Below are 59,920 nucleotides of genomic sequence, written 5' to 3'. Positions count from 1 at the left end.
TGGCCACTTTCCCCGGGTTAAACCCGGGGGATAGGTATATTATTTAGTGATTGCGCAACAAATCTTTACCAAGGAAAAGTTTTTTAGGATCGGGTTTTTTAAGAAAACCCCCGTGACAAACCTTTTCAAAATTAAAGATAGAACCATTTTTGGCAAGGGCCCAGAGTATATCAAATACTAACCCAAGGTAGCATGTCTTCATACGTGCTATTTTGTCTTGGACTCTTCCGCTGCAAATCTAGAATTTTGTGCTAGAAAGCTATGAATTTAGTCTTGATACTCTGAACACGTTTTGACTATGTACCCATATGCCTTTAATACTATTGATTTAAGTGATTCCATCCTTTTTATTGTTGTTCCTTGATTACTGAGAATTGTTTAGTCGCGAAATAGCTACGCTCACTAGCAGTAAGGGAGTTGTGGTCGTGACAATTATTATATTCAATACCAATACAAACAAATATTATATTAAGAAAAATACATAATACTACTCCCTCCGTCCCCGATTAAGAGTCACACTTTTTCATTTCGGTTCGTCCTCAATTAAGAGTCACACTTCATTTTTACCATAAATAGTAAGTAGGTCTCACATTCCACTAACTCAATTCACTCATATTTTATTATAAAGTCAATATAAAAAAATGGGTCCCACATTCCATTAATTTTTTCAACCAACTTTTCTTTACATTTCTTAAAACCCGTGCCCGATCAAAGTGTGACTCCTAATGGGGGACGGAGGGAGTATTAATTTGAGTGATGGCTGTGAGCTGCAGCAGTGATAAATAAAAGGGGAGTTGAGTTTTTAGAGGAATTGGCTGCGTTTAGTTCCACAGCAGCCCCTGCTGTGATTTTAACACAGCAGGGGATCCATTCCCGTTACTACCGAGTTTTGTAGTTAATTTCTGTACTATCAGGCAATTAATGATTACTTTAGAGATTGATGAGTTGTAGAGAAAATAGATAACAAAAAAAAAATAAACAAAATTGGAGAAGTTGGATCCTAGAGGCGAAGACCTGCCCTGGTTGCATCATGCATTGGTTCATCAGACCACCCGAGCGGCCGGGGGTCAAAATTTGAACGTTGAGTTTCCAAAAGGTTTCACCGCCCCGGGTGTCTTTATGCAACACACTCTTCTGGGCGGGCCTTAAATCCAAAGTGTCGCCAGTCTAGAAGGTTCCACCCGGCCTGGTCATTTTGGCCCTTATTGCAACTCGATCAGGTAAATTGCACACTCCTTGCGTGATTTTTTACATGGAGAGAGGGAAATAAGAAAAAAAATACCTAACATTATCCCCATTCAGCACCCGCTGCCACACACACTACCTAAACGCTCAAGAACATTCTTGGACGTGAAGATTGTAGATTGAAGATTGAAGCCGAAGATTGAAGGATTGAAGCTTCTACTCCGATAATTCATCTGTTGGGATTATCTAGTTTGCTTTTCTCTTAGTTTAATTGTTTGAACATTGAATTAGCTATGAATATGAGGAACCTAACCACTTTGTAGGATTCTTGATCAAGATGCACTAAATTCATAAGTTCTTTGAATAATTGCTTGTTCCTTTTTCATTCAATAGATTAGGTAACTCTGGATTGTTTTAGACCGTAAAAAAGTGAGTCATTGGTGAGTCATAAATCCATTGTATTTTCGTATAATTTCGATGTAGTAAAGAGTTTATTAGTGGTGAATTAGTTATATGTTGTCCATACTTCACAATCACAAAAGAGTATAATTAACGCTAGTTTTTACTACAAATTAAAGACAATAAGGAACAGTAAGCAAACAAATACCTTTATTTAATAATATGTGGATACTTGATAGTTGATAATTCAACAATAGTAAAATAGGTATTTTAATATAGTAACTGTAGAAATGACTAGAACAACTTTATTGAAACACAGTAAACTGCGGTGGAGTAATCACGGTGGCGACGCCTCAACAACGGCCGCCGAAGACTTTCCACCATTGAGCTTGGCTTCGGCCCCGTACTCGAACATCATCAACGAGTTCCTCAGCTGCTCAAGTTGCTCGTAGCTGACGTTATCCATCTGCAGCAGCGGAACCTGCATGGCTTCGAGCTCCCTCCTACGCTGCTTCTCCCGTTCCAACTGCGCCTCCACGTTGGCCAGCTCGCTGTGGGCCATGGCCAGATATAATTATTTATTTTATGCATGAAAATGTTAGTTATGAGCTGATAATCTGCATATAATTATTTAAACTCATTTTCATATATAAATAAAGAAATATTATTTTCTTGAACTCTTTCCCGCGCTTTTTCACTATTTTATTTTATTTATATCGTAATAACCTGTTGATGAGAGCTTCGACGATGGGATGCATGGTGTGGTCGTTGTTGCCGTTACCTGATGGATTCATTGTGATAATTTATTGAATAATGTATTTGTGTTTGGTACAAAATGACAAGCTTGATTTGCTATTTATAATCGAGGGTGATGTATAATTTAGAAATTGGTTTTACTTCATTATTAATTTTGAGTAAATGTTCTTGCTGATTTTGTCACGTAGAGAATCCATGAGAACAAGAGAGAAATCTTTGGACAAGTCAAATGCAAGTAATCATTAATCAAAGTTCTTCAAAAATCACTATTGAGGATTCTTTGTTATAATTATATATAGGAGTCAAAATAAAGACACATTATCAGTATTTTCTTTATAAAAAAAAAGTGGAAATTCTTGACGCTGGTTCGGACACGTCTAAAATGAAATTTGAAACAATATTTTATTATAATTATAAATAAAAAGTACTACAATTTTTGTCGTAAATATTAGTTATGGAATAGTACTTTTTAACGTGAAGTACTAGCTCGTTCTTAATTGTGAATACATGGCTAAAGTCACGAATAATAAATTTCATTGAGAATTATTGTTTACGTATGAAAATATTTCTAGGGTCAAGAATAAATTTAGTTGCGAATTAGCCTTTGGCAAAAGAAAATTTTAAGCTAATATATTTGTGGTCGTGTGTTATATTATTTTAAGAGCGAATCCCGCAGTAATATCTTGATCGCGAATTAATTAATACGGGAGCTATAAGAATGTTAGCGTGTGCATCATTGATGTAGCAATGCCGCGTGTGCATTCGCAGGATGCGGCCGGGGAGAACATTTATTAATGTAAGCTGAACCCAAAAACTTTCAAGCTCAAAATTTTGAAAAGCTATATTTTCCGTAATTCGATTTAATTGCATAGGCTTGATTCACATGAACTAAGTATAAAGCCAATGATTTTATAAATATATAAATCCTAATGAATTAATTGGTGGATCTTAAGCCCTAGGTTGTCAAACCTTGGACTGACAGATTTGATCTACATCATTTCATTCTTTGGCATCTTTATTTTTTAATTTTTCTTTATTCTCTCTTGCTTTATTCTCCTCATCTTAATAACAAAACTCCATTTCTTAAATCCGCTGAAAAAAAAAAATACCTCACTTAGTGAAATGTTTGAGTGTGTTTATGAGATTGATTTGATTTAATTGCATAATCCTTTGCACAACTATTAAGTAAACTACTAAAAATGTTAATGATTAACAAATATAAAAATTATAAAAAAATATTTGGTGGGGTCTTAAGCCACGGACGGTCAATCCCTGGGACTAATAGATTTGATGTACATCTATGATGTCGAATGTCGCAAGGGCATAAGCGAACTTCGTAAGGCCATCCGCAACGCTATCTCTTATCCGTCTTTTAACCATCTCATCTCTTCACTATTCATGGGTCTCACTGTACTTTTCAGCTCATCTCTTAACTAAGAGACAGCACCTGCAACCCTCCATCTCTTAACCATCTCTTATCCATCTCTTAACTATTCATTCAATTTCATTTTTTATTTTTAATTCCAACAAATTCCATTAATAAAAAACACACTTCATTATAAATAAAATAAAATTACAATTTAAAATACATAAAAAAAAATAAAAAAGACATAATTAAAAAACTAGAAATTACAAATTGCACACTTAAACTCAAATAAAAAAAAATGGAGGCAAAGAAGCAGAAGAAGGAGTTCTCTAGTGAAAATCATCTAATGGTTGCCAAATTTTTCCCAAATGTGCTCCATTAGATCCTCCTGGAGTTGGGCGTGGGCGGTAGAATCACGTGTCCTTGCCCGAATAGACAACCGCTCTTGCAAAGACGGATGCACTCCCGTTCGAGGCGGACTACTTGCGGTTGAGCTTCCCGGGGTTTCAGGGTCGAACCAATTTCCCGCCTCAGGTCCTTCGTCGGCGACAATCATGTTGTGCAAGATTATGCACGTATACATGATGTCGACCATATTCTCTATAAACCACTGTCGAGCCGGGGCTTTGATAATGTTCCATCGAGCTTGGAGAACCCCGAACACTCTCTCCACATCCTTGCGAGCAGACTCTTGCTTCTGCGCAAAAAGAGACTGCTTTTCGTCCGTAGGCCTGTTGAACGTCTTCACGAAGGTTGGTCACTTCGGATAGATGTCGTCGGCAAGATAGTACCCCATTTTATACTGGCGATTGTTAGCGACGAAGTTGATGGCCGGCGCTTTACCATTCAGAACTTCAGCGAAGAGGTCGGAGTTGTTGAGCACGTTGATGTCGTTGTTCGAGCCGGGGACCCCGAAATACGCATGTCAAATCCATAGCCGGTAGTCGGCGACGGCCTCGAGTATAACGGTGGGGTGGGTACCTTTGTGGCCGCTCGTGTATGACCCCTTCAACGCCACAGGGCAATTCTTCCATTGCCAATGCATGCAATCGACACTCCCGAGCATCCCGGGGAATCCGTGCACTTGTTCGTGAAGACGGAGCAGAAACTGACAATCTGCGGTGGTTGGCTTCTTCAGAAATTCGGCGGTGAAGGCTGCCCGGACGCCTTTGCAGAAGTTCAACAAACAAAGTCGCCCAGTGGATTCTCCGACGTGCAGAGTATTCGTCGAACGCATCCGCCGTTTGTCCGAGTAGCAAGCTGACGGATCGCCGCAGTACATTTCTGGAGCGTCGTGTGGCTAGGACGGCCAACAGCGTCGAACCCTTCTCTGAAGAACTCTTCCCGTGCCGCCAATGTGTTCGCAATATGCAAAAATAGCGGGCGTGACATACGGAAACGGCGACGGAAGTAGATATCTCCCCACACCGGGTTCGGACTGAAGTAATCACGTTCCAACCTTGCGGCGGCTTCCTCCCGGTTACGGTGGATGTATGTCCGGCGTTGCCTAGGAGGCGCGGCGGCTTCCTCCTCCCTACGTCGATCTGCTTCTAGCGATTCTTCCATTATTCGACGCATTTGCTCAAATGGATCCATAATTGATTAAATTTGGGAGAAGAAAAAAATAAAGGAACGATTTTATAGAAGTGATTGGAGAGGAAAGAAAGAGAGATGAGAGAATAAATGTGTGTTTGTGTGTAAAATGGAGAATGGAGAAGAGTATATATAGAATATAAAAAAATAAAAAATAAAAAATAAAAATAAAAAATATTACCGTTCAACGGTAATATTACAGTTTTTTATTTTAATTTTTTTTTTTTTTTTTGAAAAATCTGATTTTTTTTAAAAAAAAATTGAATTATGACGTCATAAATCCGACGCCCACTCGCGGGTCGGCGAGTGGGCGTCACGCCACCAGCCCGCGCGCGCCACGTGGCGCCGGGCGCGTGTCTCGCGACCTCAAGACTTGCCTCGCCGGGACGCGTTGGGCGTCGAGACATCTCGTCTCGTCGAGACGAGACGGGAGCCGCAACGCTGTCTCGATGGCGTCTCGTCTCGTCGAGACGAGATCGAGTCCGCAACGAGGCAACGTTGCGGATGCTCTAAGTTTCGAGCTCAAAATTTTGGAAAAGTTATATTTTTTGTGATTTGATTTAATTGCATAAGCATTTGCAAAATAATTTACATTATCTACTAAAACAATAATAATTATATAAATATATTCTTAGAGAATTAATTTGTAATATTATAAGCCTCGGGTCAGTCAACCCTTGGATCGGTAGATTTGATGTACATGTAGATCATTGATGTAGCAGTGCCGCGTGTGCATATGCAGATATGGGCCGAGGGAGGACGTTCATTAATGTAAGCTGAAATTTTGTAAGTTTCGATCTCAAAATATTAATGGCTATATTTATGTGATCGATTTAATTAAATGATAACATGTACAACGATTCACACAAACTACTAAAAAGTAATTAATTTTATAAGATAAAAGTTCAAGATTGAATCTTTATATTGGCCAGAAAAAACCACTAAATATTTTTCATTAAACCAAATAGTACGAAAAAATATTTAACTACAAATAAAGGTTAGGTGGATTCGACATTGAATATTTGACGGTTTTGTTTCGGTTTTGTTTTCTGCAGTGAAAGAATAAAGGTATAAGAATTAACAAACTAGGATTGGAGTGAATCTTTAGAGATATTGTTTTCATTTAAAACTTTTAATTCATTATATATTTTCGTATAAATTGCATGTAAGCTTATATTAGTGGTGAATTAGTTATATTTTGTCTATACTTCGCAATCATAAAAGACTATAAATAAGGTTAATTTACATAAATTAAACACAATAAGGCACACTGCGCAAACATATAACTTTATTTAAAAATTTGTGGATATTTGATAATTCAAACTAGTATAATACTAGGTATTTTAATATAGTAACTGTAGAGATGGGAAGAACTTTATTGAAAAACTGTAAACTGTGGTGGAGTGAAGTTGCCAGATCAGGATAATGCAATCACTGTGGCGACGCCCTAAAACTGGCGGCCGCCGATGAAAACGCGCCACCATTGACCTTGGCTTCAGCCCCGGGCTTTAACATCATCACCGAGTTCCTCATTTGTCCGAGTTGCTCGTAGCTGACGTCGTCCATCTGCAGGGGCGGAACTATGCCTTCAAGCTCCCTCCTACGCTGCTTCTCCCGTTCCAACTGCGCCTCCACGTTGGCCATCTCCTGTTGGCGCTGTAACATGGCGGCCAGCTCGCTGTGGGCCATGACCAATGTAATTATTTATTTTATGCAAGAAAATGTTAGTTGTGAGCTGATAATCTGCATATTATTATTCAAACTTATTTTCATATATGAATAAAGAAATATTATTTTTTGAACTCTTTCGCGCGCTTTTTAACTAATTGATATAATATTTTACTTGTACGAGAAGAACCTGTTGATGGCAGCTTCGACACTGGGATGCATGGTGTGGTCGTTCTTGCCGTTACCTGATGGATTCATTGTGATAATTGATTGAATAATGTATTTGTGTTTGGTACAAAATGACAAGCTTGATTTGCTATTTATAATCGAGAGTGATGTATAATTTGAAAATTGGTTTTACCTCATGATTAATTTGAGTAATTGCTCTTGCTGATTTTGTCACGTAAAGAATCCGTGAGACCAAGAGAGGAATCCTAGGACAGGTCAAATGTAACTAATTTTCCGTCGTTTGGTTAGTAATCATTAATCAAAGTTCTACAAAAATCACCATTGAGAATTCTCTGTTATAATTTTATATAGATGTCACATAAAAGACACATAATCAGTATTTTCTTTGCATAAAAAATGGAAATTCTTAACGCGGCACGTTCGGACTCATCTAAAATGAAATTTGAAATATATTATTTTATTATAAATGATAAATAAAAAGTACTAGTAAAATTTTTGTCGTAAACATTTGTTACTTTTGACCTATAAGTACTAGCTCGTTCTTAATTGTGAATACATGACTAAAGTCGCGAACGTTAATAAATTTCATTGAGAATTATTGTTTAAATATGATAATATTTCTAGGGTTAAGAATAAATTTAGTTGTGAATTAGCAATTAAAAAAGGAAAATTTTAGAATACACGTATTCGTTGTCGTGAGTTGCCTTATTAACAAAGCTATTCTTGTCGAAATATCTTGATTGCGAATTAATTAATAGGTCAGATACATGAATGTTAACGTGTAAATCACTGATGTAGCAATGCCGCGTGTGCATATGCAGGTTGCGGCCGGGAAGACATTTATTAATGTACGACAAACCCTAAATGTTTAAAGCTCAAACTTTTGGAAAGCTATATTTTCTGTAATTCATTTTAATTGTGTATGCCTTCATATTATGATGCACATAAACTACGTATAAAATAATAATTTTATATAAAAAGAGAACTCTAAAGAATTAATTCGCGGGTCTTAAGCCGTAGGTCGGTCAACCCTTGGACTGATAAATTTTATCTACATCGTTGATCGAAAATGCCACATATGCATAGGCAAGTAGGGGCCGAGAGGACATTTATTAATGTAAGCGAACATTTAAGTTTCGAGCTAAAAAATTTGTAAAACTATATTTTATGTGATTCGGTATAATTGCATATGCCTCTTTGTACAATGATTCACACTAACTACTAAAAAGAAGTTAGTAATTTTATGAATATAGAAATTGTAAAAGAATAGGGTCTCAAGCCCCAGGTCGGATACCTCATGGACTGATACATTTGATGTACATATTAAGTTGTGACTAATTTTGAGGCTAAAAATGAGACTGCTTTAATACAGGTGTTGTGACTAAAATTAAAAATACTGACGTGACGGGAGAAAATGGGTTGTAGGCTTGTAGCTGATTTTCGGATCATTACTGCGAATGCCGCTACTTTGACCCCACACCCCCATGGCTAGGCTGAGTCTCATACTGCTCGAAAACCCCACCTCTACCCGCCATTCTATAAACTGCGCTTACTGACGTGTTAAGGACCTCCTCCAACCCTAATTCATATTTAATTCCCCACAAAAATCAGGTGTAACTAAATCGTTTCCTTTCCATTTTTTCATTAACCCAATTAGTATGAAAAAAAATCTTAATTACAAATAATAGTTTGGTGATTAGACATGGATTATTTGACGGTTTTGTTTCGGTTTTCTGAAAAAATAAAGGGAATAGAATTAGAAATTTAGAATGAATCTTCAGAGATATTGTTTTCATTTAAAATTTTGAATTAGTTATCTGCGTTACGATAAACCGAAAAAAGTGAGTCATAAATTCATCTTAGTTTCGTGTAATTTGCATGTAGTTAAAGAGCTTATATTTAGTTGTATTTTTGTCTATACTTTGCAACCACAAAGAGCTAGAGATAGGCTAATTTAAATAAATAAAAAACAATAAAAAACACAAAGCAAACAAATAGCTTCACTTGAAAATTTGGGGATACATTATAACTTAAAAACAGTAAAATAAAAAAGTAACGGTAGAGATGAGAAGAAGTTGATTGAAAAACTGTAAACTGTGGTGGAGTGAAGCTGGTAGCGACGATGCAACTAACTAATACCCAGGGTGGCCGTGATAATAGTTGCCGGGAAATCCTCCATAATTTGGGCCTCCCTGAGCACCGTCAAAGCTACCGTCAGAGCTTCCGGGAAATCCTCCATAATTAAGCCCGCCTTGAGCGCTGTTAATGTTAGCGTCAGAGCTGCCGGGAAATCCCCCATAATTAGCGTTGAAGCTTCCAGTGGCGGCGTTGTAGGGACCTCCATAGTTGTACCCCATCGGCGGATACTGCACATTCTGTCCATACACCGCCGCATTACCACGCCGCCGCCACTGAACTTGGCTTGGACCCCTTGCTTGTACATCAGCACCGAGTTCCTCAGCTGCTCGAGCTGCTCGTAGCTGAGATTTTCCATCTGCCAGCACCGGAGGCATGGCGTCGAGCTCCCTCCTCCGCTGCTTCGCCTGCTCCACCTGCGCCTCCGCAGTGACCACCTCCTGTTGCGCTGGTTTCGGCCGCCTCCTGGTGGGCCATGACCCTCCTGTCGGCTATAGTGCCTTGCTTGGCGGCGCCCCACCGCCACCCCCATTAGCCTGGAGGAACCTGTTATTCATATGATGAATTAAAAAATATTGTTTTCCTCGCCCTTTTTTTACTATTTCAGAAGGTTATTATATGATGAATTAAGAAATATTATTTTCCTCGCACTTTTCACTTACAGAAGGTTATTATATGATGAATTAAGAAATATTATCTTTTTTCACTGTTTCAAATAGTTATTATTATATGATGAATTAAGAAATATTATTTTCCTCGCTGCTTTTTCACCGTATCAAGGTTATTATATGATGAATTAAGAAATATTATTTTTCCCGCCTTTTTTTCACTGTTTCAAATGGTTATTATTATATGATGAATTAAGAAATATTATTTTTCTCGCGCTTTTTCACTGTTTCAAAAGAACCTGGTGGTGACAGCTTCGACGCTAGGGTTGCGAATGAGTGGGGCTTTGCCCGGGAGTAGACCACGACAGCGTACTCGGCCCCGCATAATACGCCAGCTGCTCGCTTCTTGAAGATGCCGCGCGGGCGCCTCGAGAAGGTGACTTGGAGATTGGTGTCGTTCTCGATCTTCGTCATCTCGATCTTCTGCCTCCCTTGCCCTTCCTCCGTTGCTCATTTTCGGGATGCATCATGCGGTCGGGATGCATCGGGTAGTTGCTGTTGCCGTCACCTGAAGCATTCATTGTGATAACTGATTGGATAATATTTGTGTTTGGTACAAAAAGGTTAGGTTTAGTTGCTATTTATAATCGAGAGTGATGTATCATTTACAAATTGGATTTACTTCATTATTAATTTGAGTAATTTTTCTTGCTGATTTTGTCACGTAGAGAATCCATAAGAGGAAGAGAGAAATCTTATGGGATATAAAACAGGTGAAATGTAATTAATTTTGCGTCGTTAGCTTAAATAGTAATCATAAATCAAAGTTCTTCAAAAATCACAATAGAGGATTCGTTGTTATAATTATATATAGATGTCACAATAAACACACATTATAATTATTAGTATTTTCTTTACATAAAAAATGGAAATTCTTCACATCTAAAATGAAATTTGAAAAATTATTTTATTATAATTAATTATATATAAAAAGTACTCCCTCCGTCCCAGAGAAGATGTCACACTTGGGAAATGACGGATTTTAGGAGATGTTATTTTGTGTGGTAAGTATGAGAGAAATATAATTTTATAATTGATGTGGAAGGAACTTTATCCAAAATAGGAAATGCGATATCTTTTGTGTGACAAACTAAAAAGGAAAGTATGACATCTTTGTGGGACGGAGGGAGTAGTAGGTTACTTTTTAACTTTAAGTACTTGCTCGTGCTTAGTTGGGAATATATGACTAAAATCACGAACAATAATAAATTTCACGAGAATTAGTATTGTTTAAATATGATAATATTTCTAGGGTGGAAGAATAAATTTAGTTGTGAATTAGCCTTTAAAAAGGGAAAATTACATATTCGTTGTCGTGAGTTTCCTTATTTAAAGAGCGAATCTTGTTGAAATATCTTGATCGCGAGTAATTAATAGGTGAGACGTAAGAAGGTTAACATGTACATCATTGATGTAGGAATGCCGCGTGTGTATAGGCAGGTTGCGGCCGAGGAGGACATTTATTAATGTAAGCCGAACCCTAATAGTTTCGAGCTCAAAATTGTAATTCTACATTTTCGAAATACGATTTAATTGCAAAAGCCTTTGTAGTATGATCCACGTAAACTCGTATAAAGCTTATGATTTTATAAATAAAAATGTTCTGAAGAATTAATTGGTGGGTCTTAAGCCACTGTTAGTCAACCCTTGATCGATAGATTTGATCTACATCGTTCATCGAAAATGCCAACTATGCACAAGCAGATAGAGGTCCAATGAGGAAATTTATTAATGTAACCTAACTTTAAGAGTTTCGAGCTCGAAATTTTGAAAGCTATATTTTATGTGATTCGATTTAATTGCATATGCCTTTGTACAACGATTCACACTAACTACTAAAAGAAGTTAATAATTTTATAAATATAGAAATTTTAGAAGAATTAATTGGTGGGGTCTCAAGTCCGGTTGGTCAACCCATGGACCGATAGAATTTATGTACATCTTTAATGTAGAATGACGTGTGCATAGGCAAATTGCGCAAGGGAGGACATTTATTAATGTAAGCTGAGCCCTAAAAGTTTCGAGCTCAAAATTTTGAATACTATATTTTCCGTAATTCAATTTAATTGCATATGTCTTTGTACTATGATCCATTCAAATAACGTTTAAAGCTAATAATTTTCTGAATATAAAATTCTAAAGAATAAATTGGTGGGTTTTAAGCATGGGGTCTATCAACCTTTGGACTGATAGATTTGATCTACACCGTTATCAAGAATGCCATGTGTTAGGTAGGTAGGGGTTGAGAGAGGACATTTATTAATGTGATTCAATTTAATTGCATATGCCTTTTGATAAGGCATGTTTATGCATTGGTTACTAGTCGAGTTTGATAGTACTTTAAGATAATATGTGCAAATGAGTTGCTTACAAAAAAGGGATAGAAATACGTCAATGGGTTGTTGATAGGAAACAGGTGTCAAACTCGTCAGAATTATGCACTTTGGAATTTTAATGCAAGAAAGCAATCCAGGCTTCTAGAAGAGATCCCTTTGGAGGGCACAAATATTAAGATACGAAGAAAATATCACTAGGGATTGAAGCCAAGCCGCCTTATAGATAGAAGGACTTACCACAAAGAAAGTATCTATCATTCCACTTGGTTCTCACTCCATACTTGAAGCCTTCAACCTCCATCGCCAGAGGAGAGGGAAAACATTGAGCATGTCGTCTATTAGCTAGTTTAACACTTCTTGTCGCTCTTAGGAGCGATAAACAATTTACATTTCCGTTTTTCCTTTACTTTTGGGATTTGAATTATTTTAGTTGCTTGATGATTTGGATATTTCTAGCTTAATCTCTTAGATAATCATACTTTTGTTGAATACCGTTTAGGCTTTGAATCTCTTGAATTTTATGAACCTTTTCAAGATTATCGTAGTTTACGTTTGATTAAAATGTTTTCTTCTACTTTGGTTTATATTTGAAGTGCAGATTTAGAATAGTTTTAATTGTGTGCATGTTTTAATTATGAGTTATTTGTTGGAGATGTTCACTTTTGCGTTCGGTTATGTTTGTCGCTCATGCAAGTTGCCAGTTTGCGTAGATCTTTGTTTTTATGTCTAAATCATCGTGTTCTTAGTTAGAAATTGAAGTTCTGCTTTCCAATCTTACTTTTATCAATAGAGTATTAAATTCATGTTTGTTTGTTTTTGAAGAAGAAGATGTCTTAAGATCATTTTGGGATCAATGTTTTGTTTTATGCTCTTTCGTACGACATGCAGATTTACAACTTTTTCGTACGACATGCAGATTTACAAATTTAAAAATAACAGAAACAATAAAGGGAAAAAATATAAAAGGAGGTTATTTTCCTTTTAGTTTATAATTTGATGGTATTTAAGTTAATAATTTGGTAAAAATATTGTCGACCGTTAACTTTTTTATAAAATCGTTAAATATGGACCAAAACATTAAGACCACCTAAATTGATATATTTCTTTTCTTAGCAAAAACACATCACATTCATTCTTTCATACTTCATTCTATCTCATATTTTTTTCTTAATCTTTCTATTTCTTCTCTTGCTTAATTACTCTTTTTTACTTTTCTGCTATATATTCTCTCCGTTTAATTTACCATATATCAATTTTTAAATTCCATATTAAAAATTACATCTAATTTAATTGGATAGAGGAAGTATTATAACTTTAGAAATTTTAAAAAAATGATTAAATGAAATTAAAAAGAAAAAGAAAATACAAAATACAAAATAAAATAAAACTGGTTTTAATGTATAACAATAACCAAAACCAAAACCGATAGCCATCAAAACATTAGGCTAGCCAAGAGTAAAAAAGTTATATAAACAACACTTAGCACATTGCTTAGCTAAGTGATGCACGGCAGTTAATTGCCTTTACAATAGTATATTTTTTGTATAGATTTTGTTTTTCAGGTGGGTTTGTGTCTAGTCGTCGTATTGAACGTTGATTAATTGACCGGTCATTGTTTCCTATTAATGCAAATAGCGGGAATTTTGATATATCCCATAACTTTAAACGTCAGTCAAACAAAATTGTAAAGTTCATAATCAACCTTCATTCGAATCTTCATATTCAGAATTTTTATTAGTTTGGAAATACATTTAACATTCACTCAACCACATAATTATATTGAAATGATACATGTACGCCATCAGTCATTCTTGATGATGACTGCCTTGCGCTTTCTGAAGGTGATTTGGTGAGTGCCGGTCTTCCACGGTCGTCAGCGTTACTATCTCTCCTTCCGCGCCCTGCCTCTGTTGCCCGGGATGCATTGCCTGGTCGGGCCCTTGTTTGGTGCATTCATTGTGAAAATCGATTGAATAATATTTGTTTTATTGTAAAAAATGACATGGTTGATTTGTTATTTATAACCGAGAGTGATGTATGATTTAGAAATTGGTTTTACTTCATTATGAAATTGAGTAATTGTTCTTGCTGATTTTGTCACGTAGAGAATCCATATAGGAAGATAGATATATTTTGGACAGGTGAAATGTAATTAATCTTCGTTCGTTTCGTTTAAACAGTAATCATTAATCAAAGTTCTTCAACTATTGGGAAAATCACAATAAAGGATTCTTTATTAGTAGTATAATTGTATAGATGACACACTAAAGAAACATTATCAATATTTTCATAACATAAAAAATGGGAATTCTTGACGCGGACACATCGAAAATGAAATTTGAAAAAAACATTTAAACATAAATAATAAGTAGTACTACAATTTTGTTGTAAAGATTAGTTACTTTTTTAACGTGAAGTACTAGTCCGTTCTTATAATTAAAAAATTTCATGACTAAAGTCACGAACAATAATAGGATTCATTGAAATTTTTTTGTTTAAATATGATGATATTTCTAGGGTTAAGAAAAAATTTAGTTGTGAATTACCCTTTTTAAAAAGAAAATAATTTGGACTAAAAGATTCTTCAAAAATAAGTTTATACGAAAATTGCCCTTTGGATAAGATAACCCACGACTAAACATATTCATATGGTCGTGTGTAGCCTTATTTAAAGAATGATTCTCACGTGTATATCATAATATCGTATACATCGGGGTGTTCGGTTGCCAAGATTAAATCCCATGATTAAAGATGTATCATGTTTGGTTCATAAAATTAAACCCTACAACTTAATCCTAGATGGGTAGTCTTATGATAATTAGTCATAGCCTCTTTCCTCCAACTAAAATAATCCCACAACTTAATCCTAGATGGATAGTCTCATGATACTTAGTCATGGAAACCGAACGCCACCATCATTGATTAGCAATGCCGCGTGTGCATAGGCAGGGTGACGGAGAGGACATTTATTAATGTAAGTCGTACCCTAAAAGTTTCGAGCTCAAAATTTTGTAAAGCTATATTTTTCGTAATTCGATTTAATTGCATAAGTCTTTGCACTAAAAGAATTAATCGTTACGCAAAAATTACACAATAATTAAACATTATCAAACATATTTTTGTATGTAGGTATTATACATTCCTCCAATCCCCATACGCCCAACTTCACAATATTGAATACGATCCGTTTTGCATCATATTTAATTCTGCGACCCCAAAGGAATTATAATCTTTTGATGTTCGTGAAAATCCCCCAACGACGAGTGTCTTCTACTTCTTCCAATTGGCCACGAATTAGATCTAAACATAGACCTACAATTAAAGAAGCAAGATAACCTGATCATTAAGAAACGGACTGCAAAAAAAAAAATCTGCTGCCAGAGTGCCATCTAATTCTAATAGGCCACGATCTAGATCCGAATAATTCGTATAATTAAACAATATATCTAGAACATCAATGCGATTCTCAATTCGGGATAAATAAGCAGGTACCTCTTATCATTATCAAACACGAATATGATCCGAATAATTCATAAACCGCATTAGCCAACGAGTTAACGAGCTTCATAGCCTCCCATTTTACGTTCTTCTTGATATCCTCCAACCCTAATTTCCCAAACAACGCTCGCCACCGAGTAAATCTTATATTTCCATTTTGGAATATCCATCATTACATATCTCAATTCACTTATCTTATTTTAGCTATATAAATTTTATTATATATTTTAATACTCTTAGCGTATCAAAATAGTCATTTAGTAGGGGAACGAGAGAGTGATATATTCTTGACCAAATAATCTTTACTTCAAGAATCAAGTTAAATGTATTTATTGATATAAAACTAGTGAATTTATATATTTACAAAATATAGACAGGAATACAATGGTGACTTTCATAAGAAAGTCAAGAACAAGGTAAAATTTCAGAGTCATTTTAGTTGGTTAGTCATAAATTCATCATATTTTCGTGTAGTTTGCATGTAAGCAAAGAGCTTATATTAGTGGTGAATTAGTTCTATTTTGTCCATACTTCACAACTAAAAAAGACTCTAATTTACATAAAATAAAGAAAATAACTTACATTAAGCAAAACAATAGCTTTATTTAAATCACTGTGGATACTTTATAACTCTAACAACAGTACAATAGGTGTTTCAATGTATTAACTGTAGAGATTTTTATAACTTTATAAAATACGAAAAATTAGACAAATTTTATTGAAAAATATTTTAAACTATGTGGTGTGGATGAACTTGGTGGCGACGGAGACGGAGGCGGTTGAGATCGGCGACGCCTAATACCCAGGGTGGCGAAATTGTCGGGAAATCTGTCATAACTATCCTCGTCGGGAGCCCGTATAGCCTCGTCAGGAGCGCCGTCAACGTCTGCCGCCGGGTTAGAACTGCCGGCGCCGCCGTCATGAGGAACAATGGAGAAGGGATCTACATAATTGTAGCCCCCATTCCATTATCCCCAATCGGCGAAGCGGCGGGGCCGGGTATCCATATCCCTGCCCCGCGGCACTGCCGCCGTAACCTAAACACCAGCGGCCGCCGACGTAGAATCGACACCCTTCTGCTTGGCTTCTTCGACCTGCCCGTTGATCTGCAACGCCATATTCCACATCTGCCCGATCTGCTCGAAGTTGAAGTCGCCCATCATCGGGACCAGGCCGTCGATCTCCCTCCTCCGCTGCTTCGTCCGCTCCACCTCCGCCTCCATGTTAGCCAGCTGCTGGTTCCGCTGCTGCATGGCAGCTTCGTTGTGAGCCCTGATCAGCCTCTCAGCTGAATTCACTCCAGTGGCGGCGGAGCAGTAGTCGCCGCTAGCCTGGAGGAACCTGACACAAATATACTTATTTATTTATTGCATGAAAAAGTCAACTATGAATTGACCGATCATACGATGAATTAAGAAATATTATTTTAAAAAAAATTTTTTCGCGCGCTTTTTCACAATTTCGTATTTTATATAACGAGAAAAATGATACAAATATATTTATTGATTTATTACATGAAAAGTCAACTATGAACTGCCGGATCATATGATGAATTAGAAAATATTATTTTATAAAAACTTTTTTCGCGCGCTTTTTTACAATTTCGTATTTTATTTATATAAGAAGAAAAATGATACAAATATATTTATTGATTTATTGCATGAAAAGTCAACTATGAACTACTAGATCATATGATGAATTAAGAAATATTATTTTAAAAAATCTCTTTTGCGCGTTTTTCACTGTTTCATATTTTATTTATATAAAAAGTAAAACCTATTGGTGACAGCTCGCGCTGGGATGGCCGAAGGAGTGGGGCTTTCCCGGGGAGAAGACCAGGAGGGCGCAGTCGGCGCGCACAGCGTGCACGCTCGCTCGCCTTCTTGAAGAGGCCTCGCGCGCTTCGAGAAGGTGACTTGGCAATTGGTGCCGTTCTGGATCTTCTCCATGTCCACCTTTCTCCTCCCCTTGCCCTTCCTCCTATGCGCGTTTTCGAGACGCGTCGGGTTGTTGTTCCCGGGTTGGTCGTTGCCGTCACCAGATGCAAGCATTGTGATAATTGATTGGATAATATTTGTGTTTGTGTTTGGTACAAAATGACTAGGTTGAGTTGCTATTTATAATCGAGGGTGATGTATAATTTACAAATTGGTTTTACTTCATTATCAATTTGAGTAACAGTTCTTGCTGATTTTCTCACGTAAGAATCCATCAGAGGAAGAAGAAACCTTTTTGGAGATATAAGACAGGTGAAACGCAATAATTAATTTTAGCTCGTTTCGTTAAATAGCAATCATTCATCAAAGTTCTTCAACTATTGGAAAATCACAATTGGGGATTCTTTTAATAATTACATATAGATGTCACGATAAATTAAAGACACATTAACAGAATTTTCTTTACATAAGAAATGGGAATTCTTGTCGCGGACACATTTAAAATGAAATTTAAAATATTACTTTTATTATAATCATAAATAAAAGGTACTAGTAAATTTTTATGGTAAAGATTAAGATTCTTTAACTTGAAGTTCTAGCTCGTTCTTAATTGAAAATGCGATTCTCGTCGAAATATCTTGATCGCGAGTGACATATAAGAATGTTAACATGTACATCACTGATGTAGCAATGCGGCGTGTGCATAGAGGCGCTTGCGGTCGGGAGGACATTTATTAATGTAAGTCGAACCTTAAAGTTTGAACTAAAAATATTGAAAAGCTATATTTTACGTAATTCAATTTAATTGCAAAAGCCTTTGCACTATGATCCATAAACTACGTGTAAAATTAATTATAAATTTAAAAATTCTAAAGTAGAATGCCACGTGTGCATAGGCAGGTAGGGGTCGAGAGAGGACACTTATTAATATAAACGAACTTTATAAGCTTCGAGCTTAAAATTTAAAGTGTATGTGATTGATTTAATTGCATATGCCTTCTTTGTACACGATTCACACTAATGCTGAAAAAGTTAATTGTTTTATAGATTTAGAAATTCTAAAGAATTAATTGGTGGGTCTTAAGCCTCATCGGTCAACCCTTGGACCGGATAGATTTGTTCTACACCATTGATGTAAAATGCCATGTGTGCATAGGTAGGTAGTGGTGAAGAGAGGACATTTTTAATGCAAACGAACTATATAAGTTTCGAGCTCAAAATTTTGAAAAGCAATATTTTATGCGATCCAATTTAAATGCATAATTTTATTAATATAGAAATTCTAAAAGTATTAATTGATGTGTTCTCAAGTCCGAGTCGTTAACTCTTTGATGGAACGTTCGGTTAAATATGGTCCAAAACATACTTTATAAGACCAACTGATTTGACTTATTCCTCTTTTTTTAAAAAACAATACATTCACTCTTTCATGTATCTTTTTTTCTTCTCATTTCTATTTTATTTTCTCTTACTTCAATTATAATTATTCATTTTACCAATCTACTTTTTTCTCTACTGAATTTACCAACCATCATTTTTTTTAAATCCTGATTGAAAAAATACATCTATTTTAGTAAGAGAGGAAGTATGATACTTTTAGAAAATTTTAAAAAATGCAATAAACAAAAAGAAAAAGCAAAAATAAATTACAGTAAAATTGGTTATAATAAATAACAATAACCAAAACCGATTACCAAACCATTAAGCTAACCAAGATTATTGTTATAAAATCAGCGCAAGTAAAAAAGTTTGCCCCCTCCATCTGTTATTAATAGTCTCACTTTGATTTGTCATGGATTCAATAAATATAATAAAAACTGTATGAACAAAGTTAGTAAAACTAAAAATTCGGTCTTACTTTTATATAATAAAACGAATAAGATAAATTTAAGTAAAATATATGATTCATTACTAAAAATAGTAAAAAAACAAATTAGACAATTGTTCACATATGAGAGACGAAAATGGCAAATTGAAACAATTAAGGTCTAACATAGGGAGTATATAGACAACACTTAGCATTTATCTTAGCTAAGTGATGCACGTCGGTTAAATGCCTTTACAATATAACTAGAATATCTAAGCGATTCTTGATCAGAATAAATTCATAAACCATGAACCACAAAATGATCAAAAAACACACAAAAAGTAATAAACCATCAACCACACCATATCTCTCTTATGCACTGAGATACTGGCAAACCCCAAAACCAAAAATAAAAATAAAAATAAAAATTAAAAAAATCCATGGCAATATCCAAATTGCCATTAGCGGCGGCCTGCGGCGGCAGCCGCTTATATTAATACTTGACCCCACACCCCCTTGGCTCGGCCGTCTCATACTGCTCAAAAACCCCACCTCTCCGGCCGCGTAAACTGCAGCTTGGCCGCCTCCCGATTCACATTCTTCTTCAACTCCTCCATGGCCTCCTTCACCTGCTCCAGCTCCTCGAGCCCTAATTTCCCAATCGGCGATTCCCACCAGTAATGGCTCTGGTTGGCCTTCCTCATCGCGTCCAAGCTCTCTCCTCTCTTCCTCTCGCTCTCCACCTCGCTCAACATGTGCCCCAGCTGGAGGTTGAGCTCCCTCACGGCCGCGTTCCTCTGCGCCTCAAGGAGGTGGAACGGGTCGTGGGGGGCGGGGAGAGGGGGGCGGGTGGTGAGGTAGCGGTCGATGATGGACTCCACGTTGGGGTGGCCGAAGGAGAAGACCTTCCCGGCCGGGGAGAAGACGATGATGCCGATCTCTACACCACAGAGGGTGCAGAGCTCGCTCGCCTTCTTGAAGAGGCCTGAACGCCTCTTCGAGAAGGTGACTTGGAGGTGGTTTTTCACTAGGATTTTTTCAATCTTGATCTTTTGTCTACCCATGCTTGGCTTCTTTGCCATGGTTTGTGTTTGTGATGAGAGGGAATTGGGAGGTTTGTGTTGGTTTTTTTTATGAGAGAGAATGGAAGGTTTGTGATGGATTTATAGGTGATTGTTTGGGTGTGATTTGGGAGTTTCGAAAATCTTTGCTATTTATTGTGTGGATTTTGTTTTTTCAGGTGAGTTTGTGTCTTAGTTGGCGTTATTGAATGATGATTAATTAATCAATCATTGCTTTTGAGCACAAGTCAACCTCATATGTAAATTTGTAATGTTTCTTACAATTATTTTGTTTTTTATTGATGTAAGTGTTCATAATTATGTCCTATAACTCTAAAAGTCATTCAAAAAAACGGTTAAGTTCATAATCAATCTTTATTCGAATCATTATACTTAGAATTTTTGGTTTGGAGACACATTTAACATTCACTCAACCGCATCTTCGGTATAATACATGTATGCGCGATATTAATAATATATTACACATGTGTGATCTAAATATTTTGTCATAGTATAGTTGCGAAAAATGTTAATTTTTATCGATTTTTTCGAACAATTTTAGAAGTTTTAAGGTGAATCAAATTTAACGGATTTTTTGATAATTTTCCTTTTTTATTAGTAATGAAGTATAATCTTTTAGTTGTGCCATATATGGTCAACCTAGTTATTGTTTATTGTGCAATGTTGATTGTTAAGAGTTAAAGATGATTAAATCGATCCATTTTGTAACATATTTTTCTACTTACAACTCACATGCATCTCACGTGAAGTCAAAATTTGAATTAATTCAAGAACAAGTATATCGAAATAATGAATTGATATAAAGCGAAATGATTATTCATAGATGCGCCACTTATAAAGGTTATCAATACAAATATACGATTGTATTTATCTTGTGACATATAAATAATCTATCCATACTCAGAATTATAATACAACTAATTAAAAAGAAAAAAAAAATAGAGAAAAAATATAAATAAAATTTTCTAATTATCGTAACTTATTTTATCTACAAAAAGAAAATTAAGAAAAACTAATACTTCGATAGTCATTTACAAGTCAACCTTTCACAAAAAAATTGGTATTTATTGTGCATTGATGTTATGATTAAGGGAGGGAATCACTACATAGAAACGTTTGCTTTTAACGTTGATCGATGTTGATTGTGAAGAGTTAAAGATGGATTAAATCGATCAATTTTATAACATATTCTTCTACTTACAAGTTACAACTCACATGCACCTCGCCTGAAGTCATATTTTGAATTAATTAAAGAACGAGTTTAACAACGAATTAATGAAATGATATAAAGCGAAATGATTTTTCATAGATGTGCCACTAATAAAGGTTATCAATACAACACGGAGTAGTATTTATCTTGTGACATATAAATAATCTAGCCGTGCTCAAAATTATATGACACAACTAATAAAAAGGAGAGAAAAATATAAATAAAATTTTCTAAAAATCGTAAATTATTTTATCTACAAAAAGAAATCCGGACAACATTAATACTCCGATAGCCATTTACAAGTCAACCTTTCACAAAAATTGGGTATATATCAATTTAAAGAGTAAGTTGTAACCGCTTTATAAATTACAAATTATATTAAATATTAAAGTTTGATTTTGACTAATCAAAAGTTGAAGAAATTTCAGTTGAACATGGAATTGAATTTAGTTTATTTTATAGCATGAATTTTTTAAAAAAATCAGTAATAACATCGTTTATGAGGAAAAATTTGATTTTCTGAATGAGAGAAGAACCCATGATTAGCTTTTGAGGAAATTTCCAAACTTACAATTTCGACGAAATCTTTCAATTTCTTATTTTACCATGTTCAACTCAATAACATATACTTCCTCTGTCTCCGATTAAGAGTCACACTTTTCCATTTCGGTCCGTCCCCAATTAAGAGTCACACTTCATTTTTACCATAAATGGTAGTAGGTCTCACATTCCACTAACTCACTTCACTCACATTTTATTATAAAACCTATATAAAAAAGTGGGTCCCAATTTTTTCAACCAATTTTCTTTACATTTCTTAAAACCCGTGTCCGGTCAAACTGTAACTGCTAATGGGGGACGGAGGGAGTAATATTAAGTTTATGGCTATCTTCAGTTATTTTATAAAGCATTTGTTAAGCGGTGGTGATTGACTTTAATGAAAATAAGCAAAAAAAACAAGACTTTACACACACATATATAGACATCTATTTTTAGAATTCTCTGCTATTTTCTTTAATATTCTATTTACAAATATTTTATTATAAAACAATTAGATATTTTAATATACAATATCTAGATAATAGTATTACATGATATCCAGATACTTCCTTCGTCCACCATTTTAAAGAAATATATTGACTCGACACAGATTTTAAAAAATTATTTAACTTTGTAAAGAAAAGTAAAAAGAGAATGTGAGTAAAATGTGAAACTCATTTAAAGTATTAGTTTTATATTGGACTGTGAGTGTAAAAAATTGGTGAAATGTAGAGTATGCATACTAAAAATGGAATAAAGTAAATGATTTTATAAATCGTGGACAGATGGAGTTCATTTTTGTTAAAACCCCTTCTTAAACTTAATTTGTCAATTCAGGTTAATTTAAGCAAACTTTTGATCTTTATAACAACTAGTATCACACTTGTGCACAGATGAAATGTTTTAAAATATTAATTTTAGATTGTAAATTAATTAATAAATTTAGAAACAATATCATTATATCGAAAATAATACATCCAAATCTAAAAATTTTCGTTATCTAATAATATAATTTAATCATTCTATACAAAAACTGAAAATAAATTAAGTCAATTATTTATTTTATTTATTTTTAAGTCATAAGTAGAACTATGCGTTTCTTATTTACTAAAGGATAAACATATATGAAAATAATACCAAAATATTTTTTATATTGAATTGATTTGCTATGAATGTAATTTTAAATGTAAAAGTATTAACACTATAAAATATTTAGGTTGTATAACTATTGATTTAATAATATCCAAAAATATATACACGAAGCATCTCCAATATTCTAAAATTCTACGAAATAATATACAAAAACTATATTAATGCAACGGGAATCTGTCCTACGGTATTTTCCATTTGCTCAAGATATGAATCTATAACACTTTCCCATAGTGGACAACAAACTATATTAAGCCTGCAACTAAAGCAACTCAAAAAATTATACTCCCTCCGTCCCATTTTAAGAGTTCTGGTTAAGTTTGACACGAGTTTTAAGAAATGTAAAGGAAAGTTGATGAATAAAGATAGTGGAATGTGGGTCCTACTTTTTTATATTAATTTTATAATAAAATGTGAGTGGAAAAAGGTTAGTGGAATATGGGGGCCTAATACCATTTATGGAATATTCCAACCTGGACTCTTAAAGTGGGACACCCAAAAATGATAAACCGGGACTCCTAAAGTGTGACGGATGGAGTATTAAATAAAATATATAAACAAAATGATGTTTCAATACTCATTGCGAATCAACAATCTTAATATCGATGAACCGAGAATTAGATTGTGTGATAAGCTTGTCGAGGTCGACAACAACACCAATTATATCTACAAAAATTAGACACCGAGACAATGTAAATAAGTACATAATATTAATAACAATAGTAATAATGTTAGTATGCCTTGAATCTATATAGAATTGTGTTTTCTAATTGGAATAGGATTATGCTTCCGAATTAGGATATGATTATATGTGTGCCTATTTATATGGGAGTAGGGCACATAATTCTGTGATCTGACAGATCCAATCTGTAGCCATAATCTGAAAACTGCAGTCATAATACAATTTGTTCTCCGTTTCCTGCCCGTGGACGTAGTCAACACAACGTTGGTGAACCACGTAAATTCTGTGCATATTTACGTTCTTTTGTTTCTCGATTCACAATTGCCCTATTTGTCATAACAAACTGGTATCAGAGCCAGGTTAGGTGGCTATGGGTCGGGCCGCAACCTATGTTTGTGTTAACTGCGTCTGTCCCGATGTGATCTGGTTTGAGGGGGAGGTTTGTTATATACAAACTCCATCCCACATCGGGAGTCTGAGGGAAGTTGGAAGGTGTATATAATTCCTGTCCAACCTCAATTAGTTTGAGGCCTTTCGGGAGTGACCCAAAAACAAATCCGTGCGGGCTTGACCCAAAGCGGACAATATCAAACGTTTGTTGTAGTCGACGATCCTAACAAATTATCAAAGCCTGGATTTCGGACTAGGGTTTTGAATTCCGCTGCTAGGGTTTTCTGGCAAATCGAAGATGTCTGCTCTGAACGTGAAGGTTGACAAATTTGGGAGAAGTTTCTTCGTCTGGCATTGTAATGATGCGTTTGCAAGGTGAATTCGGTTTTATGGCAAATCTGAGGCAAGGAAGGAGAAGTTTGTTCATCTGGCATTGTAATGATGCGTCTGCAAGGGAAAATTCAAGTCAAGGTGGAGATTTGTTAGTATGCCTTGAATCTATATAGAATTGTGTTTCCTAATTGGAATAGGATTATGCTTCCGAATTAGGATAGGACTTTATGTGTGCCTATTTATATGGGAGTAGGGCACATAATTCTGTGATCTGACAGATCCAATCTGTAGCCATAATCTGAAAACTGCAGTCATAATACAATTTGTTCTCCGTTTTTGCCCGTGGATGTAGCCAACACAACGTTGGTGAACCACGTAAATTCTGTGTCTATTTACGTTCTTTTGTTTCTCGATTCACAATTGCCCTATTTGTCATAACAAATAATAATAACAACAACAACAATAATAATAATAATAATAATAATAATAATATAAAAAATTTACCAAAAAGTGCATATCCAGCAACATTTTCAATCTGCATTTGATAACATATAAATGGTTTTAGACGAACAAACAAAAAGAACGTAATGAGATAAAAAAAAAAAAAAACAACACCATGCATACGATTATGGAAAATACATTCCAAGTAAATGACATTTGCTTTATCACCATATTTAGTCAATTCAAAAATACGCACACACTGACTCTGGTAACTAATTTGGTAGTACTAGGCTTTAGATCACGAAGGAATGTGAATTCCATGGTTTAGAAAATTCTTCTTTCTCCAGAGGATTCATGATAAAATGAGAGAAGATAAGAAGGAAATGAACCCTAAGCTAGAAAATGATAAATATTTATAGGGAAAAAAAAACATAAAAAGTTATCCTAAACCCTAACCCACCGTACATCACAAAAATTTTAAAAAAAAGGCCTAATTTATCTAGCTAATAATGACAATTAAAATAAATAAAATTGTGGTTTAGTTAGAGACCCTAAAACTTCCATTTCAATTGAATAATCATTAATGATTATTTAGAGAAATTAGTGCTGATGGTTTAAAAAACGCCTAAAGAAGTTTATTACTCTTTCAAAATAATCAATGACATAATTAAATTGCTTTCATTGCTTTTAATTGGTTAGTCATTTCAATTGAATAGTGATCATTTTATTGCTAACTAAAAATAACGCATAGAGTAGTTTTCTGTTGTTTTCATATAATCAAGGGTAATATAACATTTAATTAGTATAACACCAAATATAATGGTTTTAAGAATTTGTAAATGTTCATTATTAAAACAATTGTAACAGAATTTATAAGTAAATATTCACATTCAAGCCCAAAATTTATAAGTATTTAAGTTTAAACCCAAAATTTATAAATATTTAAAAATAAGACCAAAACTCGCCTTTTATACATGTACAGATAGATTTTCGTATATGAGTAACTTTTTAAAAATATTGACAACTTGATATTGTAATTTCACGTACTCTACTTAAACCTCCTGCTTTGAAATACATTATCTGATATAATGGACGCAAATATTATTGTGTTTACTACGATTACGAAACACTATACAGTCTATACTCCATCTCATAGTGCAATTTCATAGTGCAAATCATATCTAATTAATAAACTCTTGAGCCAAACCACATGGCACACTCATGCCACGTACAAACATACTAGTACTATAAAAATATTATTTTTCTTTCAAATTAATATATTAAAATTTAATAGTACGTTCTTGCGTACTCCCTCCTACCGCGAATAAAAGTTCCGTTTTTCCATTTTAGTTAATCCGCAAATAGTAATGGGTTCCACCTTCCACTAAATCATTTCCTCACATCTCATTTAAAACTAAGAGTAAAGGTCAAAACTGGTACTGAACATATGCACATTTTACGATTTTGGTTCTAAACATTATCTTTTAAATTTTTGAATCTCAAACATTTCAATTCAGATCACAATCGGTCCAAAGTTAACTATTCCGTCAAATTATAACGGTCAACGTTTTTAATTCCGATTTTGACCAAATTAAGCTGCTGGATAACACAGCAAAATTTAGTGACAGGGTGAAATCCTTCAATTCATTTGAATTCATTTGAATTCAAACACTGGCGGTTACACATACACCATCTCCTCCTTCAAATCGAAATTACTCTAAATCTCCTTCAAATCATATCCAATTAAACCCAGAAAATAAATCCTCATCAATAAATATCAATATTCTCAGCTTTCATTTCTCTCAAATCTCAAAATAGCTCGCTGTAAAAACAAAAAAATCGGCCTCATCAATGGCGGCTCATTCCAACAGTTCCCTCTCTCCACTCCCTTCCAAAACCATTTCAACAATCCGCAGAAGCTTCACTGCTACCAACAAACCCTCGCCTCTCATTAATCAGAGACGCCTCGATCCGTTCACACCTGCTAATAGCCTTTCAGGTATTTCATTTATCTCACACTTTCTTGATTCTTGATTCAAATTTTGAATTTTGATTGCTTTTGGCAGAATTTGGGGGAAGAAGATGTGTGGGTAGAGATTGCGAAGAGAAAGAGAATGATGAAAAAGATTGCTTTTTGAAGGGTTCGAAACTGCAATCTCCGGCGAAGGGTTGCAAGAATTTCATGGCGCCCACCTCGAAGTTCACTCCTTCGCCGAGGAAGAAGGTGTTGGTGGATAGGAACGAGCCTGTTCGGACCTCCATCTCGTTCTCCGATGGAAAGGCCATGTTTTTCTCTAATGAGAACGTGTCAGCTTCTGTTGTTGAGACTCATCCGGTTTCGAAGCCTTGCAAGAAGGTGACTTTTTCCTCCGATTCTCAGGTTTTAGCTACTGATTCTGATGGTGTGGGAGTGGAGTTGAAGGTTGTTCAGTCTCCCATTGATGTTGATCCGTGTCTCCCGCCTTATCATCCGAAAACGAACTACTTGTCTCTGAGGCCTCAGTTTATGGTTCTTGTTTTTTTGCTTTCAGCCTGTGTGTCGGTTTCTGTGACACGTGCTCCTTTATTTGATGGTCCTTGTTGTTCATCAAGGACCTGGCCTTTTCTGATTTGAGTAGCAGCAGCTTGTACGAGCAATCAAGAGCTGTTGTTGCCTCTGCAAGGTCGAGTCTAGGCCGTGTAGCAGCTAGTTCTGCAGCTCTCGTGTTCAAGCTAGCTAACGAGCTGGTTGAAGGCGAGAAACAAGCTCCCGTGCAGTTCATGAACCTGTCTGATCTGCAAAGTGGAGAGCGTTGAAGAGGACGAGTTTGAAGAGGATATGGACAGTGAAATGGAAGATGAAGCCTATGCAGATGAGGAGATTGATCTTGAAGCTGAAACTGATGCATTTGAAGAGATGGATCAATCAGCTGACTGGGATGATTACACTGAGAAGGAAACTGATGAAACTATTGCAGAAACTGCTTCTGAAACTGTGATTCAAACAAAGATGGATCGATCAGCTCCTGTTTCTCTCAATCAAGAAACTGATGTGGAAACTGCAATAGAAACTTCTCACATGGAATCTGAATCTATGCAAAATATCCAGATTCAGACAGACATGGATCAATCATCTGCTGATCCTCAGAATCAAGAAGCTGAAATGGAAATGGAGAAATCACAAGTTGACATCAACGTTGGAGCTTCTGATAATGCTGAGAAGGAATCAAGTGTTATCGCATTGGCAATTACTTGTTTGTTGGCAGGTGTGGCTGGAGTTGCAGCCTTAGTGTACAAGAGGTTTCACGGCTCCTCACCTAACGTTGTGCAAGTGGAGCAAGTCGTGCCAGTTGAGAGCAAACAACGGGATGAAGGGGTTAACAAAAGCAGCAACACTGAGGCTATGGAGCAAGCAGAGAGTTGGCAAACGGAAATGAGCAGAAGCTGTCATGAGAGGAGTGGTGGTGGAGGCGAATTAGTGAGCTCGGAGAGGAAGGCTAGAAGGTATTCGAAGAGGGAATTGTTGGCTTCATCCTCGGGGTCGCCTTCTTATGGAAGCTTCACCACTTATGAGAGGATTCCCACCAAGGCTAATGTGAGTATCACAAAACATTATTCTTTTATCTTCATTCATTGTTGTTATGAAAAATGTAAAACTAAGAAGTGGTTTGATGTATGCAGGGCTATGGAGAGGAGAAGATAATGACTCTGGTTAGGCGATCCAGCCGAATTAGAAAGAAGGTCACCTAAGTGTTGTGCATTAGAAGTAGAAATAGAAGTAGAAGTATTTCCCTTGTCACGATGCCAGAGACGATAAACAAGAAGTCTCGGGAGGCGGAATCCCGTCGACAACTCATGCTTTAAACAAAGTACTAAAATAAAACAGAAAGAAACGTAAATTCATATATTCATTCCATTGAAGAAAATAACAATAGTCTTATTTATAATAAGGATACTAACTTACAAAAAGATATGAAAAAGATATGCAATCCCTAAATTATCTAATTAAATAATGCAAGATATGATAGAGATATGGAATAATAATGTATCAATTACCACAAAGCAACGAAGAAAGTTGCGAACAGAAGTTTTGGCAAGGTAACCCCTCCTGGATCAAATGTGTGCCTATGCGCAAGATTTGCACAAAGCTGACAAAGCGTATGGACATCCGAGGTGGAAAGAAACTCTTACATAAGTGTTGTCCATGTACTTCATTCTGATCTTGTTAAACAAATCACACAAAGCAGTTGTTATGGAAACACTTGATATGTCGCCATTAGCCTTGGAGTCATCAACGCCTACTTTTTCATGTATAACAGCAGAAATTGGTAGAGTAGATAGCAACCCGTTAGTTTCTTTAGCATCATATTTCCCAGAAAGAGGTCTTTCTGGATCCTCATTTGAACCGTCATCGGCATCATATAATATCTTCTTAGAAACACTGCAACAAGAAGTATCTTTATAGATCGTATGCTGGCCAACTGAACTGCTGGTGTTGGTATGGTGGTTCCCAGCACGACGGCGGTAGTGACTGCCCCTGCTGGAGTTGTTGTGGCGGGTTCGGTGGATACCAAGAAGAGTTAGCGTTTGATCCAGGGGGCTGCTGCTGGGTGTATGGAGGCGGCAGCTGGTCGGTGTTTGGAGGCGGCAGCTGGTAGCCGGAGAACTGGAATTGCGGCTGTATAGCTGCGTGCAGTGGTGTTCCAACGTTGCTGCTATTGAATTCAGTTGCAAGTCTTCAGATGCTTGCGATATCTCCGGCCATGAGCGAAGATTGACCATGAATTCGAGTATGAAAGCACCAATTTGATAAGGGTATTTCCCTTATCACGATGCCAGAGACGATAAACAAGAAGTCTCGGGAGGTGGAATCCCGTCGACAACTCAAACTTTAAACAAAGTACTAAAATAAAACAGAAAGAAACGTAAATTCATATATTCATTCTGATTGAAGAGAATAACAATAGTCTTATTTATAATAAGGATACTAACTTAATGAGCAAGACAAAATATATGAAAAAGAGATGCAATCCCTAAATTATCTAACTAAATAATACAATTAAATAATAATGCAAGATATGATAGAGATATGGAATAATGAACGTATCAAAGTCTACTATTTTCATGTTGGCTACATTCATACTATTCCTTTTGTTTCATAAAAATAATCTTCTTTTTCTATTTTAATCTGTCCTACAAAATTAATTCACTTTTATTTTTGACAAATTTTCTCTTTTATAAGGTGGGTTTTAGTCCCAATAATAACACTATCATCTTTTGTTTATATTTCTCGTCTATTTACCAACTTCACATTAAAATTTGTTCTGAACTCAAAATAACATAAAATAAGTTAGTGGAGTACTTTCCAATGAAAGAAAACAAGAGTTCCATATAGTAGTAGTATCATCATATTTCGAAAAATGTCATATAATTTCTAGCCTAAATTATTTTTGGAATATTACTAACTAGAAAACTCATTTAATTTTCAAAAAATGTCATTCTAAATCGGAAATAATATGTTGCAGTAAAAAAAATTATGAATCTGGATAGGTTAGGCAAACATTTACTCCCTACGTCCCATAAGAATATACATTCTTTTCTTTTTAGTTTGTACGACAAAAATATACTTTTTATTTTTGAAAAATCTTTTCTCTTCGATGAAATGGGACTCATTCTCCACTAACAATATTTCAATTACTTTTTTCTCTACCTCTCTCTTAATTTCTACCGAACCCAAAGTGCATATTCTTTGGATACGGATAGAGTATGAATTAAGTGAAAATTGACTAGTTAATAAGCATAGAATATTACTCCCTCCGTTCTATAGTAATGGAGGTGTTCCTTTTCGGCACGGAGATTAAGAAAAATTGTGTTAGGTAAATTAAATAAAGGGAGAATAAAGTGGTAAATGAAAAAGGTAGAAAGATGAAGAGAGGAAAAATTAAGAGAGAGTAAAGTAGGTGTGGAAAAATGTTTTGATTTTTACTGAAAAGGGAAATGACTCTCTATTACTACGGAACGTACCAAAATGGCAAAATGACTCTATTACTATGAAACGGAGAGAGTACTTTTTTGGGGAGAGGTCAAAGTTTTATGATGTAACTTGTAAGATTAAAATAAAGATTAAACATTTAAATCTAAATCACATAAGAGTATAAATTAGGTGTCCCACAAGATTTACTAATTGAATTTACCAATTACTAATTAATTTCAACACATCCAACACAAATATGATGGGAAGTAACCAAACCAAAAGCTAATAAAATACCAGTGTATGAAGAAGAATATGGAGTACTATTTACAAATTAGTTGAGGGATCTGTACAATATATACACAAATATATACAGAAATACAAAAGCAACCTGAAATTGGATAAGATTCTTCTACTTGTCCAAGAAAGCTAAATTATTTACAAAGAAGTTGTCTCCACTAAATAGTCACATGTTGTCGATTTCAGAGCATTTACAACTCCAAGCATTTGATACCTGTGTTTTTCTTCATCTTCACACCTTATTACCAGAAAGGACACCACCTGAAGCATGAAACATTTTGTTGGATACAAATGCCAAAAAAAATAACTTATTATACATAAATTAAAAAAGGGAATTTGATTAATCTGGAACAAACGTCAATTATATAACCGGAAACGTACCCCACATAGTTTTGGCACAAATTTTCATGCGACATCGCTTGAAGAATAAGCTTCTGGACTTGTAATTTGACAGATAATCCATGGTCAGCCTCATGAGTGTCGCCAGAAATCAAGGTACTGTGCTCGAGGGAATGCTGGATGGAGCTCGTGGCACGGAAGAGAAATCCCTTCCAGTAAGTTTGTTGCTCATCCTTGCCATGACAACTACCGCTCTCTCATTCAGAACCTCATTAGCATCGCCCAATTGGTTTACAGCCTATAAAGCAATTTGGTTTAACATCATGGCTTGTGAGCACAGCTAACAAGCAGGAAAGATGAAGACTATCAAAGCATACCTGGAGGAGCTCCCTCTCGAACGCCCGCTGTGGTTGAAGCATCTCTCTATTGGCGACAGATTCCTCTCGCTGACAGCGGGTTGGGTATGTGTGAGGGTAGCCACTTGAGGGACTTCATTGAAGTTGAAAGACGCCAGTTTATAAGGGGATCGTGCACAAATGCCTGGACACAACAAATATTATATAATCTCAGAGGATAAATAGATTTAAGAAAACGCCAACTATAAGCAGATCATATAGATATGTCTCAAGCCCAGCTATAAGTTACGTCTAGCAATAAAGGCTGAAACAGTGGGTTTTTACCTCCATCATTGCCATAACACTATCTTTGTGAGTCCGCAAAACCTGCATGACACTTTCACAAGTGGAGCGGAAATTTCCTTCAATACCACTGACCTCCATTGCTTTAACAAGCATTCTAGTTAGCCGAAAAGGAACCTATACCAGCCAATATGTATTAATTTAGACAAATGCCCAAACTTCCTCTTTTCAAAGAATAGAAAGAACAAAAACCAATGGAACAGATTTCCAACCTTTTCTGGGAACTTTTCTCGGTTCATTGAAGCTTCAAAACAATCCCAAAGTCGATGTGCAGTATCTTTCCACTGCCAACAATATCTTTTCTAAATAAACTAAGAAGATTTAATTATTGAAAATCATGCATTTGTTATAAATTTTTACCTGAATCGATGCAGCATTAGGTTGCTTGGATGCCGATCACCCAAGCCAAGTAAGTAACCAACCTGGAAAAGATGGGAGTAATATTTAAAGCTTGAAAAATGTGCATTACGCTTGAGAATTGAGCACAATAAAAAATCCTGTAAGCTTAAGTTAACAAAAAATTGTAGGGCAGAAAATTATACTCCCTCCGTTTCCTAAAAATAGAAACTTTTAAAACGCACGAGTTTTAATACAAAATTGGTAAGGTAAGAGAGATAGAAAGAATAAGTGTTAGAGGAAAATGGGTCCCACCTCATAGAGAGAAAGAAGTTCCCTAAAATGGAAAGAGTTTCTATTTTTATTAAACGAGTATTTCTATGGACAGCAACTTTCCGACATCTTAACACTATTACTACGCAAATTAATTCCACATATTTGACATTGAAAACGATCAAAAGTAATTGATTGACATTCCCAGAAAACATTGAGAGCACTTAAAACTTTATTTTCATTGAATGAGTTAGACAAATATTTCACACCATGTTTCAGGGTTGTCAGGAGAAGATGATTGAAAACTAGACGTGTGTATCTAACGCAAATACATACATATATGTGTATAGGGAGGAAATCAAGTGACAATAGGCCTTTTACAAGAAATGAAAATACATGCAAATACACCTTAAATCCATGTATGTATAGTTCATTGTGTGTACACAATGGACTATACATGTAGTATTTGTAATGTACAATGGAACTTAAATTATATTTGAAAACATTACAATGATATCTTTAGAACACAACAACTACATTTGATATTTCTTTTAGTTAAAAGAGACATTAGAGTAAAGCTGGCATGAAATAGTACCACTCTGCAAGCAAGGTAAGAGGCATACCAAATTCGGTAAAACAATATATCAGCAATATTTTCGAAACAATCCAGAAACTTATGCAGCTAATTTTGCAATAGTAAAAATTATTGACAAAATAATTACTAGGCAGTAAACAATTTAGAAGGGGGTAAAAGCAGTACCATACTCATCACAGCTAAGCTTTGTATAGTTGGTCCTTCTGTCCAACCAGACTTCTGAAGTGCGACTTTTAGCCAGAGCACCTGCCATTTCAAGAAGCAAATATAGTTATGCAGGAAAGAAATCAAAATAAGCCAATCCATGAGCAATCCATACCCTTGAAAGGTCATTGCCTTCTGTATTCTGTAGTGCATAGTCAAACACCTCAACCTTTGCTATAAGAGGCAAATGATCGTAATCTGGAGCAAAACCAAGCATCAGCTTATGCTCCTGGTTCAAAGTGATCTACAAAACAAGAAATAATTGCCATAACTACCAGGAAAAGCCCATAACTATAAATAGAGATTTGCCGAGGTGCACAAAGGAGGAATAGGAGAAATAGGTTAAACCTTTCTAGCATCTCTGTACTCACGAATGAGATGGTGCAAGGTATCACAATTTGGCACCCATCCTATCAGGCCGCTGTTTGGGGATAGTGGAATGACTGAATATCTTTGGATAGAGAGATCCTTTTCAGCAGTTTTTCTAGAATTGCCTAGTAGAGTATTTACCAAACCAACAACTGATGGAGAAATGCAACAACGTTAATTGTTTAAAATGGAAAAGACAATGGATCACTCTGTTACAAGATTAAAAATTACAGCATGACACTTTGATATTAGAAAAAGAACCATTATTGACAGAGTATACAAGTATCAACAACACCTGCATGACACGCTCGTCTTGGCGTAAATCTTCATGCCCCTTCAACAAAAAAGCATGTTCTTCCCCATCACTTCCATGAATTGTCAGCTTCCGAGGTCGTTGTTTGGACGTGATGACAACAAGCTGGGGTGCAAATGATGCAATTGTCACCACAGGTGAATCTGGGAAACAAATTGTGACTTCATTAGAATATAGCAATCCGTAATGCATATACCCACATGGGATGTACATATGTGTTTTAGGGCTTGGGGGGAGCACAGAGCTTGACAAATAATCAACTATACCAGCTATATAGGTTCCAGGCACAGCTAGTTTCAGATTACGACATTCCAACAGCTCTGGAGAGACAGACTAGTTTATCCAAAAATAAAATAAAATCAGTCAGCAACTTCTCCAAAGTAAAAAATAAACACCAGTTAGAAATTTCTTCTTGCCTGCAAATCCAGAGTGGTCAGGATTGAAGCTGCTTATCTATACGCCGAAACACATGATAATACAGATCCCAAGCCTGGACAGATTTAAATAAGCAGGTAGTAATAAAGTCAGACATAATTTCAATAAAGGTGGAAACATGATGATATTCTTTTACAAATCATACCTGAGTCAAGTCTGCATCATTTCCAGTTCTTCTGTATCTCATGCAGCATTCATAGGCCTCCAAAGTTCATGCCGGTATGCCTGAAGAGCAAATGTTTTCAATCAACAAAAACAAAATGAAACTGGAATGATTGAAGAACTCAAAAAAGGTCAATTTTCTTTCTTTTAATAGTTTCAAGGGAAGAGAGGATCATTTTGCACATAGAGGAATATGTATAAAGGAAAATGAAAACTATTATGAGTACCATCTTATTAAAGTTTTTGGAACTTCAAAAATATATGCTCATGATATTAGAAACAAGTTAGCACTGTAAAAGGGGCTCTACCTGAATGAAGGCTTTCTCTTTATAGTTGAATTGTTCCTTGCTGCTCCTTCCTCAAGCATTCTGTGAATGGCTCTAAGACATTCAACATTCCTTCAATGTTATGTTCACCAAATATAAGCGGCTTGCCTCTTCCAAACCCTCATGCCACATTTCATGCCAAAGTATTGCAACTCGGATCAATTCCGTGGACACAAGTTGGCCTGTTAATTCAAGAAGCAATATCAGATAAAGGTAGCAGCATCAGATAATAATCATTACGACATTCTATTTACCTCATCCACTAGTATGCCACTATGTTGTCGAACTTTATCAACCACTTCTTGCGCTGCCTCTCTCCTTAAATTGCTAATGGATTTACATGCCACGAGAAGAGGGTACATAAGAGCCTGCTAATAGATTAAATTAAATTTAACATGTTGCCCTTATTGAAAATTTGAGAAAGGGGATAATCAAAGCTACAAACTATTCATTACACTAGTCAGCAGTTCATATTGCATTTAACTTATATTTCAAAATGCATTCACTACAGATCCTAATATTGAATATCAAATTTGTCTTGCAACTCAACTTGGTATTTCATTCCTAGTTCTGATTTTTTTAATAGGTCATCCTTCCTACCTCATTAGCATTAGATTCAATACTACTTCTGACTCAAGCCCCATCACAAGAAAACATAAGTTGAGATAGTTCTAGATATCTGGGAAGAGGGTGTTCAGCTAATTCCTAGATTCTTGGTTTGCTAGTAAATTGTTGAGCCTCCATGGTGGAAGTGATCCTTAAAAGTAATCCATCCATCCCAAGGTAGTTGATTCGTATTCCTTTCTGAGCTGTCCCAAGTTAGTTGAGTCATTACCTTTTTGGCAAAAACTTTATTCTCTCTTCTTCTTAATCTTCATTCTCTAATACTTTATTTTATCTCATATTTTAGTCTCTCCACTTTAACTTTAAACACAAATTTCATAAATTAGTCCTTAGAACAATTGTCCGTATTGTGAACTTATCTCAATCAGGAAAAGTGCATTTTTCAGATGTCAGTAATGAACCAGGAAGATTTAAGTTTGACCGCACTTCACTGTTTTCTGAGTGTTTTTTAATACTCATTGTTAGAAAAAACTATCCAGGAAAATAGTCTCGAAAATAACAATCTTTAAAATTTCAAAATATAACACCAATTATCACAATGCAGCAATGAAATTATCAACTTCCTGTGAGAGACCAAATTTGAACTAGTGCTGCATGAAAAATTGTCCTAAGAAATTAAGAGAATAAAAAAAAGTCAATTTGACCAAAACTAAAAGATTGATGCTATTTTCTGCTTTTTTAAATGAATATTCAAGTCATCTTTCAAACAAACCTGTGGATGACTATGACCAATTCGACTAATAGGATTGTATCAGTTCCCTTACGGCATGGTTATTGGAATGTATTCTGGCAATTATCTGAGGCAAAACAACCAAGCCATGTGTTTATACTAACAAGGGAAAAGCCTTCTGCAATGCCATCTGAACTTCAGTTGTAGATCCATGGTTGAACCATAAAGTCAGGAGACGAAGGATATCCTGAAATTTTGAATACAACGATAATCAATAGAGTTATGACAACATGCGAATATAACAAAAATGTAATATCAGATCATACAGTAAGAAAGTCAGGAAACAAATCAAATTAAGACTCCAAATCAGACTAATGATAATAACTTTTGAAAATTAAAGTACTACTACATAAAAGCACACTAATAGACGTAAACAAATTACAACCAAGAAAATAAATACAGAAGAAATATCAAAAAAACCAGAACAGGAATGCTCAAATCCCATTTCAATAAAATTACTTAAAATGAGTCAGTAGACCAGGGATCTAGTTATCTAACTACCCATAGTATCACAAATGACCAAAAAAAATCCCCAAATAATAATACCTGCAAACTATCATCCACCCCTTAGCATGAGCCGCACAAGCTATTGAGTGAAAATATCCAGTGACAGCAGCAACGACAAACTGTGAAGCAATACTAGGGAAACTCCTCAAAGTGTAATGAGACATAACTGCTGTATTAAAAAGGCCCATTTATGCCAAGCTTTGGCCCATTTAGTAGCACAATGAGTCGCATGTCGGAATGCACCAAGGATTTCTGGAAGCAGAAACAACCAATCATCGATAAATTAGCCAAGTTATTCCCCAAGGAGGAGCATATGACGAACTTGAACACAACAAATACACAGTAATCTTGCCTGGTATAGAGTCGTCATCCAGAACAGAGGAAAGTGCCCATTGCCAAGTTCCTAATTTAAGATAAACCCGTGCAATGAGAGACACATTTGAGCAACCAGGTATGCCAGACTGTGTGGTTGGTTGATGCACATTGGTTCTTGAAAGGTCTGATGCCAAATCCTATAGAATAGGAATTGCAGGGAACAGCAATATATCAAACCATTTCATTACCATTGACAGTGACAGAAAACAAGTATGATGTTGTACATAAACAATATGAACCTTTAGTCTGCAAAAGGCATCCTTCCGTTTATGTTCATCCCCAATTGACCATTGATATTCCAAATAAGCTAGAATAACTTGTGGGTCCCGTGATATTTTACAGTTTCAGGAGTTGTTTCAGGATCAAACTACATTTCCATCATACAGTGAAATCAAGTTACACAGTCAATAAAATGCATTCAATATTCATGCAACCTGTAAGAGTGAATGGATCTAGCCATGATTCTGCATTTTACGAAATGATGCAAATATCCTTTTATCTAATTCCCACCCCAAACAAATTAAAGAGTTTATGTAAAAATGTTGATCGAGCTGATGCAGTGGAGCCTGTAAGGCAAGAATCATGCATATTTTATCAAATGTCTCTCTCTTTGTAGTGTGCATATTTACAATTGAACTAGCAGCAAAGTGCTTTTCAACCTGTCAATTTCAAATAGTTCACACCATAGAAATATTTTAAATAACAACATTGTATCGTCCAGTAAAACATCCAAATTTCCAAATTATTTATGGAAAAAGTACCTTAGCTTACTCCAACTTCTTTTTGGCCACATTTATGCGGAATCACAATCCATGAACCTCGTCTTCAATACTGTTTGCATTCTCTAACTATTACATAGTGAAACATTGCAAATTCATGCAATTCACAAGTAATGCAATCTATTCTAGAAGACAAAGTAAATACAAAAGATGTTCCTCTAATTCTGAAGTTGACTAAAGATGCGAAGCATGTACTGAACACCTCAAAGTTCTTTCTAACACACCACAATTGGAAGATCAACTTATATTTCAAGTTAAGTCAAACATAACTAGTTACAAATGTGTCAGTCGAATCTCTTAGCATTCTAAAACATCAAAGAAATTATGAAAATATGCAAATAATGGCACAAACATGACCGACTACTAATTGAACAGTTTGAAGCCAGGTTAGTTCTGAACCAGTTTAGCATTTCATTCCTGATCTGGAATAACAAATTCATTGGTAAGTTTAAAACATATTGAGTTAACAGATTAATTTTATAGGTACTAAGAATCATCATAAGAATTATAAATGGCAGCAAAATAATGATACACTAATAGATCACCAGAGATAAATGAACTATAGATTCAAAAGGTCCTTAAAAGTGAGAAGATCAATTGTCCTGAGTACATGAAAGTGCATAAATAATGGATAAAGATCTGATACAATATTACAGAATACGAAGAATAATAAGAAAGCACTTGTCAAAGATCTTATAGATAATAACAACAAGAAATAAAAGAAAAACCTACCAATTGCAGGGCAACCCCTTCTGTTGGCCAGAGCATGGATAAAAATCTCTGATCTTCATTTCTTTAACATATTCACGTGCTTCATCATACTAATATGTAAAGAAGAACAAGCCATGTTAGCCAAGAAATACAAAAGAACTGAAGGAAACAAAAACTAAGGGTTACCTTCCCACGACGAACTAACAATACAGCTCTAAAAATGTTCCGTTGCTACTCCCATCCCCAGTAGCAGCAGTATTACCCAAGACCCGAAGCTTGGTTTCATCTCCATCATCCAATCGAGAAACATATTCTGCCATTTGATCCCACTCACCCATGTTCCACGCAGAAATAGCAGCCTAGACTAGTAGGTAATAGATTGTAACAGCTGGAGTGGGCTCTAAAAGTTAATTCCTTGCTAGCTACATCACAACAAACACAGATTTCAAGAATTTAAGAATGGCATTCTAAAATTAGAGAATGTACTTTAACTATCAGACAGCAGGAAGTTCTTGTTTTATTTGGATATCAAATTGATTTGAAAAGTCATGGTTGGAAAAGAATGAAGCTGTTTTTACCGTCCAGGTTCACATCTGAGATATCAACAGGAAGAACACAGTGACATCATGAGAAGATCCTCCAAAGACCCAAAGAAAATAGAAAACAAACCGTTGGTGCCATTTCCAGTCGAGCAGCTGGCTCAGCAGGTGTCCAGTACTCCTTACAGAGATTGTTGAGTTCTTCCCACCGTGCAAGGGCAGCAAGGCATCTCATTCGCCCTTAAGACAAAACATGAATAAATCATGCTATGTTAACACAAAAACATTATAAAGGCAATCAAATGTCATGGGATGAAGGCTTGCTAATCTAACAATGACCTTCAGTGGTGCATTACAACCAACAATAAAAACTGTCCTGACCAAACATGGGTTTAAAAGCAGAAAGGAAAGATAGGCATTACCAACAAGGCTAGGTTGAGGGAAACCAAAAGAAATGGGTTAATGGAAGTAGCACAATGGGATCTAGCAGTTGTAGTATGAAACAAAATGTTCAGAGTTTCTTTCCTATTAGTACAGTTGTTAAGGAACACATTAGCAACTCTAAAGAAATGGTGTCTGAAGGTGCTGCTCAGAATCAGATAACTAGTAATATGATAATATTCTAGAGTCAGCTGAAAGAAGAGAATTCCTTAAAAACAGAGGAAATTTACCAATAAATGGCATCTGGAGGGCCATAACGAGACAGAATGTGAATCATTTAATTATAAGGTAAAAGGGACTTGATTTATGGCCATTTTAGGAATTCAATCATTGTTCTCAATAATATGTTAATCAAGACTTATTTACGAGACAAAGGTCAATATAATAAACTATATAGTATATAATACAACTTCCCTATAGGGCTTCATCAGAAAACAGTCGTACATGATTGCCTAAATTCAACTAACTTACATGTCAGCTAATACTCTATTTTATACAGATATACCACCTAGTGTTGCATCCAAAACCAGATGTGGAGTTGATGCTTGAGTGGCTTTTACAGTGTAAGCTTTTAGAGCATCATCCCATCTTTGAAGTTTCTCATACCTTAAAAGCAATTAAGCAACTCACTTCAGTAAACAAAATATAGAGCATATATTCTATGCTATATTCTCATTGCTAGGATACAAGTGCAGGTGCAATACCAGGTGCAGATAGGGGGACAAGGAACCTGTAAACCATTGAAAACAATAAATGGATTTGGAAGCTGTTATCGATTAAACTTACCACTGACTCCTTCAGTTGAACACCCAGATTTTGTTGAGCATATGTCAATATTCCAACCGCAGCCTGAACAGAAGAAACAAATTCAGACTTACAAATGGTGCAATCATTAAGAGATTTGAAACTCCAACTGAAAATGCAGTCACCTCATTTTGGTGTAATTGATTATTTATATGGATAAGGGCCTCCACTACAGCAACAGGATTGCCATCCATCTTATTTGAGCATGCACCTTCAAATTCCATCTCCTTATAGTGCAGAGCCTTTGCAAATGCACGACACTGAAATACACAAGTTATGATAGATTCCTTTACAATGTAGTTTAAATTATATGCCATGCAGCTGCTGTTAGAAAATCTTACCTTTTCTGCAAGGGCACCCAGTAGCCGTATATCAATAGGAAGGGGTCTCTCATCATGTTCCATAAACTCGGCCTAGAATATAAAAGAAATTGTCCCGCCACTGGAAAGTTAAGTATACAGCACAAATAGTGGATACAGGATATTGATGATTGAAGCCATTGTTGAACAACCCAATCAAACTAAGTTTCAAAAAAAATTCTACAATAATTCAGAGAGATCAGTTTTAGTTCTTGAAAAGTAGATACTAAAGAAAAGAAAATTCAACTTCCCACTGATCTTGTGCCCAAAGGGCCCGCATTAACATTTATTAGGGTTATGAAACTGGCAACTGAAGAAGACAAACTGTCAATGCATACCAAGTTCAAAAGTGTAGCAAGAATTTCAGGAGGTATATTTGGAGAGGAAAATGCCATTTCCAAGCTCCGTACTAGCTGTCTCCGACAAGCCTCATTCAGCTGTGTCCAGCAGCTGACAAAACCAGCAGCAAATAGTTCCCTTCCAACAAATGGCTGCAAAGACAGAAGGGATTCTATTACTAGTAATCTAATGAAATCATTCCATTCTTTAGTCTATAGTTATAGATTTGCTGAAGCAAGAGCCAGCCGACTACAATACAAAGGAAATAATGAGAATTGACCTGCAGCTGGGCAAGCTTGGCACATGTTCTCAAAGCTGGAGAAGGCGATTCCTTCAAGTAGTTCAATACTAAAGTGCCTCATCCACTCTGCCCAGTCCTCTTTTGTACTGCGTTGAGAAGCCTCCCCAGCAGCACGTAATCGAGATTCATTAACCTATGACAAATATAAAAGGCAACTCAGTTTGACAGCTTCTTGTCCAAAGGTTGAAATGATAATATAAGCAAAATTTGCAGACCATAATTTCAAATGAACCAGATCATTATTCTTTTGACATTCACTGCAATTATTTGAAAAGGATAGAAAACCATTCAATACTTTCATTTATAAACAGAAGGAATATAGAATTTTCATGTTGTTACCCAAATACTGAAAGGCTGGTGCCACCAATAATATTTCATATCTGTCTATACATTTAAAGGCAACATCATAGTTAACTTCAAAACCTACAGCCAGTTTCTTTTGTGGGGGTCATTTTACGAACTAAGGACAAGAGCTATTGTTTGGTCACTTAAGTGAAACAGTATCAGCCCAAGACCATTATAGCAGCTATCCAGCAATTCAGCTGTTCCGCAATGTAACTATATAGTTAGCTCAACTTGCCAGGATTGGATACAGTCCTACCAAATAACTCAGTAAAGTATTTAAGTGTTTAGGATTTACTTACAATAAAGTTCCAACAGGGATGCGTTGTATTTTCAACAACATCAAGCAATGAGCTACACAATAATCATTGTAATCCCATCACCAATCAGGGAAAAGAGACAGGTGAAAGGGAAAAAAGGTTGAAGTACAATGTACTACACATAATATAAATTTCCACATAAAATCTGTCACTTAAGAAAAGCTCAACGTACCTGATGAGGCTTTTGTGGATCAGATCGACCTTCTTCCTCCATATCACTTAGAGGATCACTGATAACCTCACCAGGGAACCGATAATTTTGTTTCAGAGAAGCACGTTGCCAAGGATCAACGGTTCCCTTCTCTCAAGCGACCTTCAATTTCTTCAAAATCCTTATGCTGGTGAAGAAATAAAAAATAATGTTAACAGACAAGAGGATCACCTTAACTAAAAAAATTATAAGCCTAAATAGGATAAATTCACTTTGTTAGTACCCGCATTCGATGCTTGACCAAAAGTTTACGGATAGAGGACTGACTAAGGACTACGTCCATTCCAAAACAAAATAAAGGAGAAACTAATCATATAGCTACACTCTCCAACGATATCTGATACTGTTTTACAAACACATGCAACGAGTCATGTTAACTAAAAAGGCGAAACAAACAATTTTTCCCTCCTGAGTAAATAAACCCTTTAACTTTTCTCATATTCTGATAATAGCATCTAGCTATCTAACAGCACCCCTACTCCCCTTCAGATTGTTAACCCAAGAATGCCAGCAGTGGAGAAGCAAAATCTCGGGGAGGATTTTCAGAAAGGTAATAATACATCAATCCAAGAGAAGATGCATGTATCACCAAAACACGGCAAGCAATTATGATATTACATGATTCATGAGGCAATCATTTTGTAGGAATTAATAATATATCCAGATCTATAAATAAATAAATCTAACAAAATGACTGAAGAAACATATTTGTGCACAAAAATCAGATCTCCACCCATCTTTACACTCAAGTATTTGATGAGTTTAAATTTCAATTTAAGAAAATGAGAGGAAATCAGACCCATCCAAGACAGAGCTTCAAGTGATGCACAAGAGCTGATATGTGGCCCGTGACCTGGTTAAACAGAAGGAAGAAAAAAGATGAGGTATGATTCAACCATAATCAGAATCTCACTTGAGTTTAAAAACAAGATGGACTAACTTCAACCTGCACACGAGAAATCAACCTAATAAGAGTTCTGATAGCAGCACACCGCACTTCAACTGGAGCATTGGCTTTGAAAATTCGAATAAGAGCAGGAAGTAGTAGATGCATATGCTCGTCCAAGGTTCCTAATAGTTCCAGTCAAAGATTCAATCTTTATAAGATATAAAAGCTTTCTGCAGAATATTCTATTGTATAGATACTAACCACCAAAAACTTCAAGAGTGCGAAGAATATCAATGACATAAGTATAGTCTTTAAACCTCTCAGCATCACTTAGGACTTGAATACATGATGGAAGAATAAAAGGAAGATGTGTTCCTAAATTCATCATTGAGAGCCAAACAAAGTTGCTCCAGCAAATGGAGAATCTAAAACAAAACCCAAAAACACAAAAACAATAAAGATAAAATTTTCACAACTGTATGCATTAGCAATATGACTGGGTTGTTTTTTACCGGAGATCCATGAACTGGTCTGTTAGAAGCGGGGAGAGCGAATGATGATGACCATAAATCTGATACCAGAAAAGAACAAATCTGGCAGATATTTACGAATATGCTGCAAAAGGAGAATAAGTATGTAAGAAACTCATGAAAAAATAGAAGCAAAAAAAATTAGAAGAGATATGCACAATATTGGGTACCTGCGAACTATAGAAACCAGAGTTCCAGTTTCCATATAATATACTCCTTAAGAAAATCATCACAAGTACGAACAGTAGGGAAAGGAGATCGGGTAGAACCGGGGAAAGAGTTACATTTACAAAAATAAAAATATAAAGGAGAAAAAAAAAGGGGAAATCGAGCAGAACCTACAAAAATTTAGTTTTATGCACACACTAATACATAATAAAGGGACCATTAATAAAATTTAAGCCCCCTAAAATAGAAAACAGAAAAATTGTTAATGCCTAATTCATGTGAAGTACAAATGGAAGAACATTGTCTTAAAAAAATCACAAGGAAATGAAAGGGGAGAGGAGAAAATAAAATCTCAATCTAGATAACAGAATGAAAAGTCATGTATTTGTAACACAAGTCAAAAAATGCTAAAGAGAAGGTATAAGTGGAATCATACAAAATTGTTTTTTGATTAAGCAATAAAATTTTCCCATTAACAGAAAGAAAACATAATCATGCTACAAGAGAAAGATGTCCACGCAGCATGTAAATATACAAAAATTTTACATAATTCCCTAGCAATTCGTAATAATTTCTATATAGGATAATCATCTACCAAAAGATCTATAGAACTTTAACTTAACCAAAATTCATTTGGCTAATGAAAGATTCATATGTTATTTAGGAGTTATATATTTTCCATTTCCTTATACAATCGAAAGTAATTTAGAACGTCCTATCCCTCAGACAAAAGGAAAATAAGACATCTTCATTACCAGCAAGTACATCTTAAGATGTTTCACAGACAAAATCTGTTTTGAATACCCAATTTCCAAACAACTAAGATATCATGAATGAGTATCAGAGAGGTGCACATGCAAGTAACAGATCACTGACTTTTAAAACAAGAAGGATGAATAAGCAAGGATTGTACTAAAAGAACAGTCAACTAACCTTGGGTAAATAAGGAACACAGCCGAGACCCATGGACTTACCTCGCAAAACAAACGAACAATTCAAGATGCAAAACAAAAACTTAAGTGATCGTAATAAAGCAGCAAAAGTAACAGAAGAAGACTTCCAGGATATGTTGGTGCAAAAAAAAAAACAGAGGCATTGATAATGATAGGAAAACAAGGCCTCCCATAATCCATAAAATTAAACTAACCTTGAATATGAATATAAGGGATCCGACCACCTTTTGGTGGTAACTAGAAAGTGAAGGATCTCTAAAAATTCGCATGAGGGAACTGATAGCAACCTGAACCAGGTCCATATTAAAGGAAATGAAAAGATAAACTTATAATTTATAACTAATTTTAATGCTGAATAACATGACTTTCAAATTCAAGTTCTCACAGTGGAATAATAATCTTCTGATGTGGCAAAAGATGGCCACAAATCCATAGGTAGTTCATCCATAGACCTAATATGCTGGCCAGGATCACCAGCTGCACGAACAACTTCACCATGCGACCCTGGTAGCTTAGCTGGTTTCGTTATATGCGTGCGGATCTAAAGCACCCATTATCCCAAGAACCTAGAAAAGATATAAATACACGGAATAAAACCGATCGTTCACCATAATAAAGAAAATATTATTAACATGATAGAAAGACCTACCTTTAAAACTCCACGTCTGTAGACCAAGCTAGCTCACCATTGAGTAGTTTTAGAAGCAACCCAAGTAACTGTGGGTACTCATTATATGGAGTTATAACATAACTGCAAAATCATCTAAATCATGTTAGATAGACCTCAAAGTGAGTGAAAACTACACTCAGTTACAAGTAAGTGATCTCATGAATAATACTTGATTCAGTTAAAAGTCATAGAAGTGAGGTAAATTCATCACAGACCAACATACAAATAATACAAATAAAAAATAAATCATACCCTGTGCTTTGTACCACTTGACCAAGAGTGGTGACAGCAACTTCACGTTTCATGGCGGCGGCACCATCTAATAAGGCTTCAACAATCAAAGGCATAAGTTCTGGAATGTATTGTCTCATTGCAAAACCACCCTGAACACATGGATGGGATGTAATAACAGTTAGTCAGCTATACAAAGCGAAGTATTTAGTATAATGTTCATCAAGCATGCAACAAAGATACAAGTGACAAGCCAAACAAGACAAACTGGAACAGTAGTTCTAGCTGCAAGCAGTAGCGAACCAAACAGAACGCTGAATGTTCAGATGCAATGGCTTCATCTAAGATTTGGCTCCTACAACTTTCTTATATAAAAATGAGGTTTTGTTGTATACCTTTTACAAGTTCCAAAAAGGGTAAAATAAACCATGTCACTTTATACAAACTTAAGGAACCACATTTGATATGTAGCATAAACAAGTTGCATAGACTAAAATGAAATTATATTATCACAGGACTTGAGTAAGATCTTGCCTAATACTATTAGCAAGCACCTAGATTGTGATCAATCCAAAATCATGAAATAAGAAACTGAATTTAAAAGTGTGCATAACAAAGTTGGGAAAGCCTATAAACTACCCATCTATTCCTTCCTATATTAGTTTTTGGCCCTAACCCTGCCAAAAGTCCTTCAAGTGGGTTAAGAATCAATTATTTCAATTCACAGTTTTGTTCCTTCTGTGAACATATGAAGGTAGTATGTTCAGGTGCTCAAATTCATTAAGCTACTTTCTGACATATATGTTGAAAAATGCCATGCAATACCCTTTAGCTGTTGGCATTGAATCATTGAACCATAAGAATACTAAATTATGACTTTTCACATTCACTATTTCTTTAATTTTTTAGACTCAAGAACTAGAACAAATATGATTTATATGATAGTGTGCTCAAATTTTAGTTTTTGGAGTAAAATAATTTAACTGAATAATGGTTGTAGTTGCACTCAAATAAAAATATTAGTTTATGTTATTTCACATTCACTTTTACGAAAGAGATATGAATATATTATCCACAAATTACATACAAAGTAATTATCAGCCTAGAAAAAACATGAATCCATCAGAAATAGATGCAAGCCACTTTTTGTGAGTCAATCTCAACCGGCTGATATTTAAGAAACTCAAATCCTTCAAGTAAAGAGGTTGTTAGATAAGAAGCACTCTACTGCTGCTAGGCTTAGAGAAAATAAACATTCAGAAGAAAACTCTAAAGCAACTGATGAAACTATTTATTGTATATACAAGCAAAAAATTAAAGAGAAGACCCCACCACTCTAGCAAGATCTCCAACAGTTACCAGGACTCCGCTTATAATGCCATTATTAGCATTCACCCCAGTTCCTTCATTGAGTTTTCGCAATAAGGGCCTAAAATTCAAAGAAATTATAAAAAACAGAAGCAAATCAATCATCAAACTGAATGGGACATGGTAGATATCTAACCTTGTGTACTGGAGCAATATATGGGAGTATTAATCTCTCACAATTGCGAATCAAACACCCCAACAATTTTGCACTTTCTTCTCTCATTTGCTATCAGCACTGATAACAGCAGTAGCCTTATTAATGGCATGTGGTAAAAAAAAAAAGGAGCCAGTAATCGGTACAACAGAAAGAAAGTTCAACTGGATCAGCAAGTACACATAGTAGAGGCTATACTAAACATAAGAAAGAGTTCAACAATACCTTTGTTTGAGATATGTTAATAGTTGGATAAGATGCGACGGAGTGCTGGAAGAACATATGCAGGATTTTTCTCAGACAGCCTTCCAGCCACTGAAATTGCAAATTCCCGAACTTCATAATCCTAACATAGAGTTACAATGGAGCATGTCAAAAGTTGACTAGAAAGACCAGAAATAGATATAGATGCTCATTTAGACATCTTTCTCAACCCAAAATACCAAACATTCCTGCTTCAGCTATGGTTAATCTTCACTTTATCAGAACTTTTAAACAGGATGACTATGCTCAGTCCTCTCACTTCGAAAAAAGGTATTCAATATGTTGAGATCTAAATTTCAATTAAAAGTCTGGAAGATTCTAACATGGTGACTTTCATAAAAAGAAAATAAGCAACTAAACAGTTGATTAATCATTCAGAATATAAAAGTTAATTAAATATCTAATCTACTTGAGGTTCTATAAACACCCTTTTACTGAAATGAAAAGGCCAATACTCAAGCAGCTCATTTCACATCTAAAGCATAAATTGATAAATCATCCAGAGAGAGTACTCAAAGTCTTGTAAAAATTTTAAATGGCCCATGCCTACTCTAACTTTACAAAGAGAAGTTTAGAACTAGGAACTAGGAGTACCAGATGATACTTATTACTGATAAGCAGTGAAAACCATTTCAAAAATCAGGAAGTTACAGAGGAAAACTCCACCAGCTTAAGAGATCCACCTTACAAGGAGATATCTAACTCTTCAAATTATTAGATAAATACCTCATCATTCAAAGCAGCAAATACTGCAGTCAAACAATCAGCCTGTGCAAGAAAATCATCAAAGTCTCCACTCTCATGCAGAGATGAAAATATGGATCTCGAACAGTAACATCAGCATCAGCAACTGCTGCAATTAGAAGCTTTTCCACAATCTGCACTAGAAAATACCATTAACATAATATGAGAAAACATGGCCAACAGAATATCCAATGTGTGTACTTGATACAGGTCCCAAATCCCAATACAAGAAACTAGAAGTCTGGTATATGAAATTTACTCAAGATGGAGATATGGAATGGCCATGTTTGTCATTATGTTGATTCAGCATGGAAAAGAAGCTGAAGTGCAAAGATTTGTTAAAACAGTTCATGGTCAATAGCAAAATAGTAAGAAATGTGGAAGCACAATATGTTTCCCTTTGGTTGTTCTTAATGGTAATGACTCTGAAAGTAGCTTCTCTGGCAACAGAAGATAATGTCAGTTCGTTAGTAATGTTGACCGATTATTAAAAAAATCTTGGGAGGACATAGAAGAGATTTCAATCGCTCTTAGCAATCCCAAATACTCAAGCTCAAATCTCAATTAACAGAAATTTAAAACGGGTTTATAAAGCCCCCATAGGTATTCTAAGACTAAATTTCACATTTTAAGTTTTAATTTGGGGTTTTATATAAAAAAGAAAAAGAGCTAACCTCTAATTTGAATGGTCGGCAATTACAAATATCTGACCTACAGATTTTATAACACTTATAAAAAAACCAATATCTGTAAGAGTTCATCCCCAAAAAGTAAAAGAAAAAATACCCACTAAATCTTTAAAATTTTAAACCCATTCTTTTTACAAATGGGAATTTAAAACGGAAACAGGAGTGTGTTTATATTTCAGAAATTTAATATGAGTAAAGGTTTATTTCGGAAATGTTTCCCAAAACTTATAGATAAAAGTCCTTAGCACATTTAAAGCACCCTAAATACCTGGAAGAAAATCATTAAATTGTTCTCATGATAGTTGGACCAATAACAGTAATCAGTTTTCAGCAACATAAATAAAAGTTCCGTAAAAACCAAAAATCATATGAGAATAACCAATTGGGGTAGCAGAAAAGGGAAGTAAATTCGTACAAATTTACCAAGATAAAAAACCAATAGTTGACCAATTTCACAAAATCGAAAGATGAAAAGAGGTTAAAAAAAAGTACAAATTTTACTGACACTAAAAGGGTTTTATAGCTAAAGAGCAGCAACTTATATCAAAACCTTATGTAAAAAATTCCCATTCATTGGGGGGCATTTTATTAACTCATCACTCAAAACATCTCCAGATTTGCATTTGAGTATGTGGAAAGGAAGTTTACTTCAGAGGAGTCACATAAGGTAATTCTATCAATTCAATTTTTTCACTACATACTTAAATTTTCCATGTTTAATCTAGTTTTTAAACACCAAATATTCATTAAAATTAAGAAACTCGAGGAGAAGCATATTCCCAAGCCCATAATAATTTTAAATTCTTAACTTTCAAAGATGACAAAAAGAATATAAAGAGTTATGCATATGCAAATTTATATAATGAAATAAATGATAATTTGGATAGGGATCAAACCTCCTCAACAAGGCGTCGCCCTTTCCACTTGCACGGCTTGTCCTACTAGAACTAAACTGAGCAGCAGAGATGCCAGACAAAAATTCCATTAATTTGCAACAACACAAAGCAGCATCTTTCCGTGTACCTCCGTCCTCATCTTCCAAGTATACCACAACAGATTCTCTGCAAACTCAAGAAGATTGTGACCCTAAAATGATTGGGGCACCCTCCAACAATTTAAATGGGTGAGGAAAGAAGCAACAAAAAATTAAAACAAAAAACAAATAAAAAACACTTAAAATTTAAAACTAAGAAAAAGGCTAAGCAAGTGCACAAGTAGGTGAAAGAAGAGAAACCTTGAAATTAAATCGGGCTAGAGTTTGTAAGGCAAGTTGAACAAGAGCAGAACCATTTGGTTCTGATACTTGTAAGTAGCAGCTTGAGCTACTGGTCCGACTAAGAGCAACAGAAGGCCTTGACTGAACTTGTTGGTGTCGAGAAAGAACTCCTGAAATGCACTCAAGTAGCGTACTTGAAGGGTTGGAAGCAAAGATGGAATACTGCAATATAAGAAAACTCATTTCAGATCCCTGATTTACACAAAAGAGAAAACAAGCACACAGAGATGTCCTGCCTCCCAGTTATGTTCTCAAAGGGCTTCCACTAGGTGGAAGACAACCCAACGAAAACATTGCATCCAAGAGACTGCGTACTGAGGCTCCATAGAAGGCCCCATGGCTTTTGCAATATTTCCAACACATGCCAAAGCCTCCATGGAGGCCCTCTGCGAGGAGCAATCTAAAGAAAATCTGTTAAATTGTTTATGCTAGATATGCTTCACAGATACAGGGAATGCAGCTCCATAATTTTAAGATACTCAAAGGTCTTAACTCATACCGCATCACGTAAATGAGATGTTATTGTCGGCAAATAATTAATGAGTTCCCCATCCAATGCACCAGCCATTTCTCCAAGGGCAACAAACCCACTAGCAGCTTCTGCAGGAATTTTGAGGACATGAAGAATATGCTTCATGCAAATCTGTTATATAAAAATATTTATCTGTCAGGCTGATAAACTACAAAATAAACTAAACATAGCTGTTTGAAGGGAAAAATAACTGACCGTCAGATAGTTGGTTACAAAACGATCACGTAGGAAATGAGCAATTCTTGGAAGCAAAGAAGTTATGCTCAGACGAACAAGCCGATCCCGATGTTCTAAATATCGAAGAACAATTTCAGCAACTTCTCTGTATCTGGACATCATAAACTCGCCTGTATTTCTGGCGATTGGAAACCAAAAAAATGGAGCGTTTCAATTTAATTCCGACCAAGCCACCCTCAATAAAAGCAACTTCTGAAAATTACAGTCATCAACTACTCACCATTCACAAAGGAAAAATTAAATAATTATCATCGTGAATGTATAGGAATATATATCCAAATGCAGGTGTAATTGGTTTTCTGGTACATGCGTTTCAATAAGGAAAACAGTTCCAACCAACGACTATGCCATCCACAACATTGGATAAAATATGAAGTCACAATGCCATGAACAGATAGACCCTAGGCACCTAGAAAATGATAAATATACATATAGAGCGAGAGATATACATATAAATTTAAGAGTAAACATCAATCAAAGATTTGACTATATGTTAAGTTTCAAATATGTCATAAACTATTTATAATATCAATAAAAGGACCGAACTACATTTCGAGTCTCAAATAGTATGTCCTAAACTAATGATAACATCAATCAAAGGCCTGAACTATCAAGTTTGTAACAAATACGAACTGAGTTACTATTTATGTCTCATAATGTTGATGTGTGTTTTCAAAATTTTTAATCAAAGCGGATTGGGCAAAAAAGACATTTTGCTCAGTTAGTAAACAGAAAAATCAAAAAGTACAAGTCATTATTACATGATGAAAAATCATAACGCATTTCACATTTATTACAAACTAGATAGTTTAGGTCTTTGATTGATATTATCAATAATTTAGGACGTGTTTCAAATTCGACATATAGTTCAGGCATTTCATTGATATTGCCGATAGTTTAGGGCATTTTCAAAGTTGACATAAAGTTATGGTCTTTGTGATATTTACCTTAAATTTAGAGGATAAAACAAAGCTTGAAAATAGAGCAAACAATGCTTAGATTAAAATAAACAATATAAGTAGTACAAACCAACTAGCATTTCCCACTGCTAAGCAATGTTTTTAATTTTGTAAACCATGTTGTTGCAAACAAAAGGACATATAACTTGATTATACAAATAGAGAATGAAGAAATTTCAAATTACAATACTTAAGCATGTGATGCATGACCAATTAAATGAAGAAACATTCTCAAATCTAGCAAGATGTGTCAATGTAAATCTAACAAAAGCATGCATGTTCCTTTTAGAATGTCACATGCCCCCTCTATCCCATTAAAATTGTTTTCCTTTTTGGGTTGTCCAAGTAAAAATGACACATTTCCTAAAATAAAAACAACACCATTTCTACTTTTTCTCTCTCAATTTAACTCATAAAACGACACTACATAAAATCTCGCCCGAAAAAGTAAATGTTCATATTTAGTTGGACAGAAGGAGTATATATTATCCTGCCTCTGTCCCAAGGTAGTTGATGCATTTCGTTGGGCAGGGGATTTAAGAAAATTATATTTAAAGGTTGAAGTGGATAGTGATAAAGTATGAGAGAGTAAAGTAAAAGTGAGAATAAAGTATTTTGCCAATGACCCCAACTACCTTGGGACAATCCAAAAAAGAATACGACTCAAATACCTTGGGACAGAGGAGTATAAGTTGATATACAATCATGTCTAATACAGGCTTGTCAGATACAAACTATACAGCATAGCATGTACAGAACAATATGAATAACTGAAAGTATATGATACAAAAATGTTTAAAATCATTGCACTGTTCTCAGATACCTTGAACACTACGTGAATAATTAAATTATACATGCAATATGATTTATGTTCCTATTTGGTAATTAAGACCTAACCAACTATGGAAACATATGATACTAAAAGCATGATAAATAATGAAATTGCTGGAACAGGAAATAAAAATACTTCCTCCGTCCCTATCTACTTTCTTTTCGACACGGATTTTAAGAAATATAAAGGAAAGTGGGTTGAAAAAGTTAGTGGAATATGTGTTCCACTTTTATATATTAGTTTTATAATAAAATGTGAGTGGAATGCGGGGTCTACCTACCAGATATGGTAAAAAACTGAAAGTGGACTCTTAAGTGGACGAACCAATGGCAAAAGTGGACACTTAATGAGGGACGAGGGAGTAAAAGATAAATAATCCTCGTAAAACTAAGAGTTCATCCTCTGAAAAGGCCACAGCATAAGCTGGAGTATACTTTATTTCTTGACACTTCGAAAGTAGGGAGGAAAGCTTTACTTAAAAAAATCTTAAAAAAGACTCCAAATTGACATAAAATCTAAAAATAAATACTAAACGCCTAATCAAACAAAGACTCTTAAACCAAATCAAACTCAGAGATAAACTTGCCTGTAACAAACTAATAACAAAACTCCTTATGATAATAAAAACTATAAAAATAATATAATAACTAATGAATCTAAAGACTCCAAGGATATCGGAGATTAGCATTTGTGAATTCAGGAATTAGAAATACAATACGTAAAGAAACCACAACAACAAAAAAAATGTGAAAATCGATGCAGCACAAGCTTGGCCAAGAAGCAAGGAAATTCAAGCATTCACAATTCACAAGACACGGCACATGCCTAACTTCGCAAACAAGAAACTCATTAGCTGTACCTACCTCAGCAGTTCCCCAACAGCAAGCAGAGAACCATGTATGCTATGTATAGGGGCATTTCTTCCCAATCCATCTTGTGTAGCCTCAAACATGCGATAATACCTACCACAAGATTATTGAGCAAATGACAGTCTAAACTTTAAATAAGCTGAAAGCAATCCACAAGCAAAAGAAGATGAAAACCTAAGAATCCTATATATCTTTTCTTAGCAGAAGCTATGTGAACAAAGAGACAGTTATTCAAAACATACATCATAATGTGAACATGAAAAGGTCATAAATATGATAAAACAATTAAAATTTCAATGAGTCACCAACAGAAGCAATTTGGCAGTATAAGTAGGGAGTTTGGTAACTTTGATTCCATTATTTTCTTAGCTTAGCACTTTGCATGCCTTTGGTGGCTTATTTTCAGCAATTTCATCAATCAACCTACAAAGGAGAAGATTACAGGTGATGAAAGAAAAAGGGTCCAATATTTCATAGCCATATAATGGTTGTCAATTAAAAGAAAATTATGCTTTCACATTGAGTCAACGTCGGAATCAAACTTGACCTCATAATGTGTTCTTATCCGTCTATAAGAAAGAAATCTTACAGAGGCAAAGGAAGACCTTGATACTGTAACCAGTTATCATGAGACTATTCATGTTTCAATGACTAATGATGGATAATAATTCTCAACAATGACAAATTATCACTTATATAAATATATTCAATTTTTTAAGGAACCAGACATCCAAAAAAAGTCCAGATAGGAAATATGCCCATATTTTCACTTATACATGTATAACTCATACCAAAAGATCATAATGTGACCTAAAAATGGGCCAGCAGAACCTGACCAAGCACAGAAATCTCCCGAGTCAACATGATTAAAGCTTTATAATTTTTCAGATTATCATGGGCGAATGTGCCTAGCAGAAATGTATCGTCATAAATAGTTGAACATAGCATAACACAAAATAAACAATTACCATTGGACACGCCATCGTGTCTCACGCTTCTCAATGACACGGAGGCAAGCACGCAATGCTTCTACAGCACGCTCTCGAACATCTAGTTTTGGATCCCTCAGAGCAACCCATATAGCATCAACAAACTCTGGAACATGCACATTGAATACTGTTGAAGCATTCTCAGCCATTTCCTGTGGGAATGGTTGCAAATATTTAGTAGTATGTCTCAAGGGTCAAGGCATGAAAGTGAAAATCAAAACTTGTGAAGAATGAGCTACTAGAAAATCAAAAAGTCATTGTCCAAAAATGAAGATTGTTAAACTACCGTGTATACTTTCTGCGTAGAAAATAGACAAAAAAAAGTGAAATTAAACAGTATGAAAAATTAAAACAGTCTTGTCAGACCGAAAACCAAGAGCACCAGAAGATGGACCAATGTCCAAAAGAGTCTGGAGTTTGCAATGGTTTACTCACCACAAAAAAAGTGCGTATTTGATTTCACTTACACACTATGTAGAAAGGTTTTTAGAAGGGCATTAATTACATATTTTAGGGCAAAATTTGTTTCTCGCTTTCAATGAAAACATCAAAATGCTCATGATCGTGACAGTGAATTTGACTCATATTCCTTTCCATAAAAACAATAGTGATATTGAGGGTCCAATTTAGGGCGGCAATTTTTAAAACTATGGCAGTGACAGCAGCAGAGGTGCCGCCTTCCTCTCCGGCTGATAGCAGCGTATCGCACCCCAAACTCGCCTTTCCCCTTTCCACCCATGACCACCAGAGAAGCTGTCGCAGCTTCACCCAGCAACACCGCAGCTATTTCTTATTTCCACCCACAACAATTGTCAGCTTTACTGCACATCGCAGCATCCCTCATCATCTAACACACTCCCCTTGACTGCGTTGAGTAGGATATATCTGTATTGGTCAAAGATGTCGAGTGCGTTGAGGTTGTGGGCCTTTAATCCGGTGGCGCTGTGTTCTAGCTCCGCAAAAGTGGCAGCATGGTTCCCCTCCCACCAGCTGACTCCCGAGATGCCTGGCATTTCGCTAACTTCACTCTTTTTCAATTGAGAATGTGCCATCGGAGCCCTCCATTGCCTCCAACTCACCTCACCGTCGGATCTCCCTCTAAGTTGGGCCTCTCTCACAACCACATCAATTCCACGGTCTCTCACCAACCAACCTTACCCAGCATTCGACATCTCCAACCAAGCTTACCCAGCATTAGCATTCAACATCTCTGACCAACCCCACCCACCATATGACATGAGCATGACCGGGCCTTGTAGTGACCCAAGTCAAAGGGGCCTGAGGATGGAATTATCCTGACCCCTGTGCATTATTATCAAATTGAAAATTGATGAAAGTCATTTTTCTTGAGTCTATTGAACTCGTGAATTCTCTATTTCATTTTCTTGTAGCACGTTGCTCATTTTTAAATAGTTTTATTGACTTATCGCTCGAATTTTCAATCTCAATCATGGCTCCAGACATTCCAGCCATCACCTTCACGTCGAATTCATCTCCATCTTGTTCGTGTCATTACATATAAAACGTTTACACAAGTTCCCAGCCTGCACTTCATTCATGCAATCAGAATTCTGGAAGCATTCTGTTCCAGTTGCTGTTGTGCGTCGAGTGTCTCCAACTGCTTGACGATTTGCTCCAACAAATTGTACTCTTTCTGTCTATTCGTAGACCACACCACACACACCAGGTGTTTGAATGATTGTCGAACAGAGAATGGGAAGCTCCATTCCGTGTATAAAGGTTTTAAATATTTGTGAAACTAATCAATTTGGATTTCTCTCCTTTATATTGTGTGTATTCTGGGCGTGAGTTTTGATCCAACCGAGGCTCACATCAATTCAACACCCCTGACCAACCTCACCCAGTATTCAGCATCTCCAACCAACAGATAAAATATCTCAATGAAGAAAAGAAAAATCAAAATTTCAGCTACAAAAGTCAAATAGTCCATTAGTGAAACAGTAGTCATCCCTTCGGGAACAAGTTGGAAAAAGCATAACAATGGGAGTTATCTCCATTAGTGACTTAGTGTTTGCCACCTAGCTTTTTATACTAATACTACTATACAAAACAAAGCCATATATCACAAACATTCATGCATCATCAAGACACCAACTCCTTTCAATGTTCTTTCTTCCATTACTCACACAAGCAAATGCAATTTATTTATTTTGCGGGGAAACTGTAGCAATATTCAAACAATCATAGTCAAAGTTGTAAGCTTCAACACATAGGTAATTTGGTTTAAGAACAATCTGTAAGAGCAGGTGGGGACGTACCTTTAAAATTAAAACAGCAGCAAAACGGCGGTATTCAACTCTATCACCGAAAGCCAATCCAATGCAATTCTTACCTGAGAAAGACAGCAAGGATAACAGGTCAAAATAATCTGAGGTATTAGGCTACTAATCGCAGAAATTTTGAACATACCAGTCTTTCCACTTCATCAGCTGTCATTGCTCCACCAGCTCTCGCCAAGTGGCCCAAAACTTTACTAGCAATAACTAAAGTTTCAGATTCCCGCTTTGCCTCAAATGCAGTTCGCATGTAATTTGCGATTTTTGCCACTTTGACTGCATTCTCTCCAATTTCCACATCTATCAGCTCGTCAATGGCCCTCAAAGCACCCAAATTTTCAGCAACATCACTGCTGTCTAAAAGACCAGTAATACGATCATACAACTGATCCATAAACGTGAAAACGCTTCACCACTGAGATCACGAGCTTGTTCTTCGACATATCTTCTGAATGCTGGAGCAGCTCCATCCTAACAGACACTTCATTCATCAAAATGTCCAACAGAATTTACATAATTACAAGTAGTATTGTAGTAGTATAATAAAACAAATTAAACAATTTAATTCCTTTAGCATCCTGGAAAACACCCACAACATCGCAAGATGAGGAAATGAAAAACAAAATAACGTTTAGCTTGCAACCTCAAAATACAAATTAAGTGCGCAGCGAAAGACAGTTTATCAGACCTTGGGATTGCCGCGGATGGAAAGGTCAGCAAGTAGTCGGTTGAGAGCATCAAGGTTGCTAGCTCCGGTGGCAGCTGCCGGGAGCAATGTAGCGAATCGACTGTGTTGTCGTTGCGAGCGCCATCCTATTTAGTATACATGTATATATGTGCAAGGAGGCTCCAAGAGCAAAATCTCAAAACACGAACCCCAATCTCTGGTGTACAAGAGTACTCAAATGCGAGTATTTACAGTGAGTAGGGTGAAAATCTTTTGCGGAATCCTCAGAAACCTAACGACGATCTTGTCTCTGTATCACAATCAGGCAGTGAAGACTGAAGATCAACTTGTGAATTTGGAATAATTTATTCTGGATTAAATTGTAAAACGAGAAAATCATGTAGCAACGCAACGCCCTATTCGATGGAAGCTCTGCCCGTCTACCTAGCCAAAAACCAGTCCGGATCCCAGATTACTCTACCTGTGCTCCACTCCTCAGTAAACAGTATACTTATATTTATGAAGAAGTGGAGCAGAAAGAGTAAAAATTAGGTGATTCGGACGCCAAAACCACAGCAAAATGATTTCGGAAAAAAGTAAATTGGCAGGCAAAATGATTTAGGAAAAAATTACTGTATTTAAATAATACTATCAAAATTTTATAGTATTTAATTTAAACACTAAACCAAAAGTATAATAATTAAAATTTCATTAATGGAGTAATTATTAATAATAATCATATTATCAATACTTTTAAAATTATACTAATAGTAAGATTTTTTTAGAAATAATAATTAAAAATATAATAATAGCAAATATTTAAATATTTATTATTATAAGCATAATTTAAAAATTAGATTCATAACTTATTATTTTATAATATCATGGTTCCTATATACTTCTGTCATAAATATGAAACATTTGGTTTAGGACTGGATTTTACGAAGTGTTGTTTTGTGAGTTAATGAAGAGAGAGTAAAGTAAGAGAAGAGGAAAAGTAGAGAGATGATTTCATTTTAGGAAATGTTTCATTTTTAGGAGACCAAAAGGAAGCGTTGATTTAATGGATGAGGATTATTTATTAATATCATATTTGAATACTAATTTATAATTTTAAAATTTCATTAAGATCTTCTTGATTAGTTAGTAAGTATTAATATATAATAAAATAATAATAACAATAATAACTATCATTATTTAATACTATATGCTTCATAATTTAAATAATTACTATAATATTTTAGTAAACAGTAATCATAATAATAATTAAATATAATTATTATTATAATTAGGTGTTATTCATAATTTTTAATTAATAATAAATTAATGTAACATAATAATAATAATAATAATAATAGTAATAGTTGTATAAGAAAATAAAAATTATAATCTTTCACTACTTAAATATGAAAGAATCCTAAAACGTGAAAATGAGTATCGAGAAAAAGTTGGGATCAATCCTGAAAACGTATACTTCATAATTCTTATTATTTTCCTAATTTGATTAAAAATCAAATAAACATCGGATTCCAACAATTAAGAAATCGATTCTTTC

The 59,920-nt window shown here is 35.4% G+C and overlaps 4 protein-coding genes and 1 pseudogene across 4 annotated transcripts; 1 reads left to right on the top strand and 4 right to left on the bottom strand.

Moving 5' to 3' along the window:
• Positions 1-9,284: 9,284 nt before the first annotated feature.
• Positions 9,285-10,374, bottom strand: LOC125200297. The gene is made up of 2 exons (XM_048097971.1): positions 10,200-10,374; positions 9,285-9,838 (listed from the first exon to the last, which is right to left on the bottom strand). The coding sequence occupies exons 1-2, from the start codon at positions 10,372-10,374 to the stop codon at positions 9,285-9,287; spliced, it is 729 nt and encodes a 242-aa protein (XP_047953928.1).
• A 5,145-nt stretch (positions 10,375-15,519) lies between these two features.
• On the bottom strand, positions 15,520-17,845 carry LOC125200296 (agamous-like MADS-box protein AGL62). Its single transcript, XM_048097970.1, has 4 exons — positions 17,571-17,845; positions 16,840-17,135; positions 16,597-16,737; positions 15,520-15,608 (listed from the first exon to the last, which is right to left on the bottom strand). Exons 1-4 carry the CDS (start codon positions 17,843-17,845, stop codon positions 15,520-15,522), a joined length of 801 nt encoding a protein of 266 aa, XP_047953927.1.
• Positions 17,846-20,077: 2,232 nt separating this feature from the next.
• Positions 20,078-20,704, bottom strand: LOC125200295 (agamous-like MADS-box protein AGL61). Its single transcript, XM_048097969.1, has one exon. The coding sequence runs from the start codon at positions 20,618-20,620 to the stop codon at positions 20,078-20,080; it is 543 nt and encodes a 180-aa protein (XP_047953926.1). The 5' UTR covers positions 20,621-20,704.
• A 6,465-nt stretch (positions 20,705-27,169) lies between these two features.
• LOC125200298 lies at positions 27,170-29,232 on the top strand. Its single transcript, XM_048097972.1, has 4 exons — positions 27,170-27,364; positions 27,432-27,721; positions 27,897-28,939; positions 29,026-29,232. The coding sequence occupies exons 3-4, from the start codon at positions 28,184-28,186 to the stop codon at positions 29,092-29,094; spliced, it is 825 nt and encodes a 274-aa protein (XP_047953929.1). The 5' UTR covers positions 27,170-27,364; positions 27,432-27,721; positions 27,897-28,183; the 3' UTR covers positions 29,095-29,232.
• Positions 29,233-31,619: 2,387 nt separating this feature from the next.
• Positions 31,620-58,525, bottom strand: LOC125200294 (annotated as a pseudogene).
• Between the last annotated feature and the right edge of the window lie 1,395 nt (positions 58,526-59,920).

The sequence above is a fragment of the Salvia hispanica genome, unplaced genomic scaffold (genome assembly GCF_023119035.1).
Source record: "Salvia hispanica cultivar TCC Black 2014 unplaced genomic scaffold, UniMelb_Shisp_WGS_1.0 HiC_scaffold_893, whole genome shotgun sequence".
Lineage (NCBI taxonomy): Eukaryota > Viridiplantae > Streptophyta > Magnoliopsida > Lamiales > Lamiaceae > Salvia > Salvia hispanica.
This window is presented reverse-complemented; position numbering and strand designations above follow the sequence as displayed.

Bases quoted from the DNA above. Each gene is read 5' to 3' on its own strand.
- LOC125200298 (XM_048097972.1), top strand. From the start codon at position 28,184: ATGGACAGTGAAATGGAAGATGAAGCCTATGCAGATGAGGAGATTGAT. The intron at 28,940-29,025 runs GTGAGTATCACA...TGATGTATGCAG, and splicing joins GGATTCCCACCAAGGCTAAT to GGCTATGGAGAGGAGAAGAT.
- LOC125200296 (XM_048097970.1), bottom strand. From the start codon at position 17,845: ATGCTTGCATCTGGTGACGGCAACGACCAACCCGGGAACAACAACCCG. The intron at 16,738-16,839 runs GTGTTTAGGTTA...ACAATTATGTAG, and splicing joins TTCTACGTCGGCGGCCGCTG to ATCCCTTCTCCATTGTTCCT. The intron at 15,609-16,596 runs GTATTAGGCGTC...CTTTAATTGTAG, and splicing joins CGACAATTTCGCCACCCTGG to GTCTATGTTTAGATCTAATT.
- LOC125200297 (XM_048097971.1), bottom strand. From the start codon at position 10,374: ATGACGAAGATCGAGAACGACACCAATCTCCAAGTCACCTTCTCGAGG. The intron at 9,839-10,199 runs GTTCTTTTGAAA...TATGAATAACAG, and splicing joins GTCGAAGCTGTCACCACCAG to GTTCCTCCAGGCTAATGGGG.
- LOC125200295 (XM_048097969.1), bottom strand. From the start codon at position 20,620: ATGGCAAAGAAGCCAAGCATGGGTAGACAAAAGATCAAGATTGAAAAA.